The 60,948-nt window shown below is 37.8% G+C and overlaps 1 protein-coding gene and 1 long non-coding RNA gene across 4 annotated transcripts; both read left to right on the forward strand.

Annotated features, from left to right (window-relative positions):
- The first annotated feature begins 7,723 nt into the window (after positions 1-7,723).
- On the forward strand, positions 7,724-10,990 carry LOC131544258 (uncharacterized). The gene is made up of 3 exons (XR_009272077.1): positions 7,724-8,061; positions 8,349-8,415; positions 10,554-10,990. It is a non-coding gene; the product is annotated as an uncharacterized LOC131544258 (long non-coding RNA).
- A 20,300-nt stretch (positions 10,991-31,290) lies between these two features.
- nkd1 (NKD inhibitor of WNT signaling pathway 1) lies at positions 31,291-59,590 on the forward strand. 3 transcript variants are annotated; one of them, XR_009271869.1, is made up of 11 exons: positions 31,294-31,704; positions 31,815-31,847; positions 32,048-32,187; positions 45,824-45,881; positions 51,088-51,191; positions 51,567-51,662; positions 53,338-53,485; positions 54,639-54,720; positions 54,954-55,081; positions 56,036-58,512; positions 58,739-59,590. XR_009271869.1 is itself a non-coding variant. In XM_058780482.1 (10 exons), exons 1-10 carry the CDS (start codon positions 31,680-31,682, stop codon positions 56,542-56,544), a joined length of 1,320 nt encoding a protein of 439 aa, XP_058636465.1. In that variant the 5' UTR covers positions 31,291-31,679; the 3' UTR covers positions 56,545-59,590. The 3 variants fall into 3 exon arrangements, 2 of the variants coding, with proteins under 2 accessions (XP_058636465.1, XP_058636463.1); XM_058780482.1 differs by having other exon boundaries at positions 31,291-31,704; positions 56,039-59,590; XM_058780480.1 differs by having other exon boundaries at positions 56,036-59,590.
- Positions 59,591-60,948: the final 1,358 nt, after the last annotated feature.

The raw sequence follows: 60,948 nt of genomic DNA on the forward strand, positions 1-60,948 counted from the left end.
GCTGTGATCATTGGAGTGTCTTTAGCCACTCAAACCATCCTCCTCACCTTGCTTTAAGACAAAATAGACTCACGTCCTCTTCCAGGCAGATTTGTAACATTTTCTGTTGATTGTAAATGTTTAATTATTGCCCTGATGGTGGAAATGGGAATTTTTAATGCTTTAACTCTTTTCTTACAGCCACTTTCTAATTTGTGAGACTTAACAATCTTTTGCTGCACAACAGAAATACATTCTTTGATTTTACTCATTGTGATCAGTGATTATGGGAATTTGGCCTTTTGTTTCCCCTCATATTTATATTCCTGTTAACAGGAAGTCATGGCTGGATAATTTCATGTTCCTAGTCACCCTGATGTGATAAAAAATGCAAATATGAATGGAAATATACTTCAAAGATATTTCAATCATAAGAATTGTTTTGGGGCACCAATAATTGTGTCCATTGTGTACTAGAGGAAAATATTCATTTCATAATGTGATTTTCCCCCACTTTTACTTTTTTTTTTTTTTTTGCTTAAATTAAAGGTTAGATTTCTTTAAATTTTTGAATGAAAGATCAAATGGATAAACAATGCAGAGTTATTTTCACTGCCTTCTTTGATCATATTTACCAAAGATATGAATAATTTTGAGCACAACTGTATATATTAGTGCTGTCAAACGATTAATCGCGATTAATCACATCCAAAATAAAAGCTTTTGTTTACATAATATATGTGTATACTGTGTATATTTATAATGTGTGTGTGTATATATATATATATATATATATATATATATATATATATATATATATATATATATATATATATATATATAAATACATGCATGTATATATATATATATATATAAATACATGCATGTATATATTTAAGAAAAATATGTTGTTTATATATGAAATATATTTATATATAATATAAAATATAATAATATGAATATATAAATGTATAAATGTAAATATTTTCAAAATATATACTGTATTTGTGTGTATTTATATATACATAATAAATATACACAGTACACATGCATATATAATGTAAACAAAAACTTTTATTTTGGATGTGATTAATCATTTGACAGCACTAATATATATATATATATATATATATATATGTATGTATATGTGTGTGTTGCTTGGATTTCATTATTATAATAAGATATATTAAGGGGATACATATAGAGAGAACACCAAAAGATATGTTTTATATCTATTCCATATGTATTATAGAGTGAGTGAACTCATATGAGGCATTATACATAGTATCATAGTATGTTCATGCAAACAGACTAATCTGATTTGGATCTCTCTTTGGGTATTGTATATCATGGGTAATGTACTGTAGGGGTTCAGAATGACTTCAGCAATTAAACCTCAATAAACACTAAAACCTTAGTGTGATATACCTGTAAAACATTAAAAGCTGCTTTTTTTACTCACTGGTAAATCAATCACACAATAATTATACATATATTTTATTGTTTTTGAACATATTTTTGTGTTTAATGCCATAACCTACAGGGAGCAGGTTACAGACAGGCATTTAAAAACCGAATGGGCATTGTGTCCCCCTAGCTAAAATACCAAAGATTCTGCCTGATAACTTTCAGTGCATAATATGGGTTTGGAAAAACATGAGGGTGAGTAAACGATGACAAACTTCATTTTTGGGTAAACTAATCCTTTAAGTTCATCAGTTCCCTAGTGAAAAAATAGTATACTTAAGTACAATTTATTCGTATATACTTTAGTATAACTAAATATATTTGTGGCACACTATAAATTGGTATAATTAAAGTCTGCTAAACTGGAACAACTAATTTTGTACTAAATGCATTTTAGTTGTGCAAAAGCAGTGCTGAAGTTCAACTAAAGTTGTATTAAATATACTTGTTTGTGCTAAAGTGGAACTATTCCAAGTATACTTAAGTACACTTTAAATATCCACTCTTTTATTTAATTTTTGAAATGCAGAATTCATTCCGCATAAACTTCAAATGTATCTTAGTGACATCACAATTGCAATTAAATTACACTGTAAGAGTGTTGAACATACATTAATATTATACTAATAACAAACTGAGGTCATACTATCCCTTACTTTTAGTGACTTTAAAATGCATTGCAATGGCATTCCACTCCTTCGGATGAGACGTTGACTCTGACTCTCTGTGGTCATTAAAAATCCCAGGATGTCTTTCGAAAAGAGTAGAGGTGTGACCTCGGCATCCTGGCCAAATTCACCCATTGGCCTCTGACCATCATGGCCTCCTAACAATGCCCATATCTGCTGATTGGCTTCATCACTCTGTCTCCTCTCCACCAGTAAGATGTAAAAAGTGTAATGTAAAAAGTGCTTTGAGTGCCTAGAAAAGCACTATATAAGCACTATATTATTGTGTGCTTTTAATGCAATAAATTAACATTTATAAATAACGCCTTTTATTAACACCCCCAGCATACCTGCCAACTCAATTATCGAGAGAACATCAGACACAGACATTAGATCACTGAATGAAAAAATCACTGCGGATCGGATTCGAACCCGGGTCGCTGCCACACGCGCGAACTCACTTTACCAGATGCGCCTTTTACCAGATGATAAACTGCGGTTACTTTGTAGTGTTTCTATACTACTGTTACAAATACTATAAGTAAAACGAAAAAAAGTAAAACCAAAAAAAAAAAAACGTGAAACGGCCTGTATAGAACACGCAAGTGCGTTAAACTTGAAGCTGTTAAAGTCAGCGGACACAATATTAAATATCATCTGCAGAATGTTTTGCTTCGCTTTTACCTGACATGACCTGTCATTAACGCTGCAGAAAACGATTGGATAAACCGGCATAACATTAGTTTTATTCTTGTACATGCACTAAAACACAGACAGTTCCGTTAGTTGGTGGAAGAATGTGACCTGCTTATGAAACAGTGCATGCGGAAGGAATAAAACCATCCGTAACATCTCTGCCCATTGTCTCTGCACTCTTCGACTCTCAATGCACTGCACAAATGTTTCTAATGTAAAATGCAATTAAATGTTTTGGCGGTTTGACGGTCACGCAGTACGCTTCGGATTTATATGTGACGTGAATTAATTATTTTGATACATTTTGTTACTTTTCATGTAGTTAACGTCTCTGAATTTATTTGACATTTTAACTTTTTGGGTAGTTTTGAGGGCTGGTCAGGATAATTTTAATAATTCGTTTAATAATTCATAATATTTTGACAGCCCAAGGGCTGCAGTCCACATTTCCATGTGAAACTTTGTCGTTGTCCATACAGGACATTTAAAGAACCATTAATGGAAAAAGTGTTGGTACAGGTGCATTGGAGTGTATTGGGAATATACTGAAGTAAACCTTCTGATCAAGTTCGTGAATTTCTTTCACCAATTCAAATCCATGACTATGTTATTTACATATCTTTACTTTTGTAACAACTTTCTGTATATGACCATGGACCACAAAATCAGTCATAAGGGTCATTTTTAAAAAAAATTGGGATTTATAATTTTTTGCTATATTTAATATTTAAAGCTGAATAAATAAGCTTTCCATTGATGTATGGTTTGTTAGAATAGGACAATATTTGGCCGAGATACAACTATTTGAAAATCTGGAATCTGAGGGTGCCAAAAAATAAATAAAAATATGGAGAAAATCGCCTTTAAAGTTGTCCAAATTAAGTCATTAGCAATGCATATTACTAATCAAAATTAATTTTATATATATTCACAGTAGGAAATTAAAAAAAATATCTTCATGGGACATATCTTTACTTAAAGCTGCAGTCCATACGTTTTGCCTCTTTGTCGCCAACTCTGTTTGAAAACCTGGAATTGCAGCTCTGTGCGGAATTATCTTGCGTGCGCGGGGTTGTGATCCGATGTTGTGCCCATTTTCGACCCCTGCCAAATTATCACCCCCTCTCCTTGAAATCCCTACCTGATTGCCTAATCCTAACCCCTCCCCCACACCTAACCCTAAACCTACCAATACTAGGGGGGTAGTAATCTGGCAGGGGTCAGAATTTGGCACAACACCGGCACAGCTCCAGCACAGATGAATCTAATGTTTTGAGGAGAATGTGTGGCAGTCAGTCACCCAACCAGTGTGGATACTGTACTCGGGAATTACAGATTCTCATTTTCCTCTTGACAATTATCTAAATTGATTCTCTCTGGGCTTCAGGTTTGGTGAGTTTGCTGGCCAGTCAAGCACACCAACACCATGGTCATTTAAACCAGCTTTTGGTGCTTTTGGCAGTGTGGGTAGGTGCCAGATCCTGCTGGAAAATGAAATCAGCATCTTTCATCTTCCAAAGCTTCCAAAGCTGGTCAGCAGAAGGAAGCAAGAAGTGCTCCAAAATTTCTTGGTAAACGGGTGCAGTGACTTTGGTTTTCAAAAAACACAATGGACCAACACCAGCAGATGACATTGCACCCCAAATCATCACAGACTGTGGAAACTTAACACTGGACTTCAAGCAACTTGGGCTATGAGCTTCTCCACCCTTCCTCCAGACTCTAGGACCTTGGTTTCCAAATGAAATACAAAACTTGCTCTCATCTAAAAAGAGGACTTTGGACCACTGGGCAACAGTCCAGTTCTTCTTCTCTTTAGCCCAGGTAAGACGCCTCTGACGTTGTCTGTGGTTCAGGAGTGGCTTAACAAGAGGAATACGACAACTGTAGCCAAATTCCTTGACACGTCTGTGTGTGGTGGCTCTTGATGCCTTGTCTCAGTCCATTCCTTGTGAAGTTCACCCAAATTCTTGAATCGGTTTTGCTTGACAATCCTCATAAGGCTGCGGTTCTCTCGGTTGGTTGTGCATCTTTTTCTTCCACACTTTTTCCTTCCACTCAACTTTCTGTTAACATGCTTGGATACAGCACTCTGTGAACAGCCAGCTTCTTTGGCAATGAATGTTTGTGACTTACCCTCCTTGTGAAGGGTGTCAATGATTGTCTTCTGGACAACTGTCAGATCAGCAGTCTTCCTCATGATTGTGTAGCCTAGTGAACCAAACTGAGAGACCATTTTGAAGGCTCAAGAAAACTTTGCAGGTGTTTTCAGTTGATTAGCTGATTGACATGTCACCATATTCTGATTTGTTGGGATAGTGAATTGGTGGGTTTTTGTTAAATGTGAGCCAAAATCATCACAATTAAAAGAACCAAAGACTTAAACTACTTCAGTCTGTGTGCATTGAATTTATTTAATACACGAGTTTCACAGTTTGAGTTGAATTATTGAAATAAATGAACTTTTCCACGACATTCTAATTTATTGAGATGCACCTGTATATATTTCATCCTTCCTCAAATGCCTTTGTAAAAAGCATAGTATTTTACAAATGAATTTGTAGTGCACTAAGTTTGTGCTTGATGAAAGCATGAAATAACTACATTTAGAATGTATTTTCAGTTATAGACGTCAATCTATTTTTTTATTATACTTATTATGAAATACATATATTTTAAATATAATTAAGTATATTTATTTTTCACTAGGGTAGTTACCTGACTTCTCACATTTATTCCTGTGAGAAATCTTCTAACCTCTTAATGATAGCTGTGGTTTAATTCTTTATTTTTAATTAATTATTAGATTAATTATTCTGCAGTCTATCTGCAGAAATCTGGGAAAAAATACTATCGTTATAACTCTGCTCCAAGAATTTAGTTTATAAATATGCAAATATTAAGATATAAAATGAAAAATCCTGGGGTCAGATTTTCTAAATTAAACACAAAAGCAAGAAATATTAATTTCGTATTTGATTTTGTTTTCTTTGACTTTGTTTTACTATTCAATTTCTATGCAGTAGTTGGGGTAATAGGATTAAATGTTTGAGTTTGATAAATGCAGTGTAAAAATTGCGAACATGCAATGAGATATTGTTATAGATTTTGAGAATAATGTTATTTGTAGGATGTCACAATCTTAAGGAATGTGATAACAGGTTTGTATTCAAAAAGTATGGCTCATCTATTCTAAATGTTACAGTTCTAAATTTCTTGAATATCAGTTCAACAATTATATCAACAGGGCAAAATCTGACCAATGCACTAAAACATGTAATAGGCCTGTATTCAAGGAATATGTCATCTGGAAGTTTCATAAATTTATATGTCAGGCTTCCAGTTAAAATGCTGCTGCAAGACTCATGACTAGAACCAAGAAAAAGAGACTAATTTCTCCCGTAATGGTATGTCTTCAAGTCATTATAGATTCAGTCAAGGCCTTATTTGTTTTTAAGTGTCTGCATGCTTGGCAGCACATTATTTCTTTTCTTTCAGTACCAGGCTCCTATATGACTCGAAAGGAAACACATTACTTCTTATAAGGTTAATTCACCCTGAAAAAAAAATTGTTATCATTTACTCACCCTTATGTAATTTTAAACCTGTATGACTTTAGTTCATCCATAGAAACACAAATTAAGATATTTTCTGAGATATTTCTGTCCCCTGATTGAAAGTCCATGTAACCAAAACTTCACAATTCATTAAAAGTTCATTAAAACATTGTAAAAACAGAATAGAGTGTGCATTTTTATGATGAACCGATTTTAATTTAGGCTTCTATTCATTTAGGTTGAGGCACATTAATCAAAGTGCAACTGTATTGATGCACAAGAACTATACCTCATTGATTCCGGTTACCATATTTTATTATATGCGATGCGTTGATCAATGTTGATATATGAATAAATGCCTAAATGGAATCAGTTCATCATATAAATCAGTTTTTTGAGTTGCCAGTTTTAGTTAAATGGACTTTAAATGGAGGGACTGCAGTCTCGTAAATACTTTTTTGTGTGTATTTGTGTTTCGAAAATGATTGAAAGCCTTAGGATTGGACATGAGGGTGAGTAAATGATGGCAGAATTCTCATTTTTGGGTCAACCCAACCTTTTAAATGTAACATAATTCTTAAATAATTTCACTTTAAGAAATAAATAAAAATGAATTACTATAATTTAATCAAGACTTTGTTTTGACATTCTTCAAATGTGATATTTGAAATTAATCTGGGATTTGATGCGAACCATATACAGTCTTAGCAAATCCATCCAAATCAAAGGGAAATATTCACCTTACTGTGCTAAATGTTTTGGCTGAGCGTAAAAGCTCGGCACGGGCTAATTAACTTAGCTGTCATTTGCACAGCTGGGCCGGTAAACGGTATCAATATGACTCCAGACTGCTTTAGCCATTAGCCACCTGCAAGCACCGGCTGAGTCCCCATACCGCTGCTCTCCTTTCTACATACCCCACGATTTCAGCTTGCTGCTTTATGTTTGCTTTTCTCTTTTTTGATTTGATTTTGTTTGATGCTTGTTTTGCTGATGATAAAATATCAGCAAGAGCTGACCAATTAGCTGTCTCATACTCACCAGGTGGTTGAGAACATCTTAAAGCACTCCAGCTGTTTTTAAAGAGTACTTTGGAGAGGGACAAAAATAAATAAATGTGAAAACGAATGTCCTGAACAAAGAGAAGAGAAAAAGAAGATGAAGTTCATACAATGCTTTTTGATTAAGTCTTAAAAGAAAGCAGATTCACAGTCCTCTTTGTCCTCGCTTTGACACGAGTCAAACAACAAGGCTCCAGTCCACACAGGCCTATCATCATAAGCCAAAATAATTAATATTATACAAATCCCCCACTTTGACAGTTGTAATGGGCCACTCTCATAGCACATCTATGAATCGGCCAGACTTTCTCTCAGCTGGCTGCATGGTCAGACAGAGCAGAATCTAACGTGGTGCTGGCTACCGGACAATCTTCTCTTTCATGTCTCAGAGGCTATGAAGAAACCAACAGAGTCTTACATCGGCCAAGAAACTCATGCAGCTTAAAAACTGCAAAGGTAATGTTTTTCATTTGAGTTGCCCTTTCATTTTTTCTCCTCGCTAAACTTTTGATCTAAATCTTCTTAACTTTATATTAAGTGCTGTGGCCTGCTTGAGGTGTCAGAGTCTTTCCAATCACTGTTCATCTGATGGATTCCAGCAAGTCTGGAAATGAAGCAAAGATTTTGACTCGTGTAAGTATAGGAACCTTGTATAAGAACACACACATTTACAAAACTCCAGAACTCAGATGTCATCAGTAGCATGTATATGTATATCAGTGTGTATGTGTGAGAATGAGGCTGGGTGTTTGTTAGTGTTTGCATGTTTGTAGTATTTCCAATGACTCACCAAAAGAATGTTTTCTCTCTTCCTCTTATGTAGGTATCTGTTTGTTGTTGTCCTGATGAAATTAGCATTGAAGTGGTATGGTGAGGTAACTGCTAACACAGGGACGTAAAATGCATGCTATTCCTTTCAGGGCTCTGATAGAGGTCACAAGCTAAGGATGTCATTCCTCACATCAGGAGTATCTCTAGCTGTTAAAGGTACTGGGTCTTTGTTTTGTACAGAAGCACAATTCCTCTGTGTGTGTGTGTCTCTTTCTGTGTGATTAGAGAGATTTAAAACTTTAACTTTTTAACTTCCTGTGCAACATGATGCAACAGTTGCAGTGAAATGCTCTGATATAGCTGAATAGAAGGTGCTATAGCATCTGAGTGACTAAATGATAGCAGTAGACTATTTGATTGTACACTGCCTGTCACTTTTCATTGGTCTTTGACTCAAGGACCTCAAAATGATTTATTCTTAAAAAAAAAAGAAGAAAAAAAAAGCTGCACACATTTCCCCAATGCCAGAGCTTGATAGACTGCTGATTTTACCAATGTCCAAGAACGTTGCATTGGATTTACACTGAATTGTCCAGAGAGTTTACCCAGGTATCTGTGATAGAAAACATTTTGACTGTAAATTGTTAATCAACATACACTGCCTTTCAAAAGTCTCTTATAATGGAGTCTCTTATATGCTCATGTTTTTATCCAATTAGAACATCCTTACTGAATAAAAGTATTAATTTCTTTAAAAAAAAAAAAAGAAAGAAAGAAAAAATGTACTGACCCCAAACTTTTGAATAGTAGTGTATATTAACACAAACTTTCTATTTTGAATAAACGCTGTTCTTTTTATTTATCAAAGAATCCTCAAAAACGCATTACAGGTCATTGATTCCATTGATTATAAATCAGCATATTGATTTCTGAAGGATTGTGTGACACTGAAGACTGGAGTAAAGTATATTCAAATAGAAAACTGTTATTTTAATTTTTTCTCTATTTTTGATCAAATAGATACAGCCTTGTTTAGCATAAGAAACTTATTAAAAAAAAACAAATAAAAAAAAAGAACATTAAAAACCTTACTGATCCCAAACTTTTGAACGGCAGTGTAGTTTAATAATTTAGGATAAAATGATGTGCGTTTTTTCTACTACTACTAATATCATCATCAAACATTAGTTAAAGTAAGTTTTGCCTCTTTGTCGCTATCTATGTTTGAAAACCTAGAACTGCAGTTACTTGCGGAATTATCTTCCGTGCGTGGGGTTGTACTCTGGCACAGCTCCAGCGCAGATGAATCTAATGTTTTGAGGATTATATGTAGCTGTCAGTCACCGCACCGATTAGTCTATGTCTTGGAATATATGACACAAATAAGAAGTTTCACCGGATATTGTCATCTGAACAAGTAACAAGTCAGTCACATTTGTTCTGACCAACTGAGGAAAAAAGCATTACAATAAATCGCGCTTTCAATGGTGATTAAATCTAAGGATAGGTTAGCTCATATCACATCAAACCGTGCAAATTATTATTATTGTTATACTTTATTCTCAAATTAACAACATCAGCATTGCGTCACTATGAGTATAGTGTGTATTAGTGTGTAGATTTAAATTTCTGTACAGTTTAATTGTTTTACCATTCGAATTTAATATTTCTGGATTACAATCCGCCATCAAAATGATACATTTAATTATTCTAGCTGCTGTGAGAAAAGGCTATAAACGATCCATCACCTGCAGGATCCTCACATGCGAGAGCCTAGTAGCCGGGACAACTTCTTTATGTTTACAGATGTGACGTAATGACGCAGTGCCATGCTTGAATTTCCCGCGAAAACCTACCTGTACCACTCAAATTAGAAAACATTATTATAAGCTAACCGTTGTGAATCAGGCTAAAGTAAGGCAATAGTTTTGAACACTGGCTGGTTATGTACTTGCTCAAATATTGATTTCGGATCATTTTTAACCAAAAAAAGTTAAGGACTGCAGCTTTAATTCAAATTAGTTTCATTCAAAGCTTTCTGGGATCTGGAATTTAGACACTCAATCGGCGAATGTGCCTTACATCCACTTGAGTTGTGTTCGTCAATCAGTTTCAGAACAGGTAACTCACAACAGATGCTTGAAGACTTCCTTTAACTGTGTTTGTGCGTGTTTTCAACTCTCACTGCAAGGCTTGCTGTGACTGCTCTTGACTGAGTGGTGTTAAATGGGCTTTTGTGTCTGATAGTGTGTGTGTATGTGTGTGTTTGTGATACTCTGTCATTGAGCTGTGGGTTCAGATGAATCCGTCTCTCTGGGATCGCTCACCACTCTGCTGCCTTTTCATCTCTTAAGCCACTTGGCCTGCGGACAGACAAGGAGAGAGAAAGAGCGATGGACAACGGGAGGAAGAATGAATGAGCTGAGAGGGATTCCAGGCAGTGGAGGGATCGCTGGCTTCACTTCCCCTGTGATCGGGCCCTTTCTTATTTGTCCTCCCACCCTTGGCATTATCCGGCATGAATTCTTTGGAACGCTTTGGTACTGCTTAATTTACATGTATGCCAACAGGCTTTTAATGTATTTAAATCTTGGAAGATGTTCAAAGGAAACCCATAATTCCTCTGAAATAGGCCTTTTGAAGGTTTTATCTCGCTCTTTCTCTCTAGCTAATCTCACAGCCCCTCAGCATGCCACAGCAATTTTGCTAATGCCAATTAAGCTTTGCATTAGCATAAAAACAGCCCTTTAAAGTTTCGCCCTTTTCATATAAAATAAAGAATAATATTGAATGCTTGACCATTTACAACTTAAAACAAATGTCTTTGGAGCTTTTCACTTACAGGCTACTTCAGGGAAATAAAGCACTCTTTCTTCACTGTTTCCGTCAGCTTTCCTGTGAACGAGGGAAAAGGTGGGAAGAAATCCCCTAATGAAGACTCAACAGATTTCCCTTTAATGAGCAGAAGCTGTTTTGAGACATCTCAAATTCTTCTTTCTCTTCAAATGAAGGTTATGCTATTAATGTTGTACATGCTGGCGCGCCGGAGTGCGGCTCTGCAGAAATGTTGTAATTGCCATGCAGTTTTGTTAGGAATCAATTAATTAGCATTAGGGCTGCACTCCAAAGCACCAAGCAGCACACGGCAGAGTTTCATTAGCCAATAATGTGCAAATGCCACCCAGAGGAGATGCACAAATTCTTTTCAGATTTCTTGCATGTTTGTGTGGAAGTTTAAAGCGTTTCTTTTCTTCTTGCCCTATTCCCTGCATGGGAGGCTGGGAACATTCCTGTCTCTCCCTGTCTCACTCGCTCTCCATTACTGTCTCTCTCTCTGTACAATGGAAAACTGTGGGAACCATGGACCACTCCCAAAAACACTCAACCCGAGTAAAACCTGTCCACTGCTTAAGTGTCATTAGTATGCTTACATATACAGTATATGGGCATAAAGTGTTAGGAGTTTTCTTCATAATTTTTCTCATAGAAGGAATTGTTAAGTCAGTGAATGAGGGATATATGGAGGATTTAAAGCAGAAATGTGAAGCTTATAATGTTATAAATGCACTTACATAGATTTTTCTGTTATTTTAACCTGTTATTTGAGATATAAATTTAGTTCTTATCATGTTTATGAACACTTTAGGTTTTTAGATTTCATGTTGTCAAAAATTGGATACACAATAAAGTCTGGGGTCGGAAGTATGTTAAAAATGTCTTTGTAAGAAGTAACCCAGACGACTTGAATTTCATTTTTATGGAAATCAACATTATGTCGCAATTCAGCTTAACTTGCATTGAACCTGGAATATTTCTTTTATCTCCAGGATTGATTCAGAATATGTTCAATTTACTCCACCACAACAAGTGAACAACCTGTCTTGTACTTTGTAGTTCAAAATAACGGGAAATAAAAGTGATGCATTTGTGCATAAACACAAAAATATATACTTAGTTTCTAGTTTAAAAACTGATGCACTTCGCAAATGAATAATTCTGACAAGAACAATAGGTTTTTGATATGTTTAAAACTGGGTTTCCAGAAAACTGCCTACCAAGTAATTGCCTTATAAATAATCTTATCAACTGAGGATGTTCCACTTTTTTCGCTTAGTTGTTGTCGTGTAAGCACTTGTCATTATTTACTTGCGTTTACTGCAGCTCAGCGATGTGAAAAGAACCTCAAAAGCACCAAAGTAGCGAAAACAGAAAGCACAGAGGAGAGAATGAAATGTTCAACCTATTAGCAGCTAGTCACTGCGACTGACTGTCAGCATAAGGAAGTGCTTTCAACAGCGCTGGCTGTCAGCTGGCATGGCAGCTCATTGCAGATGAGCACGCTCTCTGATTTCTAGCTCTGCGCTTCAGTCGGTATTGATGAAATCAGTCAGACCCCAGATTCTTAGGATCTGTGAAGGAGGCATGGAGGATCAAAGCAGGCCAAGTGGCTCAAAATTACCTTGACCATCCAAAGCAGAGCGACTCTAAAGAAGGTAATTCTAAGCTGCTGTCTAGCGGTCGCTGAGCAGACCTCAGTTAAAGAATTCACATCAAAGAGGATTGGAAATCTTGTCCCTCCCCTCCCTCCTCTGTGGGCTCAATTGAACATTTAGCCTTTGGGTTTTGCCTTTTCTCCTCTCATCCTGTTCTAATTCTCATTCTAATGTTTTAAATTACCCGTCCTTTTAAGTAAAGAGCTGTGCTGATGGAGGCCATTTAGATAAGTAACCTGCTCTTCTGTCCCTATAATGTCACTTTCTGCAGCATAACATGCTGTTTCTTACTTTAGCATTCTGCTGTACTATAAAATTCCTTCTTTTATGGTTAATATGTTGCTTCTTATGGAAAATACCACACCACTCATGGTACTTTGATATGAGGTGGTCAATTTCGCAATTCACTCATTCTTACTGTAATCTGCTGTTTTCTGTCTCAGAGATTCCTTGTGTGCCAGCTATGATAGCAAAGATGCAAATAGCCAACAAGTACAACTGGACGAGTAATTTCCAGCTATATTAGTATATTAGTATTCTTTCACATACATTCTTGTTGACTTGTCATTGTACTGTTGTAAGACATAGTGTTTCTCAACGTGAGCTGTAGTGGTGCAGAAGAAAGATTAGTTATGAATTAGTATCAGACTAAACCATCGTTAAATCTTCTCCGTGTGGGTCTGCTAACCATCTGAAGTCTGAAATATTAGACCAGGAGGATTGTCCACAGTTATAAACTCCTTCTCAAGCCTTTCAGTACAGTGTAATATACCAGATACAGCAGCACTAATAATTGCTGATGTCTTGGTACATATAAAGGCCCTGACATACCAAGTTGACGGTCCGCTGTTGTCCAACGTCGGGCCATTGTTTAGCATCTTTCAACTTTTGTGGTGTGTTCCACATATGCACTGTCACCACATGTTGGAACTCATTGGTGGCTTTTTGCCCGATTGAGCAAGTTGAATCAGCATTGGGCAGTCTGTGAGACAGATTACTCTGATTGGCCGTTCAGTTTAGTGAACAGTGCCCATGAAGAGTAGCGAAAGTGAAGCAAGCAAGCAAACAACAAAGTCAAAAGTGTGCACAGAGGTTGTTCTAATTTTACATCTTCATCTTACCTGAGCATTCCAATGCACAAAACGACATATCTGTCTGGGATGAAGAAAGTGGAGAACCGATCAACACAATTCAACTGATCAAATCTCTGCTTTGTTTATGGTTTGTACACTCACCAGGCACACCTTTCTAGTACCTGTTTGGACCCCCTGTTGCCTTCAGAAATGCTTCAATTCTTTATGGCATATAGATTTAACAAGGTGCTGGAAACATTCCGTAGGGATTTTGAACAATATTGATGAGAATATTATGTAGTTGCTGCAGTTTTGTTGGCTGCACATCCATGATGCAAATTTCCAGTTCCACCACATCCCAAATGTGCTCTATTGGATTGAGATCTGGTGACTGTGGACTAGTGAACTCAACCAGTTTAAGATGATTTGAGCTTTGTGAGATGGCACATTATCCTGATGGAAGTATCCATCACAAAATGGCTACACTGTTGTAATAAAGGGATGGACATACTCACCAACAATACTCAGGTAGACTGTGGTGTTTAAACGATCAGTCGATACTAAGGTTGGTACTAAGAAAATATCCCCCACACCATTACACCAGCAGCAGCCTGAACCGTTGATACAAGGGAGGATGGATCCATGCTTTCATGTTGTTTACTCCAAATTCCGGAAGTCCCTACCATTCGAATGTTGCAGCAGAAATCGAGGCTCATCAAATGAAGCCACCTTTTTCCAATCTTCTGTTATCCAATTTTGGCGAGCTTGTTTGAATAGTAGCCACAGGAGTGGCACAAGTCATCTTCTGCTTCTGCAGCCCATCTGCTTGAAGGTTCGACGTGTTGTGCGTAGATGTTCTTCTGCATACCTCGGTTGTAACGAGTGTTACTGTTGCCTTTCTATCAGCTTGAACCAATCTGGCCATTCTCCTCTGACCTCTGATATCAACAAGGTATTTTTGCCCACTAAACTGCCACTCACTGCATATTTTCTCTTTTTCAGACCATTCTCTGGAAACCCTAGAGAAGATTGTGCGTTAAAATCCCAATAGATCAGCAGTTTCTGAAATACTCGGTCCAGCCCTCTGGCACCAACAGCCATGCTATATTCAAAGTCACTTAAATCACCTTTCTTCCCTATTCTAATGCCCTGTTTGATCTTCAGCAGATTGTCTTGACCATGTCTACATGCCTAAATGCATTGAGCTGGTGCCTCAGTTGTGAGTTGTGTAGCTAATAAGGTGCCCAGTGAGTGTATATATGCAGTAGTTTCAGTTGTGCTGGTATATACAATAATTTAATCTCTCACAAGTGCAGAACGTATTTGCTAGTTGACCATTGCCTGTAGTCTTTGTGGTGTGTTCAAGTGCTACTTTTTGGCTCAGATGCAGGCGGCGTGAGGCGACAACACAGTCGGCTTTCGTTGTCACTAGTTCTTTGATGTCGGTTTTGATGTCGGCCGAAAGGACGTGTTGGTGCTCTGTCTACTAGTCTCACATAGACCTTTGCAGCTTATTCTGTCCAAGAACTGGCCATTTAGATAACAAGAAAGGTCGGTCTTATTGACATGTAAAGTGATCTATCACAGTTTGTTTTGTTTTAAGAAAATTTATCCCACAATAATTGGCCAGCATGGAAAAAAAAATTAAATGTTGTAGCAGTCTCCATGAGTGATTTCACAGAAAACATTTTGTAGAACAAAAACATATTCAATAATGTGTAAAGAATGTGACCACTGGTACCTTTTCAAAGGGTACTAATATGTAAAATTTAGGTACTAATATGCAACCATTAGGAATAACTAAGGTACAAAAGTGTAACTTTTGAAGGATACTGCCTCAGTGACAGCGTTTGTACCATTTCTTCAGAGACTGCATTTTCTGTACTGTACAGTACTTGAAAACGTGTACACACTAATTCACAGACATAACTAAGAAAACAGCAAAACATATGCTCACTTGCCACTTATTTAACTGCTTGTTAACGCAAAAATCTAATCAGCCAATCACATGGCAGCAACTCAATGTATTTAGGTATGTAGGTCAAGACAAGTTCAAACTGAGCATCAGAATGGGGAAGAAAGGTGATTTAAGAGATTTTGAACGTGGCATGGTTGTTGGTGCCAGACAAGCTGGTCTGAGTATTTCAGAAACTGCTGATCTCCTGGGATTTTCACAAACAACCATCTCTAGGCTTTACAGAGAATGGTCTGAAAATGAGAATTTCCAGTGAGTGGCAGTTCTGTGGGATGAAAATGCCTTGTTCAAATCAGAGGAGAATGGCCATTTCTGGTTCTGATTCAAACTGATAGAAATTCAACATCAGTTCAAATAACCACTCCTTACAAATGAAGTATGCAGGAGAGCATCTCTGAATCCACAACACATCAAACCTTGAAGCAGATGGGGCTACAGCAACAGAAGAGCATACCGGGTGTCAGTCCTGTCAGCTAGGTCAGCGTGATTTCACCAAGGACAGCATGTTCCTGGATCAATACCCTTGTTAATCAGCTATCATTTCCCGCTGATTTTAGGAATAAATTATGGGTAGGGTTAGGTTTAGTGGTAGGGATTGGGTTAAGTCTATATTTTTGGACAGTATTGTTGATCCAGGATCAACAAAAGATGTTGATCCAGGAACATGTCTTGCTTGGCAAAATCACGGCGACCTGTCAGCTAAGAACAGGAAACTGATGCTACAATTCATACGGGCTAACCAAAATTGGACTATGTTTGCCTTGGTTTGATGAGCTTCGATATCTGCTGCGATTTTCAGATGGTAGGGTCAGAATTGACCCTTTGCAAAGACCCCCCTCCCCCCTTAGTTATTGTTGCTATGTCCGACAAACCATGCTGCTCTCACGCCACATCATTTTCTCACCGAGTGAAAAATACATTGCAGAGCAAAGAGGACACTGACAACGTGCCAACAGACATGACAGAACAGGTTACTTCTGGTATGAAACTTTAGCTTTCAAATTTTCTTAATTTTTAAGAAATTCAAACAATAAGTACTATTTTGTGGCTCTTTAATGTGTTGTGACAGATTGCTGTAGCTTCTCAGTTCAAGCGGCATGTGAAACGATCATCTTTTCATAATTGCTTAATGCACGAAATAAACATGAATGAACATCAGAATGTATTTTATTTCAACTGTGGAAAAACGTCAGTACACACAATTTTTCAAGTTTAAGTCCACTATTGTTAATCTACTCTCCTGTCTGGTTTGTTTGTCGGATAAAATGGCAGATTCAGCGATATGATTGGTCAGATTTCCTGTCAATCAAGCTCCCTGCGAAGGGTCAATTTGGTGAAAAAAGAACATATCTTGTGATGCTAATTCAAGCAGGATAATGTCACAAAGCCATGTCAAACAATCAGTTCAGTACTCAAACGGTCTACACAGTCACCGGATCTCAAACCAACTGAACACTTTTGGGGATGTGGGGGAATAAAAGATTTATATCATGGATGTCCTGCCAAAAAATCTGCAGCAACTGCATGATATTTGTCATGTCAATATGGACCAAAATCCCTGATGAATGTTTCCAGAACAGTCTATGCCACAAAGAATCAAGACAGTTCTAAATACAAAAGGAAGCTCAACTGGGTATTAACCAAATAAAGTGGCCAGTGATTATATTGTGACGCTTGTGGATGTCAAACAGTTAACTTGCTACTAAGTGCATCAAACCAAATTCTGAGTATCTTTGGTTTAAAGTCAAAGATTTCATGCCACTAACCTGGCAAACTTGGTCGAATCCTGTGATTGATCAAACATTACCTGACTATTACAATTTTGCTTCTGAATGGTTGAGTAATAAAAAATAAAATAAAAACACCTGCCTTCCCTTACATGTAGTGGTTGGGAAAATTCAACTGATCAGATTAGAGTTTAACAGATCAATAAAGATTTTTTTCCTTTTCAAAAGTGAGAACAGTCTTGCATGCACACAAATAGACACACCCCTTGTTTTTATCACTAACAAAGCATCACTCCACATTTTAATAACCATGCATTAGTTCATGTAATCCTCCACAGAGGTCATTGTACTGGTTATGTGTGGTCTATAAACAGCCTGGCCTTTAGTCTGTATAGAGCTGTGCTTTAAAGGGTACCGTGTTTGAAGCCACAGCAGTGCCGTTCAAAGCTGCAGCTGTTTTGGCTGCTAGATGATGACAGCTATAACTGATGTTGATTTTGGCATTTATCTCCTGCATCCTCTCATGCAAATGATCCAGAGCATGATGAAATGGGTCAGGGCAGGAACGGAAGATGGTATGTGCTGCACACTGTGCATCTGAGAGAGTGCATGTCTGGATGCATGTGTTCATCTGTATGTTGTCTGTGTGTGTGTTTGTGTGTGTGTGCGTGTGCATTAAATGCCTGTTACAGTTTGAGCTCTGCAGTCTACAGAGAGCCTAATGAGATATTTAAATTTTAAAGTCACAGAGTGAAAACAAGAGAGAGAGTAATTAAGACAGTGTTTATTGGTTCCCCTTAAGGTCTGCTCCACTCTGCTTAGTTGAGGGGGTTTGTCACATTAAGGGAATACCAAAAGCTTGGCTGTATGTATTAATTTTCTTCACTAATCCCACTTGTGCGTAGTGGAATAATATCTTGTATTACAGTGAAGTATGTGGAACACAAATATCCTAACAGTAGCTGATTTAAAGCCTCATGGCAGTCAAACATAATTGCCCTTAATTTGACAAGATGCTCTTTCCAAACAACTATCAATTGTTGTGTAATAGTCTACTTGGCATTTTCTTTTTAAATAGAGTAAGGTAGAGATAAAACAAAAGAATGCGTCAGAGATGAACTTGTTGGGGTTCCACTGAGACAATGGGAGATATAATAGAAGATATAGGAAACAATACAACCCTACAGCGAGAGTGCGTCCTCCCAGACATTCCGCTCTGCCGCACATTTCCCCATCGCCCACAGACCGCCAGAGCTGACATCACTGTGGAAACACGCAGAGGCCACAGGCCCCTCATCGTCTGCTCTCAATTACACACACACACATCCAGTGAAAAATCCTCAGAACACTTATGGTTGGGAAAGGGCTTCAGAAGGTTATTAAACCTGCTAGAAAGACCTCCTCTAAATAAACCTGCTGTGGGGCAGCAACAGAAGCCAGAGAACTAGGAGAACCTGGGAAACAGACCAAACAGACTTTGCAGAATATCAAGGCGTGAAGTAGCAATTAGTATGAAGCATGTGCAATGCATATTGTCATATATTGCAGTATGGGGCTGTTACAATGAACGGATTGCGATATTGAAAAAAATATTAATGTAATAGAGTTGGTTAAATGCTGAGATGTTTGATGCAGAATCATGAAACAAAAGCATAACAGTTTCCACAAAAACACAGCGTTTCCACACTGATAATAAGAAATGTTTCTTGAGCTCCAAATCAGCATATTCGACTGATTTCTGAAGGATCATGTGACGCTGAAGATTGGAGTAATGGCTGCTGTACAGTCAGCTTTGCTATTTACAGAACTGAATTGTATGTGAAAACATTTTCAAATAGAAACACTTGTTTTAAATTGTAAACACCTTTTAAATTGTAAAGTAATATTTTTTTTCCATATATATTCAAAAGAACTTGTTCTATTGTGTTTTTGATCTAATAAATGCATCCTTGGTGAGCATAAGAAACTTTGAAAACATTTCAAAATCTTAGAAAACTCAAACTTTTGAACTATAGTGTACATTTTTGCATTCCTGTATAACATTTCTGCTTTAGCTGCTATATCTTACATTTGAAACATGGCGTTTCAGTGTAGTGAATATTGTTGGGTCTTATGATATATTGCTTGTGCTGTTCCTCATTAGTCACTTTGGCTAATAGTGCCTGCTAAATTGATAAACATAATTGTTAAGTCACATGCAAGTGAGAAAGTACACACAAAGAATGTACAACTATAAACCTTTGTATGTTTACTGTGTTCTTTATTCAGTGTCTTTAAGAATTCTTTGGAGTAGGCCAAAAATAATGATTTTTGTAGAAAAGTGCCAGTATTTGCCAGTAAGTTGTTTCCCAGTAGTGTAGTTAGCAAACTTGCAGGATCCTTGGAATTCTGGGTGTAAAAACAAAAAGGAAAAAAAAAAAAACCTTCATAATTCTTCTTGTGTTTTTCTTCCATTCTGCATCTCTTGGTCACATACTCGCTCTCTTTCCTGCATTCTTTATTTTTCATGGCTGACTGGCTTCCATTTTCAGTTTGGCAGGGAGTGATGTTTTGAAAAGCATTCCTCTGATTGAACATAAAGTGAGAGGGTTTGAACTCATATCGGTATATTAGAATATTCATCTGGGATTATGGCAGAGTTAATGGGGAGGGATCAAAGTTCAGAGGCCTTTGAAAAGAGAGAACATACGACATTGCGGATAACTTGATGGATTGTTATAAACACTGGAAAGGTCAACTTCAACTGCAGAGTCAGTCATTACTGTTTTTATTAGTTCATATTATATACTGTTTCAGTAAAAGACCAAAAAGGCAACAGACTGCCTAAGATAGAGTTTAAAATCACTGTAATTTCTGTTTATTTGGCATGCATAAAACTAGGGCCATGAAGCACATTAGAAGTTGGCTTAAACATAATTTGGGCCTATACATTGATGCATACATAGAATAAATCTCTGTGGTGAATAATTTTTCGGTGTTTTAAGTGTTATTTTATAGGTGATGTGTATTTTTTTTTTTTTTCAATATTGAAATATAAAATACACCTATTCCAGCTTAATATACAGAGGCAACTATAAGTAGGCCATTCCACAAAAGGCTCTATGCAGTTTTTACTGTTATTTCCCATCATTTTTGGAATTTTCCTTTCGGTGACAATAATAATAATAGTGATAATATCACAGAAATGACAAACTTCACCTTTAAAAACAGATCATAAAAGGTTGATGAAAGTATTCAAAACTCTAAGACTATCCTAACCTAAACCTAAAATCTAACTAGTTAAAAATGTTGTGCCAATACCAACGATGTTGTTGATTTAGGAAAATTTCAATCACATTATACATCATCATATCAAAGTCAGCTTTGATGCCAATTATAATTTCTGCTTCGAAATTGCGTGTGTGTTTGAACTGGATATATGTTCATTATTTTAATTGGTGTTTCTGTTGTCTGATAAACAGCAGTAAGAGAGGGATTGAAGTGGAGTGATCATGGGAAAGAGAAAAAGAGTGACATTAAGAAAGAGGGAAAGATCAGGCCTAACAGAGGAGGCCCATACGTTCTCCAGATGTTCTCCTACACACAGCTGAGACATGAAGGAGAAAAGCTTCGCAGAACACACATACCCAAGCTCTCTTAATGGTAGAACATGGCTGGTTAGCATCACGTCTACATCCGGAAAGCTCAGCAACCCCCATTTCACATGTGAAAACCTTTGAATTACAGATTCCCTCATTTCACATTTCATGAAGTCATCCCATGCATGCCGGATTTACATTTTTGGTCTGGTATCAATTTTTTGGAGCATTTAATAATAAACCAACATCTGTATGAAAGAACAACCAGCTCTCAACATCTCAATAAACACCCATCCATGCCTCATTTTCCCTTTCCATCCTTCCCACATTCCTTTCTCTTCCCCTCTCTCTCCCTCTCGTTTTCAGGGAATACATTGAATGGCATTGTTTCTTTGTTCAGGCTTTGTTTTCCCTTAGTGCAGGCACACACACTCTAACAAACACATGACCTAACACACACACACACAGACGCTGTCGCACTCCGAGGAGCATTTTCCCAGGCCTTGAAGGGGCAACACAACACCAGCCTGATGCTCGGGTTCAAATGACATCATCAGGCCCTTCAAGTAGAGTCCTCCCACACCTCCTCCCCTCCATTCACACGCACTCTCTCATGCATCCCTCCTGCCCTCTCACTTGCTGTAAACACCAAGCCATTTTACTGTAAGTGGATCATCACATAGGAAAACCAAATCAATCAATCAGCCTGCATCCTCCTGGATGAGAAATTCTCTTCTCTTCTCTTCTCTTCTCTTCTCTTCTCTTCTCTTCTCTTCTCTTCTCTTCTCTTCTCTTCTCTTCTCTTCTCTTCTCTTCTCTTCTCTTCTCTTCTCTTCTCTTCTCTTCTCTTCTCTTCTCTTTCTCTTCTCTTCTCTTCTCTTCTCTTCTCTTGTGAATGTATTGTGAGAATTCTTCAGTGTGTCCTGGAGGGTCACTCAGTTGGGTGTGCCCATGCTGGACATCAGGGCATCACACAGTGACCTTTCCTTCAAGGGTCAGTGAACCCTGTGTGTATGAGCGAGCTCATGGAGACTATCCTCAGAGCCTTTACAGAGAATGAGAGAGTATCTGGTTTAGAGTATCTTTCATGTTCTGTCTGAAGCTGAACAAATGCAAGTTATATTGCTGGAGGAAAATCATGTAACCAGTTCAGCAAAATTTGTTTTCAAATATTGCACGATTAGAAACAAGCGCCCATTCAATTTTGTGGCTGTTTTCTTTTCTTTTGTTTGTCATTGTTGCTTTGGCAATATTTCAACTGATGTGCAAGCCAATAATGCACTTTGAAACTGAGTTTAGTTGAAAACTGAGGGAATGAGATTGCTTTTTTCTCAAATAGGTGCTTCTTTTAATATATTTGAGCAGAACAGATTTATGAATGATATTATGGTCCCACTTTATTTTAGGTGGCTTTAATTACTATGTACTTACATCAAAAATAAATACAATGCACTTATTGTGTTCATATTGTATTGCAAAACACTTCTGCTGATATTGAGGATGGGATACGGGTAAGGTTAGGGACAGGTTTGGTGGTATGGGTAGGTTTAAGGGAACCAGGGTTGGGTCAACAGTGTAATTATAAATTTAATTACAGATGTAATTACATGCAGGTATTTTCAAAAAAATATAAGTACAATGTAAAAACGTACACAATAACTGCATTGTACCAAATGATTCATTTAAATGTAATTACATAGTAGTTAAGGCCACCTAATATATTAAAAATAATACTGTCAGCCTTCCACATTTTAAACTGGCTTGTTCCTTGTGATTGTATTTCTTTTGTTTCTATTACTCTTACAAATTTGCCAAATTTATCTATTTAATTTTCTTCCTACATTGATGTGAACCAAATATATATTACATCAAAACAGTTCAGAGATCTACAATCAAACATACTGAATTTAACTTATTGTAGAAGGTTGGATTTTACAGTCAGCAGTAAAACTCTACCATCACATTCTGAAACATGCAATGAGACACATAGTAGCCTATCGTTTGGTTAGTTATTCATTATGAAGTAGGCCTGTTGTCCAATGAAGAACAAAACACGCCCTGAATGAATGATTCTCTTAGGCCATGAAACAGCTGGCTCATTAGACCTTTGTGCTTCCTCTAATGCTCATACATCTGTCGTTCCCACCATTCCCTCTTTTCACTGCTGTCTCTTCTGATTCTTTGACACCTCCTCTCCTGTTCTCTTCTCCCACTGCCTAATGTTTTGCATGCTTTACCATGTATCAAAGAAACCATGAACACCTGGGTTGTATTTAATGGCACTGTAATAATAGGAATTTTTAAATGTAAAGTTGTCTACTTCAGGAGATCAAGGAACCTTGCGACTATACTTTATATATCATATATGTAGTAAATTTTGAATAACATTTGACGGAAAAAAGGTGTATGGCTCCTTTAACATTATGTTCTAGGTTAAAATTAGGAACTTCCTCTCATCACTGTTGTTGTTGCCTTGTTTAAATGCCTGCCAGCTTGAGAGAGAACCCTGTGCAGCTGTGTCAGACTTTCCCTTAATGGCCAGACAAAAGAAGAGCTATCAAAATCATCATTTCATTCAAAAACATGTTCCAGCAGAGACCTGTTTAATACATCTACTGATTATAGGTCACTTTAGAAAACTAAATAAGAGAATTAAATATACCTAAATTGCTACAGTACAATACCGTTCAAAGTTTAGGATCAGTTTTTTTTTTTGTTAATGAAAGAAATGAATGCTTTTATTGAAAAAGGGTGCATTAAAAAAACAGACATTTCTAATGTTACAAAATATTTGTACATTAAATAAATTGTGTTCTTTTGAACATCTGTTCTATAAAACATTATCATGGTTGCCACAAAAATGTTAAGAAGCACAACGTTTTTCAACAATGTTAACAAAAAAATGTTACTTAAGCGTTATCTGACACTGAATATAATCGCTTCTGAAAATTCATTTTTGCCGGCAGAGGAATAAATTAAATTTGAAAATATATTAAAATAGAAAATACTTATATGTAATGATATTTTACAATACTTTTTTATTTAATAAATGCAGCCTTGGTGAGCATGATAAACATCTTAAATTAACTGTAGTGTAATTTATTAATGTTTTTTTTTTTTTTTTTTTTACAATTAATGTTCTGCACTTTCTCTCTGATGCATATAGAACTTTAAATAATAAACCCCAGCATAACAGTAAAATTAAACAATGTTTCCTGTTTTGATATGCGATGGGTCAAGGTTTAGCTGTTTAACGTTGAGTAAAAAAAAAAACGTCTGGGTATATTGGTGAAAAGGTAATGCAAAAATTAAACACAACTTGGGAAGAGTATGTTCTAAAAAAAATTCTCTGCATTTCTCTATAACTTCTCTACAATGCTATTTAAAGTAGAAGAGCTGAATGTGCCCATGCATTCAGTGGAGTATAGCAGAGAGTGTACAGCCCAGGCTGCCTATAGTGCGTGAGACTGAAGCATGTTTTTCTTCCTCAAGGTCTTCTGAACACTCACAGAAGGCCAATGGAAGGCCATGACAGTACAGCATGTGCACGTACACTCACAGACAGTCACACAAACAGTCAAGTGGTTTATGAAAAGGGAAGGTGAGTCTGCACGCAAGCAAAGGAACACACACATCTGCTGAATGTGTCAGGCGGTGCAGGGACTCTGGGTAGAGGTGAGAGATCCTGCCAGGCGTTTTGATTAAATCCTAGAGGAAATTGTGACTTCCTCTTGCAGAGGACAAGGTCCCGGATCAACACACACACACAAAACTAAGCGTATGCAACTGTATCGACCCTTCAGTTCCAACCTTCAACTTGCTCCAGACTATAGACACAAGTGAAGAACAAGTCAAATCCTATAAAGAGATGACAGTTTGAAATGCAGAATATGGGAGTATATGAAGAATAAAGCTGTTGTATCTCAATAAAACATTTAACATTTTGTGATTTAAAAAAATAATAAAAATCTTCATGCTACCAATTTCCTACATATTTGCTAGTTTCCCTTGCCACTTTATGATCTCTTTTGTCTTACCTCAAACTCAAATCAATATTTTATTTCCATATTTTACTAAATAGACAGATAAGAAGTGGGATAATGTTTTATCAGCTAAATTATTAGTCTATTTTATCATAATTTGCAATACTGTATCAAAGACTATAGAATACTTAGGGCCTTAAAGGGACTTTGAATGTATATAATCCCTTACTTAGTTTTCAGTGACCAAATGTTCCATTTTGTGTCATTTTTCCAGCATTATTTGTCTTTGAATTTTAATTATGACATGAAGACAGTGAACAGAGGTCTTGGCAGTATGCTTCAAACTTAACTTTAAAAATATGTTTCAAGCCACCAAAATTGTTATTAGAGTAGTTGTTTACAATATTTTGTGCTGTAATTTAAACACTGTATGGCTTAAAAAACTCATAAAGATGTACAGTAATAAAGCTTTGGAGTTTCTTTGGAGGAAACAACTGAGCCACAGCCCTGTCCTGCATTGCACCAACATGAGAAAAAAAAAAAAGTTAGAAATTGTATTTTTAAGCATATGTTTTACAGTGTTGCTTGTAGTGGTCTTACGCCTGCAGAAATAGGCTTTCAGTTTTAGCCAACTGTGTCTTGTACATGAGCTTTTTATTCTGAGTGTGGTTCATATAACAAGTTAAAGAAATATGCTGCCAAGATGATTACAAAGAGCTCCAAAAGTCTATTTGTACTTAGTTTTGTTTAATTTGTGCATTGATTATAAGATCATTGACATAAATTCAAGATCATTTGTTTAGAATTTATTACATGCTTTATTTTAAATCAAATTTAGGAGTTCAGTGGTTTGTCTGTGAGAATTTGTCAGAATATTTCACTTCAAATCTGTTTCTCTTTTCCTCTGTTTGCTTTTCATGCTATAGTAAGCTCATTATAAGGACATTCAACACACACACACACACACACTGGTTTTGATTTCTTTTTTGTGGAGACATTTAGACATAATGGTTTTTCTAATGTACAAACTGTATTTTCTATCCTCTTACCCTAACCTCTACCCCTCACAGAAATACTGACAGTTTTAAGCTTGTTTCCTCATGGGGACCAAGTCAAAAATGACTGGTATTACTATACTTGTGGGGACATTCGGTCAGACACACACACACACATGTTGAGTTTCCATGTTTTATGGGGGCATTCCGTAGATGTAATGGTTTTTAGAATATACAAACTATTTTCTATTCCCTTACCCAGAACCTACCCCTCACAGAAAACTACTGACATTTTTAGATTTTCAAAAAAAGTAATTCTGTATGATTCTGTATGATTTCTTAATTCTGTATGAAGCTTGTTTTCCACATAGGAACAAAAAATGTCCCCATCTATTTTGGCATGTTTTATCCCCATACTGTATACATGAACCACACACACACACACACACACACACACACAATATGTAGTTTTCCATGAAGTACAGTACACATGGATATATTATTACCCTCCCTCTCTTTCTTCATATATCTAGGGTTGACTGCCATCTGCACCTCTGTTTGAGTCCTCTGAGAACAACAATCTCTTCTACACAATGTAGTAAAAGGTTAAATGTCAAATATTGGACTTCAAATAAACCATCAGACCACTCACAGTATTACACAAACCTCTTTGATCACAATAGACATGTTTAGGCTTTCATAATAACTCTCAAGGCCCATGTATACTTCATTTTCTGTACAGACAGTGTGTGCAGACATCAGCGGACTGTGCTGATGATGAAAATGATGTACTGTATGTACTATTAATTTAATACTAGGATGAAGACATCAGAGTAATCTGGTTCATTTATGCTATTTTCAGATCAGTATAAACTGAACATTTTCTTAGCATTTTAGCAGTTTGTGTTTAGCAGAGTGCTGTGGATTTTCAAATGTTCTCGTTATGGATATACTTTTTGTAGTTTTTGTGCTGATCTCAATGTTTTATTCACTTTTAAGCTACGGGGAATGATTCATGTCACTTCATGGAACAATAAGCTCAGAGAGAGAGAGAGAGAGAGCGAGAAAGGAGGATGCTTTAGGATGGCCAGTGTTTGGATCAGGTGCAGGATTTGTCTCTGAAGCCGTGGTTAAAGGTTTACAGTGCAGTGCCCCCCAGGGAGCGTCTCACACTTTAAAGCCTCGATTTGTCTTGGTGGCACCTCTTATCTCAGGAAACTGTTTATCTCTAGCTTCCTTTTCTCTTTGCTTTGTTTCTTCCCTCCACTTCTGCTTCCTGTTTAGTTGTTGTTGTTGTCATTATTTCTGCTTTTCCCTCTCTGGCCATCTGCTCCATTCGAAATAACCACCAAACTCTATTTAAACTCGAACTAACCAACATTTATTTAATCATCATGTGTGTCTTTCTCCTATTCACCACATGCCGTTTCCCTTCAGCCGTCTCAGTGTTCCCCGCATGCAGTCTACCACTCACCTACATCCACCCACTATGCCATTACAGTAGCTTTCTTTCATACTCTGTCCTTCTCTTCCTTCCTTTCTCCTTTCTCTCTTCCTCTCTATGGCCTGTGACAGAAAGGATAATTAACGAGCATCATAAAGCGCTCTCTCTATTAGCCGTGCTGTGGTGAGTTTGCCAGCTCTGTCATTCTGAACAAAACCATGCGGCTCTTCTATTTGATCCACACTTCAAAGAGGGATCCCCACTGTTCTCCGCTCAGCGCTCTAATTGTGTCCTCATTTTGGATGGGGCAAAACCCCCAACTGCTTCAAAACCAGCCAGTGCAGGGCACAGATAGCACAGCGAGGGGACACACACTCAGAAAACAGCTTTGGAGGAAGTTTTACTTTTATGCTGCCCAGTGATCGATTTCGTGATTTTCCTAGTGATGCTTAAAAAAGGATTCTAGGCTGCAAAACTGGTCTTAGATCAGTACGACTGAGTAATATTTACTTTGTGCACACAAAGCACACAAAGTGTTGAGTGTCTCTGTGACCTATAAGAACCAAAAGGCCGCAGATAACCATGAAGGAGACATTCTCAAATGCCAACTGTATAGTCCGATTAGTGTGTATACATGCTGGATGAAGCCAAGTTACAATCACATTATCTGTTAGTCCCACTTCACAAAAACCAACACTCACAATACAATTTCAGTCAGACTAAAGAGTTTGCATGTTAAAAAGTCGAGTTATTGCAGTATTAAGTCCAACTGAAATAGAACTTTTAAAGTGCGTATAAATGCATCTGCATTATAACCAGAGTTAATATCTTGTGTTAAACATTCTCAGCTGTGATGCCTGATTATGAGGAACCCTACATGTGTTTGAGTATGTGTATGCGTCCGGATGTTTGTGTGTGCCTCATCAGATAAAACGGCATTCTTAAGTGGGACACCACAGTTTCCCCTTTTTACACCAGGAGCCCTTAAGTTAAAACACCACATCAGCATCCTTTTAATTACAGGACGAACCTTTAAAAAAAGCGTATCCGTTAAGATGCTTTACTCCTAGAGCACAGCATACACTATGTTGGGCTTCAATGCATCTTTAATTATTTGACTTTTAAGCAATTTTAATCAAGTCTGATAGGACAAGTAGGTTTATGTAAACTTTATTAAAGGGATAATTCACCTCAAAGTAAGCATTGTCGACATTGTAATTTCGTTCCAATTTTACTTCAGTGGAATACGAAGATAAAAAGAAGATATTTTGAAAAAGGTCTCAGTCTCCCCCCCCCATATAATAAAGGTTAATGGGGTTAACGGTACTGTTTTAGATCCCACTGGCTTACAATATATGAAAAAAAAAAGAAAGTTCTTAAAATTATCTTGAGCAGAAGATATAAAGTTGTATAGGTTTGGAATGACAGAGAGTAAATCAAAATTTTTCTACCCATTTAAGATTTTTTAATATTCTAAAGTAAATAATTTACTGCAGTACACAGGGCAGTATTTTACCCATCATGTGAGAAGCCCATCTTTGACTTTGTCTGCACTCACTGCACAACGGGGTCATGGTGCTAATCTAGCGGGCATACACACTACACACATGCCAGCCTGCTGTCTCTCACCACCCTCCCCCAACACACACAACTGTCCCAGACCCCCCTCTTCTGACACACAGCATGCTGGGTCTTTACAAAGCCCCATTCTGCAGCCGTCCCAGGACTCTGCACTGTACTGCAGGACTGTTGCCCTCTGCCCTCTCGCACACCCAGCACTCTTTTGTCCCACAAGAAAAAAGCAACGGTCACATGTCCACTGAACACCCCACAGCTGCTGGCCTTGTACTCTTCTTGCTGTCTTTCTATCTGCTGAAATGTTTACAGGTGATTTAAAGCGCTAAAATATTATGTTTGTTATCATTCCAAGGACATTTTGGGAATGTAACAGTTTTACTGCAGGGACATCATGAGAAGAACCACAGGATGTGTGGTGAGATTGAATCATTTATTCGATTAGACATTGCGAAAGACAAACTTTTTGCATGATGCTTTAATTGTTTCGCAAAGTAAAAGCAACTGATGAGCCATTACAATGAATTAATGTCAGTACCTCCCTTCCCCCATACCATGTATACACACACAGCCTCCTCCTCACGCAGGCTTCAAAGGCGATGATGGGAAAAGCCATCTCTCCACTGGCCGCTTCAAAGCACAGGAAGTGTGTCAAAGCGACTAGCCGGCTGGTTCCCAGCCCTTGCGTGTGTGTTAGTGTGTGAGCAAGAGAGAGAGAGAGAAAATATGTGTATGCAGGGTATAATAACATGCTCATCTCTGTGCGTGTATGTATGCGTGTGTGTCTGGGAGGTTCAAAGCCAGCCAGAATCCTCTGCTTTGAGAGGCAGGATGTGAAATCTGCTGTGGCATTGATGCCCCACTCTGGCATATGCACATGTTTGTTTGTACGCGCATGAGTTTTTCCAAGTCCGCGGACACGCACGACTTGTCTTGGAAAAGGTACATCTTGAAGAGTAGAGAGTGATGTACTGGAATGTCTTTCTTCAGAACTCTCTCAAACCTCATTCAGCTTTCATTAGAAAGACTTTAAGGAGTTCAGTAGACTTATTTATGTTTGGCACCTAATGTCAGTGCTTTATTTACATCACACTTAGCTTGCTTATGGCCAGTTGTCTGCACCTTCACTGGCTGTGAAGTGAAGTTCTTTGTAGACACAGAATTGCAGAATATGTTTTTCATGAATACTTCACTGCATCATTTTAAATTATGCCATCTGACAAGTTGGAATCCAAGTAATGGGTTTCCCAAAAGCATCATGAGCTGCACCACAAATACAGACTGTGCGTTTGTCATCTGTAGAACACCGTGCACAGAGAAAGAAGCACCTCTATGGTGATTTGTATGAGAGATGACTTCTGTTCTGTTCTTCCCTCTGTTGGTGTGACTGGTGTAACCTGCATGTTCCTGTGTCAAGCTGTGGCTTCTGAATGCACTGTAGAGAAAGAAATTCTCAGTATAAGGGATTGGGGGAGCCAAAGTTGATAAAGTTTTTTTGGTCACACTTTATATTAGGTGGCCTTAACTACTATGTACTTACATCAAAAAACAAGTACAATGTACTTATTGTGTTCATATTGTATTGCAAAACACTTCTGCTGATATTGAGGTGGGATACGGGTAAGGTTAGGGACAGGTTTGATGGTTTGGGTAGGTTTAAGGGTGGGTTAAGGTTTTATGGGATGGGTCAACAGTGTAATTATAAATGTAATTACAAATTAATTACAGATGTAATTACATATAGCCTAGGTATTAATATTATACATACAATGTAAAAACATGTATGTACACAATAAGTGCATTGTATAAAATTATTAATTTAAATGTACGTACATAGTAGTTAAGGCCACCTAATATAAAGTGGGACCGTTTTTCTTTTTTTTTAATCCTTAAATGGTCTTTAAATGTCATATATCACCTACATTTCTTAATGCACTTTATTTATTTTAACAAACATCTATTTTCTTTGGTGTTCATAAATTTGGTGCTGTAAGTAGGCTACCTTTGCTTTGGCAATACTGTAATTGTTAACAATACTGTCAATAAAGCATTGTTAGCGATAGGTGGATAGATGGATGGATGAGGTTTGTTCACGTTAGCCTAGACCATTACTGGTGTACATAATAAGTGTGCCAAATACGTTAGCTACATTATCTAGTTAAAAATTGTTTTTCAAAAAAAGTTTCAAGCTAATTTGTTACCAGAGTGGAGTTTACAGTTTATCCAGACAATCGTTTTTCACACTTTAATATTATTCAGCTCTTGTCCAAATCAGCGATTGGTGTCCGCTCGGCTGGACGTGTTTAGCTGACGTCCTGCTCATAGCGCCCACGGGGGGCTTTGCGCTGCTCTTTTTATATTTGGAGACTCCAAAAGAATCCCGCTTCCCTTTCATGTGCCGCCTCGGTCCAATCAGACTGAAGGAGAGGCGGCCTGCGCGAGGCGTCAATCACGCTCGCTGAGTGGCTGCAGCGCCTCGCGTCTGGTCCGCTGGAGCCGCAGATCACTCGATCCTCCACCGCTGCTGGATGTGTACGGACCCCGCGCGCTGTTCTTCACGAACGCTCACAAATATCGCACTCTTTCTGGATTGTTTTTCATTTCTGATGTTTCGCACTTGCTCTCCGATGCAGAGAAATGGGTAAACTTCATTCCAAACATGGTAAGACGGCATCTCTTTGGTGTTGTAGAGCAAGTCTTTGATTTCAACGCGCTTGTGATATAGTTCTTTCGAGTAATCCATTTATACGACGTCTTTTTCTTTTTTTAAAGCTGCTATTTGTAAAGCGAGGGAGAGTCCTGAAGGTGAGTAATTTTATTTGTTATACAAATAATAACGCTTTTATTTGAAACGGGTGAACTGGCTAAATGACTAATAAAACAAAGCTGCATCTTTGAACATTTGGCGTAAACAAAAAGAAAAGCGTTATAAACAAACTTGAAAGCTGTTTAACTGATAAATACACAATGGTATTATGTATAAATTGTATTTCTTGCTCTTTTAGGCGATAGTTTTGTAGTTAATGCGTGTTTGGCGAGGAAAGGACTGGATGACTGGATGGTTAAGCAGAAGTATTACTGCTCGAGCTCTCGTGTAGATCAGCAGGACTGCCAGCAGAAAAATACCTGCGGACTGTCTCCACGGGTACGTGAACGGTTTTAATGACTTTTTATCACACGTGCATGTTAAATGTGAGAAGATTTTGGACTTTGAGAAAGTGAACTTGTATGCGCTTCGCCTTCATTTCATTCCAAGACTGTAGGAATCAACTGTTTGGGTGTTTAGTTATTGACTGGAGAAATGTTGCGCTCTTTGAAGTAAGGGATGCATGCATGGAGCTCTTTAAAGTTTGTATTTCAACTCATCAAAAACTTTGTTTTGTTGTGATGAACGTCGTTTATAAACTGCAATACAACTTTTTTCTTTCCGTTCTGCATGAATTCAGTTCGTGGGTAGCCTAGTTGACATGAAACATCTAGCAGTGTCAGCGCTGTGACGCGCTGTAAGTGATCTAAAACTATTTTAAACAAAGAATTCCAATTATTCTGTAATGATATACGCGAGAGTATCATATTAACTTAGAGAAGAAATAGAATATTTGTCATTTTACGAATTCAGCTGTTGCATCACAGAACTGTTTAAAATGAACTAGTGAAGTAAAAAAAGAAAAAAAGTGGTTTACTATGGTGAAAAATTAGAAAAGAAATCTTTGCGCGTTAAAAAAAACAACAAAAAAACAAAAAACTTTTCTTTACGCATGTGAACATTTTAAAGTCCATGTTGAATAAAAAAGTTAATGGACATATTGCAAGTCAACTACCCTCGTTGGGTTATAGATGGTAAACGCGTGTATAAGCGATATTCGCGTTGCAGAATGATCGTTGCCTGCTTCTAGAGGCCACACGCGCTTCCAGACCACCCAATTCACGCGCTTTGAAAACGATCGTGCCATTGTTTTGTGACGTCACCAAGAACAATAACACTCTGTAGTTTGAGCCCAACTAAAAGCCAAAGGCGTTATTACCAGAAGTGATTAAAGGAGAAACACTCTCTGAATACACCTTTCCCTTTAATGATGTCTGTTAAAAACGCTCTCCACGGTTTCAGCTGCTGCCTTTGAAGCTAGAGGAGGAGATTTTGTGTTGTTATTCCTTTGAATGATAGGAAGAGGAAAAGTCAGGTTTCCAGACTGGTTCAGGCTGTTTATTTCTGATAGGCACCTCATTTTGAGAGGAAATATCAATAGGCAAATAAATAAGTAGGTTTGGTATCTTAAAGGTGGCATATGTATTTGAAAGCATATATTTGGATTTTTATCGCCTTTCTTCTTGCATGCGTTTCTATCTTGAATTTGCCCAAGACGGAAAATGTTTTAGCAGTCATGTTTAGACAAAAGGCGCGTCAACTTTTTCACTGGCGGCTCACATGGGTAAATGGTTTATTTGAACGTGGTGGGAAGAACTGTGTGAGGGCTAGGAACAGATGCAAGTTCTCTCTGTAGGTAATAGATCACGGCGGGTTGAAAGCATTGCAGGCTGACAGGCTGGTGACAGCGCTGTATTGTGAAGTCGAGAGAGGGGTGGAGGGAGGGCCAGTCTGTCTCAGATTTGGCATCCTAGTAAACACATAAGAGCACTGTCGTTTAGGAGAGGAGAAATCCTCTGGAAATACCTCAGAGTAAGCCTCTTTTGGTCAAGGGCTGTTGCAGAGTCTCAAAAGACTTTTTTGAGGGTTGGAGAGATAGTGAGAGACGCTGAGAGTGACAGAAAAAGCGAAAGGAAATCCAGAAGGCTGCTATTAAAGAGCCGTCTCAACCAGCAGAAGAACGCAGCCACAACTTCTTAAACCCAATCCTCATATGTGGACATCCAAACACAAACCTGACGCTCTTAAACTTTCAGAGTCCGGAGTGTTGCTCTAGAAATGCTGCATTTCTTTTCTAACTCTCAAAGAAAGTGGTGGCAATAAACGTTTATTTAGCATGTAAGACACATAGTACTGCACTGCAAGCAAAGAAATTGTAACCACATTGGTGTGGATTTTAGATCTTGTGGTGTGAAGGGGAGAAAATAAGTTTAAGGAGCGTGGAACACATAGTTCTTGCCTGGTTCAAAGTTCACACAGTTTATTACTTTTTTTCACTCTCTGCTGTGAGAAAGAGGTTTTATTGTAGCTGGAGAGATCATAATGCACTGAACAACAGTTACAAAGTCTGAAATGACTTCACTGAGTTACCTGTTTTATATTTATTCAACGTTATAAAGTTTTCACTTTTCTCTTTTAATGTTGCTTTCAACAGTTCTAAACTAGGGCAAACCAGGCAACATCACAACTTTAAACACAATCTCCGGCACAGTCAAAAGCGGCCAATAGGTCAAATATAAACCAGGCTTGATCATGACTTTGAAAGCATTCTGTATCACTCTGTGTGTTGTATCACTCAGAGACCAAACACTTTGAAGCCCAGATCAAATAGAGAGCTGAAATTCTAAAAATAATTTCTTTTGGAATTTCAGAACTTTTTGGGGGGAATTTTTTTGATTCTGAGGCTTGCTATTTAAACCTTTCCTGACAACCAACACACTTTTTCTCTCCATTGCTGTCTTTACTACAGAATGTTCTTTATTGTAGCACAAAGAGTGACAGTATATGCACTATATCCTTTGTCTCTTTTATTCCCTTCCCAATATCCAACGTATTTCTTTCACTTTAAGCTTCAAGTGTGGTTGTCACACACTTACCCTCAGACTTCTTTCTCTTTCTGTTCTAGACGTCAGGTTTACCATGTCTCTCCAGGGCTGGTTGAGAAAGGATGACAGAAAGAGATTGAAAGACAGAGGGTGGGGGCGGAAGAGAAAGGCTATGTTTCTGTGTTAAAGAGAAAGAAAAGGGAAGAGGGTGCCTCTGGGGAGTGGGACAGCACCTGGCTCCAGTGTAGGGCTGTTGAGGGGCTCCTATGAGAAAGGAAAAGAGGATAAGAGACGAGAAGGGAGGAGGGGAACAGAGGAGATTGTTCTTCCAGGACAGGAAGAGTGAAGGGACCTGCTGGTGGCTGCTCCGTCACCTCCTATATCAAGCGGTGAATGAACTCATTTTTTAATCTCATTTAAATAAGTAGGCCTAAGTATGTTAATTACAAAATAATATATAAAAAATGAAATCTACTGTTCAAAAGTTTTTTAAAGACATCTTTTATGCTCACAGATGCTGCACTTATTTGATCAAACAGTAAAAACCATACAGTAAAAATAGTAACATTGTGAAATATTATTAAAATATAAAACAATGGTTTTCTATTTAATATATTTTAAAATGTAATTTATTCTTTCAGAAATCATTCAAGCTGATTTGGTGCTCAAGAAACATTTCTTATCACTTAAAAACAGCTGCTTAATGAATTTGATGTTGTTGTTTTGTTTTTGCCTTTTTTGGATGAATATAAAGTCCTACTTTGCAAAAAATGGATAGGCAAAGTTTAATTTGGACTAAAGCATTTAGATCACATTTAATAAATACTTTATGTAAATACACTGACTGTCATTGATGCAGTTATTCATTGAGGTTTATGAATGAGTCTGTATCCAGGAATAGCAGCACATGCACTAAGTCTGAGTTGAGATAACCTGTAATGAGATGAGAAGCTTAAAAAGCAGGTCTGAGGTAACTGGACTTTCCTCTCAAGTTACTCTCAGTTAGTACACATGCAACGCTGGCTTGTAGTACGAACAGAAGGCATTGCAGTCGTTGTCAGTTGTAGGTGATTTAAATGGTTTGCCCGTGTTTTTATGTGTTTTTCCATTTAACTATCTGTAATGCAAGTGTGTAAGTATGTGTGTAAAAATAGTGCTTTGGTATGTGTGGCATGGGGGTGTGCTAAGGGCAAGGATGGCGTCTGGCTAGGTGCATCAGAGAGAGAGAAAATGTGTGTATGTGTGTGTGTGTTGTGCATTAAAGCACGTCTGTCCGGATGTGCTCTAGAGATCAAAGTGCATGGTGGGAATGTGTGGACTGAGTTGCCAGGATTAACAGCTGAGAATTGGGCTGTGTTTTCTAAATTTCCTTAAACACACACACACTCCACAAGCAGCAGAGCTCAAGACAGTGTTGTTCCAACCTCCTCAAAACCCTTATTTATTCAGCTGCTCTGTCACATTTATGTTTCTTCTGTACTTCAAAGGTTATGATTGAGATTCTTGATTTGCTATTTGTAAATAAACATATATATATGTGTATATGTATATATACTGATAAACATGCATAAATAAAATCGTCAAATCAAATTGTCACAGTTTACACAAAATTATTGAGCAGCAGTTTTTAACACTGATAATAAAATGCATTTAAAAAATATTAGGATCATATTACACTGAAGACTGGAGAATGGCTGCTGAAAACTGAGCTTAGCCGTCACAGGAATATACTAAACTACATTTTAAACTTTAAAATATAATATTTTAATAACATTTCATAATATTACTGAAGTGAGTAATAAAGTGAATACTTTGGTGAGTGTAAAAGATGTAAAAACAAAAAAAACAAAAAAACAAAAAAGATCCAATATTTCTTTGATAATCTTTTTTTATTTTTTTATTTGTTAGCTCATCACATTAAGATACAATAATAAGAAAAATCACAAAAGCTCCTTTTTTGTCACCTTGTTTAATTCATGTTTTTATCACAGTCTATCTGTGTTTTGAGTATTTATTAAATAGTAATATTGAAGGATTTGGTAAATCTCTTACTTGATGTTTTCACAAATCTCCAGCTCTCTGTTACTGTGGTCTTTAAAGTCCTTCAGAGAGAAACAGGCTGGAGTTTCAAACAATGTTTGAAAAGTCTGTTCTCTGTATTTTTGGTGCAGTTTAGTTATTCCTTTTCTCTGCCTTTAAAGAGAAAAGGAAGAGGGGAAATAGGGAGAGGGTAAAGGAGGGATCACCTAAGGGGAAGAGAGAGTAGAACAAACGGGGAGCGCTGCTTCATTTTCAAGGCTTCAAAGCGCTCTCTCACTCTGCAGCTTTCATGCTTTAAAGGTGTCTCTAGTAAATGAGAGCGTAGCCTCACCAGTACTGTATGTTTGCTTCATTTTATCTCAATAAGTGTCCTGTTGTTGCCTGCAAAGTGATAAGATTGATGCTTTTATCTCTCACTAACTATTCTGCAAACAACCTCTTTCAGTTGAATGTGTCAGTGATACTGATACAGGATGTTGTGTTAGTCTAGTTGTGAGAATGAATGCATTGTTTTGGAAGGTAAAGGCTCCTGTATTAAAATCAGCTTCTTCCTTAAGTCTGAAGTCCTGCCCCAACTTCCTGTTTCATTAGGAAATACTGCTCTTGTTAAGCCATTTCATGGTTTTTGATGCACAAAAATACAGGATTAAACAGACTTGATAAACACAATCATGTTCACATCCAGTTCAATAAATCTGCATTTTGTTAAGCTTTTTGTATTTACATTAGTGGATATGATATCTGTATCTTTATAGAGACAGAGAGTGTGTATCTGAGTGCATGAGAGGCTAGAGTGCATGTGTGTGTGTTTTCCTATGGACAGTAAGTGTGTGGTGACATCAGCATAGAGCGCTTTGATGTGGATGAGGTAATGTGTGAGGAAATGTTTGCAATGTTAATCTCATCTGAGAAATTACTAAGGAGCCTCTACAGACACTGACACAAGCAGCTGCCCACACACACACTTTAATGATTTCTAAATGTCCACCTTAAAAAAAGAGCATAAACTGTAGATATGCATGTGTAAGGTTACGATCTAATCACCAGTATCGAGGATACCAGACACAACACCTTCTCCAAACACTGTGACTGCCAAAATGGAGCTGATGTTGAGCAGTATTTTGCTAATCGCTTGACTGCTTGGCCATACTCAACATCTATAAACACAAGTAAACTGTTTACATGGACACACTATAATAAGCACATACACATACTTTACACAGTTAACATGTGTATGTGCATACACGTATATACTGTCATGGCCAATAATATCGGCACCCTTGGTAAATATGATCAAAGAAGGCTGTGAAAATTAATCTGCATTGTTAATCATTTTGATCTTTTATTTAAAAAAATCACAAAAATCTAACCTTTCATTGGATAATAAGAATTTTAAATGGGGGGAAATATCATTATGAAATAAATGTTTTTCTCTAATACACATTGGCCACAATTAACGACACCCTTTTATTCAATACTTTTTTGAAACCTCCATTTGCCAGTTTAACAGCTCTGAGTTTTCTCCTATAATGCCTGATGAGGTTAGAGAACACCTGACAAGAGATCAGAGACCATTCCTTCATCCAGAATCACTCCAGACCCTTTAGATTCACAGCTCCATGTCGGTGCTTCTTCTCTTCAGTTCACTCCACTCATTTTCTACAGGGTTCAGGTCAGAGGACTGGAATGGCCAGCAGAAGCTTGGTTTTGTGCTCAGTGACCCATTTTTGTGTTGTTTTTGAGGTTTGTGTTTGGATTATTGTACGGTTGGAAGATCCAAACATGGCCCATTATAAGATTTCTAACAGAGTCAGTCACTTATTGATTTTTTAATCTGTTGGTATTTGATAGAATCCATGATGTGATGTGTCTAAACGAGATGTCCAAGACCTCCAGCAGAAATATAGGCCCACAACATCAAAAATACAGCAGTATATTTCATTGTACACATGGGGTACTTTTTATCCCTGTGTTCACCAAACCCATCTTGAGTGTTTGCTGCTAAAAAGCTCATTTTTTAGTTTCATCTGACCATAGAAGCCAGTTCCATTTGAAGTTCCAGTCGTGTCTGATAACTGAATATGCTGGAGTATGTTTTTGGATGATCTAGGACAATTTTTCTTGAAACTCTCCCGAACAACATGTGGTGATGTAGGTAAATAAAAAGATCAAAAGGATTAACAATGCAGATCAATTTTCACAGCCTTCTTTGATCATATTTACCAAGGGTGCCGATACTTTTGGCCATGACTATGTTATTTGACTTAATAAATTATGTTGTCTATGATTTGTCACTTACTACTGATTTTATCTATTAAGCCGAAAGTATACTTCAGTTTAAATGTGAACACTTAGCATGTGTATGGCCGACACATTGCAAAGTATACTCCATTTAACAGCTTACAGAAACACAGGTGTTTATCGCATACATGCTAGAAAGTTTCATCCTTGTCCAGTCTGTGCTATGTTTCTTCAGACGTTATAAGTGACAAAAATGTAATTATACCTTCTAAACTAGAGTTTTGAGTATCTCTTAAAGTGCCCCTATTATGCTGTATTTAAGGTTCCTAATGTCGTTTTGGGAGTCACCTACAATAGGTTTACATGCATGCATGATCAAAAAACGCTTTCGTTTTCTCAGAATATGCATTTAATATCACTTCGTTTTTCAACGATTCTCAAACGGTTAGTTCGAAGCAGTTCTAAGATTCAGTCTCTCTAAACCCCTCCTTTCCGTGATGCTACTCCGTTCTGACAACAGTCTGTTGTGATTGCTTACAGAGCATGTCAGAAATGATATGCTCATTGCCATCGTTATGTATTTTGAACACTCTATAGAAAACATAAACATCAATTATTTATAATACTTACAGGTTGTGATTCATTGGAGCCAGCTGGTCCAAATAAACTGGGTACTGAGCCTTCTTTCAAGAGCAAGCATTTTGTGAATCCTGCATTGAACTCCCTGAGATTAGAGAAGCAGTCGTCAGTAAAATGGCTTGTTTGAGTCGGCACCAAAAGCCTTGTGGGCTGCGTGCTGACACATCGCGCCATTGCGCTACGAGCATCCCGAGTTGGAATCCCATCCCCCTCTCTCTCCCACTTTGCTTCCTGTCCCTTCTACACCGGCCTATCAAAATGCAAAAAATAAATCTTTTTAAAAAAAAATTACGTGTTTGAGAGCGGGTCAAGATGTTTGTGGCCGGTCAACGTAGAACGGTGCGAATTATGCAGATGAGTTACCCTGTGATGGCTAGTGGGATTCAAATTACTAACGACTCGTTTAGGCTGTTCAGAGTCGATTCTTTCTTTTGGGAGACAATAACTTTATTTACCGTGCTTTTTGCTTTGCAACTTTGCAGATCATTTGCATTCACATACATTACACATTGCATGAAAGGCAATATTCGAAATGGCATAATAGGGGCCCTTTAACCATCTCACACAAATGCTCATCAATACAGGCATCAATTGTTTTTGCTTCTCCAATAACCAGCACTTTTTTTTTTGGTGTAAATAGTCCCCCTCTCTCTCTCTTTTTCTAATCTGCCCCTGTTTTCTGCTGTGGCTGTTTGATGAGAGGAGTATATTGAGTCTAAAGAGATGTTTTCCGTCCTAGATAAAGACATCAGTGATACATAAAATGCTAAACGTCTAATAATGCTCTAATTCTTCTATTATCTTTGCCTTTAGGCAAACTAACCATCTGAACAGACACATAGATACACAAGCTCATTCACTGCCTTTCTGTTGCTCAGCTTGACTTGATTTAGAAACCTGTGATTCAGTAAATTAGCAGCATGTGTTTGGATTCTGGATGCATGGAATGAAGTTTTTGTGCCAGGGCGGGTATATGATTATCAGAACTCGTAACTTTAAAATGCTTGAAACATTGAATCAAGGGCTATTTTACACACAATCACTAACAGTCCATCTTCTGCCAATTTCTCTGCACTGTTCTCTACACCAGATCATCTGTGTTCAGTCCAGCCAGAATGTGTGTGTTTTTTTTTTTTTTAAAGATTTTTACAGTTTGAGCTCACTAACTGATTGTTTTCACTGACTCAGCCATAAGCGGCATCATATACCTAATCGTTCAAAGCAAATCGAAGTTGATGTGCATGACCGTGTCTGTCAGCAGGTGTGCATTTACAGACCCTCCGACTCAACTTCCTGCTGAGTTAATGGCCCAGCTGACTCTTTTAGGGGTTCAGTGGAATCTCATGGCTTTGGCATTGACTGTTGAGCTTATTTTCACCTCCAGATCGTGCTGAAGAACTGATGAGCCATATTGTTTGCAACCTAACATGCACAAATCCATCACAAACGTTGTGTCACTGAGCACTTTCCTGGCATTCGCTTAAACGTGAATGAATAATAAAATAAGAAAGAAGAATGTAAATCTTTTTCTCTGTGAAGCTGACAAGTGCTCCCGGCACACATGAGCATATACTTTCTACGGCAAGCCCCGAAGGGACAAATACACATCACACGCATTCACAGGGTGAAGTCGCTTCATGAATTGCATCCTAATACAATTGTCTTCATTTGCACGGTGCTTCTTTCTTCACATTGATAAGCTGCCAAAATGGGGTGTTGCAATACATGACAGGGAATCCGTGAGGAATCTCAGAGAGAGTTGTTTAATTTGTTACCTCTCTTCCTGTCTTTTTCAGTGAGTGTGACAGAACCACATAATATCAGGAACAGCAGTGAGACATTGGTTTATTTGTTTATTTCTCATGACTTTTTCTTCTGTGGAAGGAAGAGTGTTTTTGTCCATACGATCAAAGTCAGTGGGGTCCAAAACAACATATCCTTTCAATGTATGGACTAAAAAAACGTATTCAAAAGGCAGAAGAAAGTGACAGGTGTAGAAAGACATGAAGGTGAGTAAATAACGACAGAATCTTGGGTGACTGGTCCTTTTTAGAGTGAAATACTGACACTCCAGTCAGTAGTTTAGGTTGTCTGGGTTGCCTGTTCTGCTCATTATAAAGTATGAGGTGCTTATGTAGGTCACTGCACTCCGGACTCTTTCATCCTCACATGTAGGAAAGTATGTAGGGTACTGGGGGGAGTGTAGGAAGTCATTTTTGGATTGGCCCTGTAGCTAGCGAGGACTGGTTTTGACGTGCTAGCATATACATCCCGTCTCCTGAGATCCCGCGCATGTAACCGTATACGCATAAGCAAGATAACAGACACGCAAGATTAAACAGGAATTCAGTTGCGAGTCTTTTTCTGTCTACGTTCGTGACTATATGTTCGTAGTTGATTGTCTCGCTGGTGAAATATGGCACCTGTAGGTGTATGTGTCTTTGTGAAGGCTTAAATTGTCTTAAAAATGGAGTGGTTCTGGTTGGCTGCGGTTCACAGCGCTGAAAACCCTCCATCTTTCATTCCCTGTTTTAATATGATTAGGACTGTGGTCTGCGAGTGTGAAAACCGAAGGTGACAGAGAAGGAGTGAGAAGGCGACAGAGAGAGACGACAGTCTTAATTAGGTTTTCCATGGTTTGATGACGTTCCAAGGCTGTGGCCTAGTGAGGGCTTGGCGACTGATCGTGTCTGTGTATTTTATGTGTGCGTGTGTGTATGTCTGGCCCATGATCATGCAGAACTGTCATCAGCTGCGTAAATTGTCCATCAGCCCTTGTGGCGTGGCGAGTAGACAGAAAATACAGACACAGAGTTGTGTGGGACTTTCCACAACACACACACACACACCCAAACACACACTCCCTTACCCACATACATTCAAACGTACAGATACAGAAACACACGTACCCTAATGACAAAATGAACAAGGCCACATTCATATGTGTAATTTAATTTAGACACACATCCTCATACTTAACCTGGTTGAGAAATCCCCCTGGATTTCTCTTAGCATTTTTCGTTGTTCCTTTTTTTTTTTCATAGTGCTTACATATTAATGTGCCAGACACTTGGGGTTGACCCTTATACACACTTACAGACACTTGGCAGTGCATTTGAATGTGTTTCCAGGTTTAAACTGGCAAGAACCAACATCTAATCTGTGCTCCTGCATTCTGCACACAAATCATTATCTTCAAGACATGGTTATTCGTTAAAAACAGCTAGACCAAGCGTCTCCAACTCCTGGTGGGCACTATACTAAAGCCAGGTGGTGTTTCAGAGTGGTTGAACAGTTAAAACAGAAAGTAGTTAAATTATGTATTTATTTAGTTATATTTCCTCTAGAACTGCTGCTTGCTTATTTATTTAATGAGCACTAATTCATCCAGAACTGGTATTTATTTACACATTTTTAGATCAATGGGAGGTGATAGTCCAATCAGAAAAGTTATTATGTTTTAGGCCTGTAATAAGTCATTTGGAAAAGCATGTAGCTTATTTTAGACTATATGGTATGACATTACAGGCCAAACCAAAGTGAAAATTGATTTTGAGGCAGGGTTTAAGGATAAACTATTAACATCTGAGAAGTTTTATGATACTGTTTGGCCTGCAGTACAGTAGTTGGACACCCCTGATCTAGACAGGCACCACAGAGCTTTATAATGAAAATCTTTAACTCTATAGCATTAGGCATATTTATACTCCGAGCATACAAGATAATGATCTGGCTCCTAGATAAATCAGATTAGTCCATTGTTTTTAAATGCTTTTAAAAGTATTTTCATCACAGTGGCACAATATGGAAGTCTGTCTGTCTACCACTTAGACCAACAAAAAGCATCCTTTGTGAAAAGTCCTTACTCTGTCTCATTCCTGCTCTTAGTTTGTTTTTAATTCACTCGTCCTTTCATATGGAAAGATTCATTTAGGCTACTTCCACTGATCACAGGGCCAACAAAAACATAGCACTGGAGTGCTTGATGTATGCGTTTATGTGTTTTGGCAAATCAGTTATGTTGCACTGGGTTCTGTGGGCATCCATTTGTAGTGAAGTACTCAAACTTCTCTTCTTTCCTTTTTTGGCTTGCGTTAAAACAAAAAGATCTGGTTGGTTTTCCGTAGAGTGTGAAACATGGTGTCTGGGAAAGAGTTTCTGGTTGCTGGCACAGATTGAGTGAAGCCCTTGTTTATGTTTCACAGGCCTTTTCATGATGCTGCTGAGGCAAAAGACCCACAGCAGAAATGTCATTGTTCCATCCGTTATAAACATTTATAAACACAAGCCAGTAAGAAATATGGGCATGAATGTGTTCATACCAGGAGTCACAGGACGCAAATTCTCTCAGATGTTTTTTATTCTTTGTTTAAAATGTCGCTCACAAGACTTCATCTGTGAAATTACACGATAATGCTTTTAAACCATGCAACTGCTAACATAGTTAATTCAATTGCAGTTCTCGCAAGCCCCTATCCTTCTCTCTTACTATTCGCACGCAAACTCTGTCCCTCTAAGCGCTATAAATGGCACTTAGTCTCCATACATTAGTGAGTGACCTGAAGCACATGGTCACCCTCACACACGCTGAATGTGTACAGATCCCTCTTCAGCCTCTCATTACACTGCTGAAGAGAGATCAGCCTCTATTGATTACACTCTCCACAGCCAATTAGCCTCTGATGTTTCTGGAAAGTGTACAAAAACATGCAATTTCAAAAAGGAAGGACCGTCTCAGAGGTCAACGTCACTGCAATGCAGTTTCTCAGTGTGTTATGTAGTTTATGTTGCTTAGCACTCCTGTTTGGAATGTGGCTGGATTTCATTACTAAAAGTTAACATGGACATTTACCATAAATAGTTTTATATATTTTAATTAATTTATATTTTTATGTAATGCATTTTAGTATCTTATTTTATTCATTGTTATATGTTTCTGATTTGTTTTTTTAAATACATTGTGAGTCAATATTTAACTAAAAATGTTTATTATTATTATTATTAGGGCTGTGTGAGACATTTTCACATTTATTCCACTGTGGTGGAGCAAAGACGCAAGGAAAGGGGCTTTAATATATGGGGGTGGGTGGGACTCTATAGAGCCTTTTAAGAGTGACTGAGAGGGGTGGACAGACACCACAGTGATTGTGCTAAACGCCACTTAGAGGTGAATTTCAGGGATTAGTGAATTTCTCACAGCCCTCAATGTCCTGCGCAACAACACATAGCCACGTATCCACGCTCTCAAACACAGCGCACTCATTTGAAAGGGCCAAGTAGTGCTTAAGCCAAACTTGACCTTGAATGATAGAGAGAAAAAAAAACACAAATTAGAGAAGAAGAATTTCTGCTGACCGATTCTCATTTCAACCAACTGAGACGAACTCATATTTATAATGCAGCCCATCCATCATCCAGACAACACATAATTAGCGCGTTCCCCTCACATGCTGTCGGCTAACCTCTCGAGCATTATGGTGAACGTGTGTGTTTGTGTGTGCGGCTTTGTGTCTCTAGCGGCCAGTGTATGGCTTGAGGCACTACAGCAAGACATTTAGTGCGCCTGTCTAATGTGGATGAAGACAAAGCAGCTCCTCACTGGCAGAAGCAGCATGTACACACTCGCAGCTGCAGAGCTTCAGCGGAGGCTGTACGGTCAGTCTTTGGGCCAGAGAAATGAATTGTTAGTATGCAGACAGCTGGAGTGTTGAAATTAGACAAAGGTAGCAGGTGTGTTGAGACAATAGTCTTCTTCTAGACTGATGGTTGGTTTGGAACATGACAGAACGGCTGCTTGTGCGTGTGTAGCATGGTTTAATATCTTAGATGAGACACTTCCAGTATCCACACCTGCTTATATTGTCTGTTATGGATGTGTAGACAGGATTGCGTCAATTTTATATATTACTCTTTAGGATTTTCAGTCACTCTATTATATCATTCATCTAGTCTTTGGAGATGTTCGCACCCATTGTGAGGTGCTCAAGTAGCGGATGCAAATTTAAACCCAGCCTGCATCGTATCCTCATCAAATTCACCCTTTTCCTGTCTTTATAATACAAATTGCACAATTTTTTTAATTAATTTATTTTTTGTCTGAAATACTGTCATTGCTTGTCTGAGAAGTTTCTTTTAAAGAGACCTAACTTTCTTTTCCACTGTCTCTGCAGGACCCATTGGATGAAGGTTATGCTGAAGGTATCAGTGATGAACATTATCGTTTAGAAGGTAAATTATCTCACTATATCCCCTGAGCAACTGATGTTCTCTTGCATGTGGCTCCTGATCTCTCCTCTGCTCAGTTTCATTATTACTTCTGTTAAATCATTTGTTTGCACAATGTTGGCATAGAATGATTTGTTTCTTGTCAATTGACTGTAAATTGAAGGTTGTAATTTACTAATTAAACTCATAGCAGCATGTTAAAAGATTTATTGTCAAAAATCAGATAAAGTTTTTAAGCTGATATTCCATCTCCTTTTGTTGTAATGAAAGCATCTGCTTGGGGATCAAGATTCTTATCTAGGGTTTAGGCAAAAGAAAATCTTATCATTTGACTGTGAATTGAAGGTCATCATCAACAGGTCAGATTCCTGTACAAACAACGTTTACAACTTATACGTGCTTAAAAGTGGTCCGCTCATATCTGTGTGGGTCAAAGGTCAGTCAAGGAAAGGTATGATTGGCTAGGTGTTTGTGGTGTTATTGTTGCCTTATAGTCAGGAGTTAAAATGTACCGTGTCTGGTACCTCTGGAATTCCATATTGCACATTTTTTAGTGGATCTGTAAAAATGTAAAACAAATATTTTTGCTATCATATGTGTACACATACAGTCATGGCCAAAAATATTGGCACCATTGGTAAATATGACCAAAGAAGGCTGTGAAAATTAATCTGCATTGTTAATCCTTTCGATCTTTTATTTAAAAAATCTAACCTTTCATTGGATAATAAGAATTTAAAATGGGGGGAAATATCATTATGAAATAAATGTTTTTCTCTAATACACATTGGCTACAATTAACGGCACCCTTTTATTGAATACTTTTTAAAACCTCCATTTTCCAGTTTAACAGCTCTGAATTTTCTCCTATAATGCCTGATGAGGTTAGAGAACACCTGACAAGAGATCAGAGACCATTCCTTCATCCAGAATCACTCCAGACCCTTTAGATTCACAGCTCCATGTTGGTGCTTCTTCTATTCAGTTCACTCCACTCATTTTCTATAGGGTTCAGGTCAGAGGACTGGAATGGCCAGCAGAAGCTTGGTTTTGTGCTCGGTGACCCATTTTTGTGTTGTTTTTGAGGTTTGTGTTTGGATTGTTATACGGTTGGAAGATCCAAACATGGCCCATTATAAGATTTCTAACAGAGTCAGTCACTTATTGATTTTTTTATCTGTTGGTAGTTGATAGAATCAGTGATGCCATGTGTCTAAACAAGATGTCCAGGACCTCCAGCAGAAATATAGGCCCACAACATCAAAAATACAGCAGTATGATGAATGAAATCATTGTACACATGGGGTACTTTTTATCCCTGTGTTCACCAAACCCATCTTGAGTGTTTGCTGCTAAAAAGCAAATTTTTTAGTTTCATTTGACCATAGAAGCCAGTTCCATTTGAAGTTCCAGTTGTGTCTGATAACTGAATATGCTGGAGTTTGTTTTTGGATGAGCGAGGAGAATTTTTCTTGAAACCCTCCCAAACAACATGTGTTGATGTAGGTGCTGTTTGACATTTTTTTAAGTTTTCTGACCCCGAGGCTCAACTATTTTCTGCAGTTTTCCAGCTGTGGTCCTTGGAGAGTCTTTAGCCACTCAAACTCTCCTTCTCACCGTGCATTAGGACGATATAGACACACGTCCTCTTCCAGGCAGTTTCGTAACATTTTATGTTGATTGGAAACTCTTAATTATTGCCCTGATGGTGGAAATGGGAATTTTCACTGCTCTAGCTCTTTTCTTAAAGCCACTTCACTAATTTGTGAAGCTCAATTATCTTTTGCTGCACATATTATATTCTTTGTTTTTCTCATTGTGATGGATGATTAAGGGAATTTGGGCTTTGTTTTCCCTCCTATTTGTATTTCTGTGAAACAGGAAGCCATGGCTGGATAATTTCATGTTCATAATCACCCTGGAGTGCTCAAAATTGTGAATATGAATGGGAATATACTTCAGAGATATTTTACTCATAAGATTTTCTAGGGGTGCCAATAATTGTCCAACGTGTATTTGAGAAAAACATTTATTTCATAGTGATATTTGCCCCCATTTTAAATTCTTATTATCCAATGAAAGGTTAGATTTTTGTGAAATTTTAAATAAAAGATCAAAAGGATTATCAATGCAGATTAATTTTCACAGCCTTCTTTGATCATATTTACCAAAGGTGCCGATATTTTTGGCCATGACTGTACATACAGAGGTTATATAGCAGTGTTTTTAAATTCATGGAGGAGAAAGATATCTTGATAGCAAAACAACTGAGTCTAGACAGCTTTTTCTTTTTTAATAGGAGCAATGTAGTTTTGTAGTTTCCCCCAAATCTGCTGGATTCATCATCAGGATGACATAATTTGATAATTAAGCTCATAGCAGCACGTTAAAAGATTGTTTGTTAAGTTTTGACCAAAGAACTTGAAAAGATCACTTGTTGTTACAGTTTTACTGCATTTCAGCCTGTACCAACTACCAAGCATCCACACTGAGGAAACACACTAGGCTTTAGCTATTAACCAGTCACCACACAGTTTACTCTGAACTCCAGGTGAACCTTTAGATTCAAAGCCACCTTTGGGACGCTGCCAAGCTGCCCTCTGTGTTGTATAGCGCGGTTTTTAAGCTCCGTCACCGGAGCTCTGTAGCGGGTTTGGCTGTCTCATCACTCTGTGGGGAAGGACTTTGACCATTGCTGTGAGAGTTAGCACTTCCTTTGTGTTTATGGTGTGTGCGTGTGTGTGTGTGTGTGTATAGTTTCTTTGTGACCATTTGTTAGTCCTCTAGATAAACAGCTCCTGTATATTGTGAGCTGGCTGGCAAGCAGGCTTTGGCCCTGGAGCTCAGCATTGCCTTTGAGTTTCTAGCCCTGATCAAAAGCCCTGATCTGACGCTGTTTCCCTCCAAAAAACCTGTAAAAGCTCCCTGGGACGACTGCTCTCATCCTCTGGTGCTTTTCTTTTCTTTTTTCATCCTCCCTTGCCTCTCGCTGCAGAGGGACAAGACAGGTCCTCTTTGATCTGAGCGGATCAGCGGAGGAGAAGTGAATGAGAGAGAGAGAAGACAGAGAGAGATACTGTTGTGTCTGCCTATCCTTTTGGCTCGTACAACAAACACTGTTTCAGATTTGACTTTGCTTAATTAATTAGAGATTCTGTTTTACAGACGGACTGATCCTGGGCCAAAAGGTTTGAGAATGGAACTTCAAAGCGTAGGGATTTGGGGCAGGGGGGAGGATTTAGCCTGCAGGACCCAGCCTGGTGCTGAGCCGTGTCCTCACTGAGCTGCGTTAGATCTGCTCTCGTTTAAAACATCTCCATCTTATTACCCACAATACACAAAGAGACAAACTGCCTCTGAAATTTGTATTGAGTTGAGGATTAATCCTGACAGACATTCTCTACATCAGAACAGGCCGCTGTTAGACTTCGTCTTTCTCGGCGACTCGCTTTAAATTTGCTTGTGATTTCAGACATAGACACAAATAGGATATCGAGGATGTTTGTGAAGCCTGGCCTTAGGATGTGATGGCAGCAGCTAGGCCTTTTTACGCATTTATACTTGCAGCTTTAGCAAGGCATAGTGCTGATTTCCCATAGTCTGCTCTTAAAGGGACAGTTCACCCAAAAATGACGATTCTGTTGTCTTGTTCCAAACCTGTATGACTTTTTTTCTGTGGAACAAAAGTGCAATGTACAGACACTGTGAAGCTTCAAAGATAAAACAGCATTATAATAACTCTATATTCCAAGTCTGACAATAGTTTTGTATGAAAAACAGACCAAAACTCTCAAGTCGTTATTGACTGAAAATCTTGCCTTCAGCTGAAGAACCCAAATCTCAGTTGTGACATTAAACTCGGCATAACACGATCAATGCCATTTAACATCATTGACTGTACTGTCTTCAATACTGTCACATTGTGTCTTGATTTAAACTGTTTACATTTTGATCTGCTGTCTTGGTTCCTTGGGTTTCTTCCTCATCCTACCTAACCATCTTACAGAGTTTTGCCTCACTAGCCGGGTTTCCATCACCCTATTTTAATGCGCATTTTGAAGTATCGCATGAGAAACGAGTGATGGAAATGCCAAATTTCAAATAAAAATCCCTTAATTACGCAAAAAAGTTTTTACGCTCACTTGAGGTGGTTTTTGACTTGTGCGAAAAAAGGGTTGATGCGAATAATGAGAGATGGAAATGCATTTTGCAAATAAATTCCTCCAAGCGAATCAAAAAAGTCATTGTGACTTTGCGCTATGGACAGCAAATCCTGACTAACCAGCAGACCGATGTCATTCCACAGCATCTGAAATATTGTTATGGTTATTCTCAAATGCCCGAGCAAAGTCTGTCGTCAAAATATTTCTCTAATTGCCTCCCAGAAATGTCTTACACGACTGCATTCCCAAACAGCAGCATCCACCTCCGAAAGCAATGACCGCATTCATTGTGTTTCATCTGCTCACTCTGAGGCGCAAATCATTTATCATATATGAAAATGATTATATTCTAGTGCAGGTTTATCAGGAAGTGTAGATTTTGCTCTCTTTGACTCGTTGGATGGAAACGATGCTTGTTCACAAATGTTTTATGCGATATTCCAGTTTTGCTCACAAGTTAAATTTGAATGGAAACCCGGCTACTGCTGGCTTTGGCTCACTTAGTGGGGGATGTAAGACACTCTTCTTTGTAAAGCAGCTTTCCGACAATCCATTGTGAAAGCGCTGCCACTGCACAAAAAATGGTCCTGAATTGAGATGTAAACGTGAGCTATGTGTGTGCCACATGTCCATCATTGCTTCCCAAGACTCTAACAAAGTGTGTAGTGGAACATGTACTTCTGAGATAAATGTGATAGCAAATTTTGGCTGAAAGTTTATACCCCTTACCCCATGAGACTTTATGAGTGTCTTCAGTGCAATGACTGTAATAGTAGAGATGACATGGCTACATTCAAAAATAGCTGGGTGCTTCCTAGTCATTCTCCTTTAACTCTTTCCTTTCTCTCTTCTGTCTGTTTTAGTTCATATATGCTCATAAAGCTTATTAAAAAAAATTACAAATTAAGCAGTGAATAGCACTTTTGAACAATGTTCAAAATGAGGTACAGTCATATGAGAAAAATACAGTAACATTTCTTAAGTATGAAATTTCTTAAGCATTTGATGATTTCCTTACCATTATGTGAATGTGTATCCCCCTGCAGTGGCCCTGCCCCCTGAGAAGACTGACAGCTGTAGTGTGGAGGAGAGAATGCAGGACACTGAAGGCTCTGCCACTGTCGGCCCACACAAACAATTACAGTTTGAGGTCAGTATAAAACACACATATATATTGAGTAGACTTTTTAAAGAAAACATTGATGATAATCAGAAATGTTACTTGAACACCAAATAAGTATATTAGAATGATTATTCTAAAGGATCATTTGACACAATGACTGCTGAAATTTCAGCTATGACAAGAACAAATTACATTTTAAAATGTATGAAAATACAGAAGAGTTATTTTAAATTTAAGATTTCACTGTATTTTTGATGAAATAAATACAGCTTTGGTGAGCATTAGAGACTTCTTTAAAAAAAAAAAAAAAATCAACAAAATCATGCCAACCCAAAATGTATGAGCAGTCTTTTAAACGAGTGTTACTGAAACAGTGATTATCTATTGTTGTTTATTAATCAGGAGTTGGAGTGCGCCGTATCAGTTGAGGAAGATAACAGGCAGGAGTGGACTTTCACCCTCTACGACTTCGATAACAATGGCAAGGTCACAAGAGAGGTACGACTGAGAAATCTGTGCAGTGACTGATGCCTTTTGTCATGGGAAAGCCCAGAAACAGAGATAAAACTAACAGGGCATACTAAATACATGTCATTGTCTTTTTTCTTCCACCGTACCACACAGTTCCTGTTTTCCTCGGCTTCATAGTTGCTCTGCATTTACGTTTCATTTCCACATACTAAATAGCCTCAGATGTATAGCATGTTTCATGTTTGTGTAGGGCTGGGTATCGTTTAAAAGTTTTCGTCATCGATACCGATACCTTGAGTTCGATATCTGTTCCTGAATGATACTTTTTTCGATACCAATTTTATGAAATCAGTTTTTAACAAGATTACATTGTCTCAAAAAAACTTTGGTTTTATTTTTTCAGCTTTTTGACATTTATACAGACTCAAAGCCTCATCTCCTGAGCCACTGCACAAAGGAACAAAATATATCCAACACAATAAATCAGTGCACATAATTTTAATAAAGTTCAAATAGTTTTCAGTTATCTGTTAGGCTACATTTACACTAGTGTGTGTTCGTTTTAAAACGCATAGCTCAGACAGAATCATAATTTCTATTAATTTATTCTAGGTTGTTAAAGACTTCAAGAAATTGAAAATCTTTATCCACTTTCATAAGTGGGTGTTTTATTTTCTTTCACCATATGTTTTATTGTTATTAAATTCTGGTGTAGTATGTCTAATTATTTGAATGCATATAAACTTAGTTTATTCAAATTTATTCTTAAAATAGCCTTATGAAATGTTTTATTTTTCCTCAGAAATTCTGTGTTCTGGTTTTCAATCATTAATTTAATTTATCTTTAAATCTTTGAAAATCAAAGTTTATTTATTTATTTTGGCAAACAAAGGGGGTTTACTATTAAAATTAAAACATGGAAGAAATGTTGTGTGATCATTACTTAAAAAAATAAAGTTTTAATCATTTTAATAGTAGCCTAGTAGTAACAGTATGTACATTCTGCTGAACAATACAAATGTATTTCTGCCGAAGTGTCTTCCAAGTTAAACCAAACTTTTATTTTGACGGGTTGCCGTGAATACCTTTACAGTTCTGTGTGTATATGATATAACGCTAGTTTTACTCAAATCAAACGGTAAAATGCTAATGCAGTGACTCTCAGAGCAGTTCGGCAGACGCTGAAATCACCGCGAGCGTCACGCGCGCTTCAGTCTGTGTGTAGTAAACAAAGCGCTTCGCTCTCGCGGATGTCAAACACTGTTCAATCTGCGCCGCTTCGCTTCTAGTCCAACACACCTAGTGGTGCAGGCTTATTGCCTCACTGATTTTGATGAGATTAACCCCTTAGGTATCGAAGTTTGGTACCGAACGACAAGACGTTTTTCGATATTTGATGGTATCGAGGCAATTCGGTCGGTGTCTAAAAAGTATTGAACTCGATACCCAGCCCTATGTTTTTGTGCACATGTGCTCTCCACTGTTGCCAGCATCTGTCTTCCCTCCCTGAGGCTAAGGAGACTCTGATTAACACATTATTATGGACATGTCTGTGTAGGAATTATGAATAATGCATGTATCTTAGCATATAGCCTATCAAGTACAGGCTTGCACAGCATATAAAAGACTAATGGGCCGTCTCGTGTCAGTGAAGATCTCTTAATTTCATGTAATTTTTCCCTCTCTATCTCCCTACGTCCAGGACATCACCAGTCTACTGCACACCATATATGAGGTAGTGGACGCTTCAGTGAATCACTCCCCCAGCAGCAGTAAGACTCTCCGGGTGAAGCTCTCTGTTGCTCCAGACTCCAGCCAGAGATGGAGGAACTGCACCCAGACCAACACAGGTACATGGAGAGAGTTTTCTCAGAACAACAGAAAATCAGTTGACTCATATCAGGGAGAGTTCACTCAAAAATGCAGTTGTCATCATTTACTCACCATCATGTTGTTCCATACCTGTATTTTTTTTTTTTTTTTATTTCTTCCATGGAACACAAGAGGGAGTTTTGCAGAATAACGGTGTTCTTTTCCACATCGTTTTAGTGCATGGTAACTGGATCAATCAAATTTGATCAAAAAGACAATAAAAAGCAGTCAATACGACAAGACGTTTGTGTGATGGACAAACTGTAATGTATAGATGCGACGTGTAATTGTTTTTTTTTTTTTTAACTTGACAGTCTCAATTTCGTTAGACAAGTACATCCTTGACATTTTGTTAAATAGCAAATTTTGTGTTAAATACTACATTTTGTGTTCCATTATAAAAGAGAAAAAAAACATAAAAACAAGGACGTGAGGGCAAGTAGATGACAGGATTTTTGGGAGAACAATTCTAAGTTCTTGTTATGCTGTCTCCTACACTATTGCCCTCCTCCTTTTCCCTGTCTTCCATGTCATTGCATCTCTTGTAAGATGAGTTCATAGTCAAAGGCAGAAGACGAGAGAAAGAAAAAACCCAAACCTCTGCAGCTCTGAGCTTTTGGATTCCTTTTGGAAAGTGCTATCATATCCCTCTTTGCTCAGATAGTCTTTTGCTGTTTGAAAAATAAATAAATCCACATTTAGCCACTTTCTAACTGTGTTACTTGGTAAAAAACAATGTGAAGGAGAACAGAAAGTACTCTGAAGAAACCGAAGTGTTTCTGTTTGTTTAGTGCTGTCATTTGGGCTATTTATACCCGTCATGTATTTGAAAGCGAAGAGCCTTTGAACAGCAGCTGTCTTCATGCAAATTCACAAGTGTGTGTTTTTTAGATTTATATGAGGCCTGAGGTTCAAAATAGAATAAATGAAGCATTGTTGTTTTTTCTTCTTTTATGAACCTTCAAAGTAAATAGAAAGCAGGGAACAAAGGTTTCTTTCTTATTTTGGTTGGTCTTTAAAGCTGCTTCAGTATATGTGCGCGTGTGTGATGATGTGCAACTCAACGCCGTTCTCTTTGATAAAGACCCCCTCTTCTCTCTCTCTCTCTTTCACTCACTCTGTCTCCAACAGACACTCCCCATCCCAAGCATAAGGGAGAAAAGTGTATTGAGGACTCCAAGACTTCAGAGAAAAAGTCAAGAGCCTTTCTTAGGTACTTATGAAATTAATCTACATAAACAGACCACATCATATGTAAATCAGTTTCTCACATTAGTGTCTGTAATTGTTACATAAATCTGCAATATATAAACTTCGGAAGAACATGCCACAGAATCTTAAAAGAAATTAGTATTTAACGGACAATGATTGGTTCAAGCCCGCTTCATGTACACATCCTCAGAGCAATGTTCTTGCAGTCATGACAGTATGATGCTGTTGTATTAGGCGTTACCATGCTGATCACCACAACCAGCAAGGTTGCCAGCGGCACTGTGTGGATGAGAACTTGGAGAGAAGAAACCATTACCTTGACCTGGCCGGCATCGAAAACTACACATCCCGCTTTGGAACAGGTACAATCTTAATTGCAAAGTCTAAATGGAGCCAACAGATCTTTCTAATTTAGGCCCTATTCACACCTGGTGATTTAAATCTGTCTTGTGTGATCCAGTCACAACCAATCCGCCCAAAATCATTGATGTGTCACATGCATCAGTAACACCTTTTATACATTAACATTATGGTAGTTGCAATAGCTTATATAAAATAACAGTGAACAATACTTTATAGTCTTTGTTAAAAAGAAGTCATTTTCTTTTTCCTAAGACAGAATTTATTAGTCAGCGTTAATTTTTGCATATATGTTTTTAATATTTTAAATTGTATAACATTAGTTCATGTTTTATGAACGAACATGAATTGTTAATAAATAAAAGTATATTTACACATTTTGCAGGTTTTATAAATATGAATGATTATTTTTTCTTAAAAACTGCACAATAACCAGAAAAGTCTAAAACCCCCAGCTCAATGGATAAATGTCATTGACTCCAAATTTGATTTGAGTGATCTGATAATATTTTATATTGTGATGACATGCACCTGAACATATCATATAATTTGCAAGAAATCATAAAATGACTTGACACTTAAAAGGATAGTTCTGTCATTTAATTCTGTCATTAATTACTCACTCTCATGTCGTTCCAAACCCATGAGACCTTCGTTCATCTTCAGAACACAGACTAAGACTTTTTGATGAAATCCGTGAGTTTTCTGACCCTCCATAGACAGCAACAGAACTCGCATGTTCAAGGCCCAGAAAGGTAGTAAGGACATCAATAAAATAGTCCATCTGACATCAGTGGTTCAACCTTAATTTCATGAAGCTATGAGAATATTTTTGTGCCCAAAGAAGTTGTTATCCCTTTAACAATGTTTTTTGGTAAAGGCACAATTATTTATATACTAATAAAACGTATTTATAATAATAACACTTAAAACAAATTCTTTTGTGCTTCCTCTAGCAGCTCCTGCCACAGAACCAGCAAAACCCAACCATACCACGCGTTCATCCAATCAGACACGCTCACGTTCTCAGGAACCCGAGAATGGTCACGCATACTCCGCTCACCAACGGCGCTCACAGACCATCTCCGCAGATCCTCCTGCCATCCTCTCCCGGAACACACACGCACTCCGTTCCCCCAAAACGCACCGCATGCTGCCCACACAGGCCTCCGCCGGTCGGGTGATAAGAAGAGGAGCGCCCCCTCCCCCAGTGGTCCCCAACCAGACCCCTCCGCACCAAAGCTCAGGCCCGTACCGACGACACAAGCAGAGGCCTAAAGAAGGCCTGCACTATCGGGCTCTTGGGCCGACCGTGACGTCTGGCCCAGTCGTGGAGAAAGAGCATGTGAGGGATCTGCCCAGTCTGCTGCTATATGAAGGAGGACTAGCTCAGGTGGTCCAGCGACATGAGCATCATCATCATCATGAACATCATCATCACTACCATCACTTCTATCAGTCCTGAAGAGTAAAACACAGATGGGCTACATAAAGGATCTAAATAAGAAGAACAATGAGGAACGTAACGATTGAATGATGTTAAATATTCTTGCATGGCCACAACGAGGCTGAGAAGGACACAAAGCATCTTGTTTATGCCAAAGTGGCAGACAATATGTACGCATTTGTATATATAAGTGTGTGTGTGTGTGTGTGTGTGTGTCTTTGAGGTTGTGTGGGTCGGTTTGAATGTGTGCTGATGTATTCAGTCCTGTCTTTGGCAGCAGGAGAGGTTTACTTACTACGTAAGGGCTCTATCTTTCCCTTTTCTCTTCTTTTTCTGTCTATCACTCTGTCTGCCTCCTTTGTTTTTTTCTCTCTACCGCTCTTAATTCTTATCTGATTGGTCTATTTGGTTGAAAAGGTGGTCAGCCCTGTTAAATGAAGAATTTTGAGTTGTCAAACCACTTTTGAAGGAATACAATTCCTTGGTTTTGTAACTTACATTTTGTGTGTGCGTGTGTGCGCACAATCTGCACATCTATGTGTGCCTAAGGTGTCTTTTTTACACTTATTCTTTTTTGTTTTCTTTTTTCCACTGATGACCACTTGAAAAGCACTTCTTGTGCCATTGCATTCGAGACACTTTATCTATGAAGAGCTTCTCTCTCCTAAACAGCAGATCTGAATCAACACCTTTAAAAATGCAATACAGGACACATGTACATAAAAGAGCCAGTAAAGACGCTCAAACCGTCAAAAAGGACTTTGTTGAAGGACAGTATGAGAACTACACTCTACCAATCTACATGAAGAAAACAGAGCATCATAATCAGCTGCTACCTCTAGTATTATTATGATTATCGGTATTATTGACATAATTTTTTATTCAGATTTTATTTTTTATTTGTCTGTCTGTTGTAATATGCCACCAATCTGCAGTCATGGCAAGATGTATTGGATTTAAATCCATTGTAAGCTTTATTACTGAAACATTTCTATTCATATGTTTGTTTGTTTTCGTTGTTGTTGTTTTGTTTTGTTTTGTTTTTGGTGTTTTCCTGTCCCTGTAACTTTAAGCTAATTGCATTCTAAGACCACTAGGCATCAGAGTTTATAGTGTAATTATGTGTATCAGACAATATGAAATCTTAAAATAATATTCTGATGATTGTAGAATAATGTTTTGAAGCTTGTTAAAAAATAATTTATTTGAAAAACATATTCCTGTCAGGTTTATGGCAAGTCAATATGGGTCTAATCAAATGATTGGAAAATAGTTTATATTGTATGACACAATATTATACCTGATATTATTGTATCTTTTGCTTGCTTAGTTGTGGTTTCAACTTGTCCTTCTTATCAGTTCAGTCATAAGACAATTCAAGTTGTAAAGTGTAAAGGAATCTGTGCTGCCAAGGAAAAATAGTATTTTTATTTCTCAGGTTCATTTCACGTTTGAGTCATTGATTTGACAAGACGATGTTATTGGTTTTGAAGGGAGCTGTAAACCACTGGACTGAAGTTTTTAATTTTTGGGGGGAGAGGGGGGGGTACAGAATCACCATTTAGAATTTTTAATTTCTTTCAGAATCCAAGAATCCTCAGACTGAATTAGGATCTTTTAGACAGTATGTTAGTGCCTTTAGCTCGGTATTGGCAGAAGTAAGGTAGGTAGCGAGAAAACAAGTCTGGTTCAATAGGAGTTCATCTGTTCCCATGCAGCAGTTTAAAACAGCATTTAAATAGTACATTATGAATCTATTTTAGGTTTGATGTATCCCAAGTCACCTAGAGGGAATGAGTGAGTGTGTATGGCAGCTGCCTCATTCCTCAGGGGCAGGATGACAGTATCGCCGCCTAGAAGTCTCCAGTCCTCCCATAACTCGCCAATACCCCACTGACAGAGAGTTAATGAGTGCATGTGCATCTGAAACCAGCACTACGGAAGCTTATGAAACACAACAGCCTTCGTTCAAACTCAGCAAAGCAGGTGTGTTTTGAAGCTCACAGCAGGTGTTTTAATACTCCACGTTTGTGTGATATAAATTGTTCTCATCTCTGTTTTTTCATGATTTTATACACAGAAAAAAAATGTGCACTTGTACTTGAAATTTTGGGCCTCGATATGGACAGCAGTTAAAATTGAGAATTTTGTCAGTGATGAGATGAGTTGATTATGTTTGGTTAGAACCTGTTCGACTTGCTGATATGTTTAGAATGAGATCGGCTGACTCTTCTGCTCAGGAGGACGGTGGAAATGTGAGAGCATCACACTACACTAAACTCTGGAAACCCACCTGCAGCTTCAGGGTGGTCTCATCACAGCTAGTAAGTTAGCGACATTTGACCTTCACTCAGTTTTGCTGTTGCGGGGGAATGAATGTGCGGTATGGCACTTAGCTCTCCCTCTCATTCTCTCTCTGTTTATGGTGAGATTTTGCCGTTTTAAATGATTCTGACCTTTTCTTAAACATCTATTGCTGCTAAAAAAAAAAAAAAGCAATCCATAGCATCATCATGAGAAACTGAAAAATTTAAACATGCCTCATGTGCAAAACATCTAAATGCACAGTTATTTCATTATTGTCCCACAGTGTTCTTTATCCTTTAATGAATCATCACACTAAAATTGTTTAGATGTTTGATAGGTTCACTTGCCTGATGGCTGTAAATACATCATGAGCAGACAGCTGTGGTGATAACAGTGTGTTAGTTGGATTCTGTACTATTTATCTGGATGAATGGCTATTTTGTATAGTGCCATTTGTACTTACAACATTTCTTGATTTCTATTGTGCTTTTGTTTAGTGTGATTGAGTGAGTGTGTAGGACAACACACTCAGGCTCACAGCAAATGTTTCATGGAGGTGCTTGTACATAAATAACACGAAGTGGTAGCATTTCATGCCACACCCCAACCCTAGTCCAGATAATTTGTGACTTTTCCTAATAATTTTTCATGCTTTTTTGTTTAGTTTATATAGATGGATGGAAATAATTGCTTTATTTATTTAATAGCAAACCTGTGCCAAGAGAAAACCTTTCATTAAAAGCTGAACTGTTGCTTACTGACTGGGTGGCTGTGATTTCTTTGGCCGTTGGTTTTGAAATGTTCCGATGATTTCTTTGCATGCATGTACACTCATCATGGCTGCATGCAGAGATCTGTTTCTGCTTTTGAGTAGAAATACTTTTGCATGTCCTCTGTTAATCTATGTTCCTTGCATATCTTGCTTCAAATGTTTCCCATAGTTGCAGTCTAACACGTGGCTAAAGAAAGTAATGAAGTCCTGTAAGTTTTAAGTTACAGTTAGCTACTAACACATCTCAATCTCCACTACCGTTTGGCGTCGGTAAGATTTGTTTAGTTTTTTGGAAAAATTCTTATGCACACCAAGAACAAAAATCTTGAAAGAATGGCATTATTGTCAAATATTATTACAGTTGAAGTAAGTGTTTTCTATTTGAATGTATTTCAAAATGCAATTTATTTTTTGATGGCAAAGCTAAATTTTCATCAGCCTTTACTCCAGTCTTCAGTGTCACATAATCCTTCAGAAATAATTCTAATATGCTGATTTGCTGCTCAAGAAACATTTCTTTATCAGTGTTGAAAACAGTTGTGCTGCTTAATTTGAATTAATTAATAAATTAATTTTGCTGTAAGTGAGGAACACTGGGAATACACCAATTTACTTGTACTGTGCTTGTACAGTCTTAAAGGGGAGGTTTACTGCTTTTTTTCTTTGCTTGATTGTGTTTATCGGGTGCAATATAACATGTCTTCGTGTTTCGTTTGTTAAAAAACGCCTTATTTTTCATATATTTCACCTTTATTGTAAGCCGCTTTTTCCTCTGTCATTTGAACAACCGGTTGACTTCCTGATTCTATGAAACCACTCCTTCAGAAACAGGCAATGGGCTCAGATTGGTTAGTTGGGCCGGTGTGTTGTGATTGGCTAAACTGCGTACTGCACATTGTCTGGAAACTTTACGCCCATTACCTTTACGGGCGACAGTTGCATGTGCTGCGGTCAAATGTAAATAATGGTGTCAATATTGCCGTATCAGTTTGAGCCAGAATCAGACCCAGAAAGCGGTAATGAAGAGAGTCAAGCAGAACTTCCGCAAGCACGGCTCTTACAAACGTTTCTGAATGGAAGTTTGCTGTTGTGATTACATACAATTTTTTGAAGTTTGTACACGTTTGTCTTATACACACAAAATAGCATCGAACTAACTGGCTACTATAACCAAACAGCGTTGGCTTGTTTACGTTCTTGATCAAATCGAAAAATTATGTCATAAAGTATACATGGAAAATACATTTACAAAATTAGTACATAATTACAAATTCGGGTCCAAAATGTTTGTATGCGTTTGCCATAGACACACGAAATAGCAATTAACTAACTGGCTAAAGCCA

The sequence above is a fragment of the Onychostoma macrolepis genome, chromosome 07, assembly GCF_012432095.1.
Source record: "Onychostoma macrolepis isolate SWU-2019 chromosome 07, ASM1243209v1, whole genome shotgun sequence".
NCBI lineage: Eukaryota > Metazoa > Chordata > Actinopteri > Cypriniformes > Cyprinidae > Onychostoma > Onychostoma macrolepis.

Excerpts from the sequence above, each read along its gene's own strand:
- nkd1 (XM_058780480.1), top strand. The coding sequence starts at position 31,680 with ATGGGTAAACTTCATTCCAAACATG. Across the intron at positions 51,192-51,566 it reads ACAAACAATTACAGTTTGAG|GAGTTGGAGTGCGCCGTATC; the intron begins GTCAGTATAAAA and ends TTTATTAATCAG. Across the intron at positions 54,721-54,953 it reads AAGTCAAGAGCCTTTCTTAG|GCGTTACCATGCTGATCACC; the intron begins GTACTTATGAAA and ends CTGTTGTATTAG.